Below are 72089 nucleotides of genomic sequence, written 5' to 3'. Positions count from 1 at the left end.
AGCGTCGTTGCATGACGTTTCTGGACATGAATTCCAATTCATATTAACATATACTTACTCCCCTCTACAAGTCCTAGAAGTTCGTAACAGGGATTTCCGAACACCTGTATAAATGGTTCAAATGGCTCTGAGTACTATGAGACTTAACAGCTGAGGTCATCAGTCCCCTAGAAGTTAGAACTACTTAAACCTAACTAACCTAAGGACATCACAAACATCCATGCTCGAGGCAGGATTCGAAATTGCGACCGTAGCAGCAGCAATTTTCCGGACTGAAGGGCCTAGAACCACCTAAAATAAAAATCCCCTGGAAATACTAATTTATCAAAATAAAACTTTATACTTTAAATTTCATAACTTTCAACATGTAACTGTCGATAATTCCTGCTCAGAAGAAGTCCACAATAAATACTGAGATAGGATATTAAGTTACAGCATTTTAATTACGTATAAATTAAATTTATTATCTTCTTCTCTTAAGAATTCAGCTGCGTGGTTTCTGTTCGTTTATTTAAATAAGTTTGATTTGTCCTTAAAAGTTGTTTAGTGGATGGAATCAAGGACTGCGTGTTTTTTAGAGTATTCAATACATGTAATTAATGTTGAAATACAAGAGTTACTATGTTGAAATACTCCAGTAAATTTTCATCTGTATACAACGTAAGTTAATAATAATCAGTTCTAAAGGTTTCTCAGAAAACTTCAAGAGTTGCTTCTGAAGTGGAAAGTGTGAGTTGTCACATGATGTGAACTATGCTAGAGTTTTTATTTGTGAGGACCGTTTTTCCAAAAAAGATTTTATGAATAAAACTAGGCATAGCCAAAACATCTATCAAATGTTCCTTGTGTAGTTCCTAATAAGTTAAGTACTTCAGGTGAAACTGGTGTTAGTGAATTACCAAGTATGGTGTGGCAAGCGTTCGTACTTTTCTGTAGTTTCCTGTACTTCAAGTCACACTGATCCATTACCTTCGTTTTCCAGCGATAACGAGAGCTGCAGGTACATTTTACCGGTAGCTGGTGTTGCGCCGCGATATCGATGTTGACCTTTAACCCGCGGGCCGACATGGTTCAAATACTAATCATTTCTGTAGTACATACGAATGTTCATGTCCTGCGAATATGAACGTCCTATCTCTTATTCTTCAAGGTGTCCAGTTTTTCTGAATGTGAATGTATCAAGAAAATGTGTACTGTCTTTTATTTACAAGTGTGCATGAGCTTGGAGACGCACCATCTGTGATAAGAAAAGTTAATGCAGGTAAGAAGAAGTTGAGCAAACAGTTTGAAGATGTTTTACAGCTCAGAGGTAAATTTTACTTTTGTGCTTAGGATATAAAAAAAGTAGTAATTAATTTTAGTTTCCCTCTTACTGTTTTTATCCCCATTATTCTATTTGTGATACTTTACTCTTAATCTTAATGTTGTGAAGTAGGAAATAATTTTTGTTTTACTGCTTTAACCCCATCTCCTTTTTTATAAAACTTTTTTCTTAATCTTGATGTTTTGTGTCGGAGCATACACGCTTCTTTTAAGATGTCAGTGGTTAATAGTTGACGTTTCCTGAAATATAACCGCACAAATTTTGGATGACAAGTAGGCCTACATGCTTAATCCATTTCTCATTTATTGTTGTTTTGGGGATAAAATTAAGAATAAATAATTGTCCCAGTTTCACGCAGTAATTAAAAAAAAATTTCATGCTCTGCACATTGGTTGAAAATAAAATTACACGCTGTCGTACATGTTCACTCTGTCAAATAAACTACTAAGCATTCAACCAAAAATTTGATTATATTCTGAAAACAATAATACAGGTAATGCGCCTGCTAATAATAATTACCTGACAGTTGTTTAAATGTACACTCCTGGAAATTGAAATAAGAACACCGTGAATTCATTGTCCCAGGAAGGGGAAACTTTATTGACACATTCCTGGGGTCAGATACATCACATGATCACACTGACAGAACCACAGGCACAAAGACACAGGCAACAGAGCATGCACAATGTCGGCACTAGTACAGTGTATATCCACCTTTCGCAGCAATGCAGGCTGCTATTCTCCCATGGAGACGATCGTAGAGATGCTGGATGTAGTCCTGTGGAACGTCTTGCCATGCCATTTCCACCTGGCGCCTCAGTTGGACCAGCGTTCGTGCTGGACGTGCAGACCGCGTGAGACGACGCTTCATCCAGTCCCAAACATGCTCAATGGGGGACAGATCCGGAGATCTTGCTGGCCAGGGTAGTTGACTTACACCTTCTAGAGCACGTTGGGTGGCACGGGATACATGCGGACGTGCATTGTCCTGTTGGAACAGCAAGTTCCCTTGCCGGTCTAGGAATGGTAGAACGATGGGTTCGATGACGGTTTGGATGTACCGTGCACTATTCAGTGTCCCCTCGACGATCACCAGTGGTGTACGGCCAGTGTAGGAGATCGCTCCCCACACCATGATGCCGGGTGTTGACCCTGTGTGCCTCGGTCGTATGCAGTCCTGATTGTGGCGCTCACCTGCACGGCGCCAAACACGCATACGACCATCATTGGCACCAAGGCAGAAGCGACTCTCATCGCTGAAGACGACACGTCTCCATTCGTCCCTCCATTCACGCCTGTCGCGACGCCACTGGAGGCGGGCTGCACGATGTTGGGGCGTGAGCGGAAGACGGCCTAACGGTGTGCGGGACCGTAGCCCAGCTTCATGGAGACGGTTGCGAATGGTCCTCGCCGATACCCCAGGAGCAACAGTGTCCCTAATTTGCTGGGAAGTGGCGGTGCGGTCCCCTACGGCACTGCGTAGGATCCTACGGTCTTGGCGTGCATCCGTGCATCGCTGCGGTCCGGTCCCAGGTCGACGGGCACGTGCACCTTCCGCCGACCACTGGCGACAACATCGATGTACTGTGGAGACCTCACGCCCCACGTGTTGAGCAATTCGGCGGTACGTCCACCCGGCCTCCCGCATGCCCACTATACGCCCTCGCTCAAAGTCCGTCAACTGCACATACGGTTCACGTGCACGCTGTCGCGGCATGCTACCAGTGTTAATGACTGCGATGGAGCTCCGTATGCCACGGCAAACTGGCTGACACTGACGGCGGCGGTGCACAAATGCTGCGCAGCTAGCGCCATTCGACGGCCAATACCGCGGTTCCTGGTGTGTCCGCTGTGCCGTGCGTGTGATCATTGCTTGTACAGCCCTCTCGCAGTGTCCGGAGCAAGTATGGTGGGTCTGACACACCGGTGTCAGTGTGTTCTTTTTTCCATTTCCAGGAGTGTAGATTATCTAATTAAAATATGCAACTGACACAGAACAGTAAATGAGAATTGTCTTAAAATTTTCCACATTTCATTAATGAATAGCATATTCCGCGGCTTCCGCCCTTCTCTCATCACTTAGGGACAATTTGGAATTAACATTTTTGCGCATTTATATTCGAAATTAATATTTTACTGGGAAATAAAAAGAAGTATGATACGCCAGCTATACCCGCTGGGCAGAACAGGTAATTAGGATTCTGGAAAGGGCCAAGTAGGTTGGGGTCAGTTTCATCTTCTAATTGTAATTTAATAACACTTTTACAACCAAAGCGGCACATAGCCGGACTTTTACCGAATGCAACTCTTTCACGGCTGAAGAGGGCTCTGAGCACTATGGGACTTAACAGCTATGGTCATCAGTCCCCTAGAACTTAGAACTACTTAAACCTAACTAACCTAAGGACAGCACACAACACCCAGCCATCACGAGGCAGAGAAAATCCCTGACCCCGCCGGGAATCGAACCCGGGAACCCGGGCGTGGGAAGCGAGAACGCTACCGCACGACCACGAGCTGCGGGCACGGCTGAAGACCTCCAAACAAGAAATCTTAACAAATCAACAAGAAAAAATCCCATTAAGATAGCAATAAAATAATTTTAGAAAAATATCACAGCAAAGTAGATAGAACAAACATATGCAAGATACAATACCAAAGGCTGAAGGTCACAATTATGTTTAAGCTTGAAAGATAAATTTCAGAATTAATTCTGCAATTTTTTTAAGAAAAGAGAAATATAACCATAAGACTTAAATTTTAAGTAGCTGAAAGCATATAATTAAACACCGGTGGCACTAAAAAGCCTCCAGGGAGGTCGGTCTGCCCTCGTTCACTTAGGCGAGACAGGTGGTGAGCCCAACTACACTTGATCCGTCGGAACCCAACCACGGGGCAGCCACGGACCGACCGATACGACTTGCTTGCTACCAATCGGTACATGAGACATCAAACACAAAATGTTACGAACGTAATTATCCACAATCAAATATGTACTGTGTTCCTCACAGGCAAACCTCCCGAACAGCGCACCACCGAAACGAACCACAACATTAATGGACGAGGCTTGGGTACTTAAAACACCACTCAACTTTGAGGTCCTGGGTCGATGAACTACGAAGCGCGTAGCGATCGGACAGCTCCACACACGCTCCGACACTGCGCAGCGATCGGCAGCGGACCCAGCGACTGCACCGAGCGGAGATAACTTCCCTCGTCCGCAACAACCGAGCGACTGCCTGCGACTGCTGCTCCGTCGCGACTGCACTGCTGGTGTGTCTCCCACTCACTTCGAGACACACGACGGTGGAAATATTGGCTCAGACCCAACCATCCAGAGGGAACACATCCATTGCCTATACGACATCCCTGCACAAGGAAAGGACCGACCCAAGTTCCAGAAGATGGTAACTGAAGGGATCTAGAAGCGCTCGGAGAAAGTTACACGTCGCCCGATGAGACGACCGACCTCTCAGAGGCAGTACGCCAACAACATTTAAAATAACTTTTCAAAGGAAATAGCACCAGCTACACACACAACCGGGTCGACAGAAGCGTCCGATCCCACGCGTCGGCTTTGACCCGTGACGTAAGGGTGTTGTCGTGTGTGACGTCATGACGGCGCGGAGTTTGGTTTGAGTGTGGCGTGTTTGTAGATATCGTCGTGTTGTGGTTTGTTGTGCTCTCTGGTGGTATGTTCAGGGTTTTCGTTCGTTTGCTTTTGCTCATTATCCAGAATTGTTAGTGTCAGCTGTGTTTGTAGTGGAATTCGTTTCAGTGAGTTAACGATTTTGTGTGAAGTTTAATAAGTTTAATTTAGTGTTCGCTGTATGTCGTGTGGTAATTTCAGTAAAATTAATCGGTTGTTGTTTTTGTTCAGGAATGGATATGACGGATAAAATTAAGTGCGCAGGTCAAGGGAAGTGTTCGATCCCGATGTGTGGCTGTGTATGTTGGTATCAGGAGATGTTTTTGAGCTGTATAGGCCAAGGGAAGTGTTTGATCCTAATTTCTGGGATCGGGAGCTGCTGTTGAGCTATATAGGTCAAGGGAAGTGTCCGATTCCAGATGATATTGTTTAGTGGTATTTGGGGAGTTTTGTGATGTCGTTTTTTTCTTTTTGTGCGGTTTTGTATGGGGGTGGGCGTCTAAATTTGTTTATATTTAGTTTGTCCCCCACCCAAAAACACCCCATTTCCCGCGCTTGTCCCGTTAGTGTCATTACACTTCTTGTGGAAAGTGTGTGTGTTTGTTTTTCGATGTATTTTCGTCCTCACAATGTGTACATAACGACTTTATATGCGCCATATTGGAATCGTTGTTTATGGTCGTTTCCGCCATATTTGTGACGTCATGGGTCAAAGCAGACGGGCGGGATCGGACGCTTCCGTATTTCCACACAACCTGACAAACACTTGCACGAAGACCTGAACTATACCCAACAGTAACTATGCACACCCGAAGACAAATCGGGAGTCTGCGCGCACGCACGCACACACACACACACACACACACACACACACACACACACACACACACAACACAGCCGGGTCATGAACGATCGGTGAGTCAAAACGCGTCGTCCGGTAGGACGACCGACCGACGATCCACCAAGACCGTGGCCCGGCTCAAGTGATGGTCGGGCGAGCCATGTCGACGCAGAGCTCACTGCTGCTCCAACCCGACTTCACTAGTGCGGCATTACAACTCGCCGACTGGCAGGTCCGCACTGCGCTCCAGACGCGTTCCAACCGACTGGCAGCCCAGAACTCGCAACCCGATCTCTCGAACAACTAGCTCACGACAGACAACGACGGGGAAGTAATAGCAGTCAAGCAAAGATAGTACGAGAGGGGATATATCGATATGCGGCGCCAGCGCCGGTCAGGCAAAGCAGCAACTTAGTGACAGTAGTAATTTAAATTAAGGTAGTGAGGTGGAAGTACGTTAAAAACAGGGTGTAAAATACATGATGGCGGGAACACGAGCCACGCACGGCTCAAAGTATGTAGCTGGAGCGTTACATTGTATCGTATGCAGACTCTGAGGCAGAGGATGCAATCTCATAGGCAGTCTTTTCCTGCTAATACATTCGTACTTTTCCTTTGTTTAAATTATGAATATGATGGCGGGGTATTAGCGTCTGCCAGTTATTGCAAAACATCTTTGTTCTCAGTCACAGTTTCAAACAACTTTTAGGCCTATAACCCGTTTTCTACGTTTGTGTCGCCTGCAGACAGCGAGTTTTACAAAGACAATGGTTTTCCCTATTATATATTAAAATATTAATGAATCAAAACCCTACCAAACAATTGTGTTAAAATGGAACTAGGTCAGTAGTGAAGAACTGTGTCAACTGAGCCGGCCGCGGTGGTCTAGCGGTTCTGGCGCTGCAGTCCGGAACCGCGGGACTGCTACGGTCGCAGGTTCGAATCCTGCCTCGGGCATGGGTGTGTGTGATGTCCTTAGGTTAGTCAGGTTTAAGTAGTTCTAAGTTCTAGGGGACATATGACCTAAGATGTTGAGTCCCATAGTGCTCGGAGCCATTTGAACCATTTTTTTGTGTCAACTGATATGCATCAGTTTATTGCCAGACTGACATGCCTCATGAGTTGTTCATAACTGATTTAAAATCATTACTACCTGAATTCCATTCTGCCAGTTAATAAAACAGGTAATGCTTGTGATTGGTAACGTCAGTTATTGCCAGGAGTAATGCATCTACTTCTCTGTTAATTCCTTCATATTTCTGGCACCGAGCGAGATGTCGCAGAGGTTAGCACTCTGGACTCGCATTGGCAGGACGACGATTCAAATCCATGTCCAGCCATCCAGATCAAGGTTTCCCATGAATTCCCTAAATCGCTCCAGGCAAATGCCAGGATGGTTCCTTTGGAAGAGCACGGTCGATTTCCTCCCCCAACCTTGACCCCATTCGAGCTCTAGGAACCTCGATGTCGGCGGGACGTCAAGTCCAATAATCCTGGTGGAGGTTTTGCATGAGATTTCCTCTGTAGTTTGGTTAGGTAAGTGATGAGACAGGCTGGGCATAGTGGCCCAGGCCAGTGACTTGGTGTGCGGACCGAACATAAACCCCCCTTCTCTCCCCCCCCCCCCCCCCCAAGTAGCTGACGGCTACCTTTCAGAGGAAAGCGCGAGAGGATGAGAAGCGCTGACCGCTTAGGGCAGGTAACGGCCAGTGACCTGGACACTGTCAGCGCTGATGCTATACAACGTAGCATAACAAAGCGAACGCCTGTACTTTTAGAGAGTTTTTAGAAGCTGTGCCATCCGGCCAGAACGAACACATTTCAAAGGAATCTACGAGGGTAAGTCAATTGTTATCCGCAATTTAGTTATATTTTTGTTTATTTTGGTAGTACCGTCGTTTTACGATGATGACGCATGCTTTGTTTATTTGTTGTTCTATCTTTGCAATTTTCCAGCTGATAGGTTAGTTTCGTTATCGCTGCCGTGCTGTTAATCACGACTGCTCCACTGTCTGCACAAAAGAAGAGCAACGTTCAGTGATCCGTTTTTTGTGGCTGGAAGGCGTATCAGGGGCCGAAATTCATCGAATTTCGGGAATAAGCTTCACGAAATATTTATAAGTGACAAAAGAGAGTAATGTGAAACTACACTAAAGGAAAAAGTCACAAAACCAAAAAATAATTAACATAGAGCAATCAAATTTCGGACGTATTTAAGTAATTGATCCACCTACCACTTTGACATTGCACGGTTTAATGAGAGCAGGAGATAAACCACTGCATGTGTGAAATGCTGGTACATTAATAACTAGTGCAACAGCTAGAATGTTGAGTGCAAGCATACAAAGGTGCTTGCATTGTGTTGTACAGGTGTCGGATGTCAGTTTGGGGGAAGGAGTTCCATGCCTGTTGCATCTGGTCGGTCAATAGAGAGATGGTTAATGCCGGTTGTGGTTGTTCGCCCACTGCTTGAATATTGCTCACCGGTGTGGGATCCGCACCAGATAGGTTTGTGGTATAACCGCCAGACACCACACTTGCTAGGTGGTAGCCTTTAAATCGGACCCGCGTGTCGCCACTATCAGTGATTGCAGACGGAGCGCCGCCACACGGCAGGTCTAGAGACACTTCTTAGCACTCGCCCCAGTTGTACAGCCGACTTTGCTAGCGATGGTTCACTGACAAATTACGCTCTCATTTGCCGAGACGATAGTTAGCATAGCCTTCAGCTACGTCATTTGCTACGACCTAGCAGGGCGCCATTACCTGTTACTATTGATGCTGTAAAACATGTACCGTCAAGAGCGATGTTCACCAATTATGGATTAAAGTTAAGTATTCCAGAAGGTACGTACGTTTTTTGCTAGTCTCAATTCCTTGTCCTGTTCCAGACCTCAAGCCAGCCTGCGTGAGTTTAAACGCGCGCCATTCGGCTTCCTTATAGTGGGTTGACTGTCTTGCCAATCCGCAACAGGGTTGATGGAAGAGATAGAGAAGATCCAACGGAGAGCAGCGCCCTTCGTTCCAGTGGAAGGCCCTGCAGGAGAGACGCTCAGTAGCTCGGTACGGGCTTTTGTTGAAGTTTCGAGAACATACCTTCACCGAGGATCAAGCAGTATATTGCTCCCTCCTACGTATATCTCGCGAAGAGACCATGAGGATAAAATCAGAGAGATTAGAGCCCACACAGAGGCATACCGACAATACGAGACTGGAATAGAAGGGAGAACCGATAGAGGTACTCAATGTACCCTCCGCCACACACCGTCAGGTGGCTTGCGGAGTATGGATGTAGAAGTATATAACGGGACTCAGGTACAAAATTGTAGCCACTGTGTCTGGAATAACTACGAGAGAGCTCCTGATGTCATACGAAGACGCAAACCAGACCGTAAATCCAAGTGTGTTAGCATTTAGATTGATTACGGGCGTTCAGTTGGCTTCCTTCTAACCAACACACGGCCATCACGGGTACCGAGGCACAACCAGCTTTCATCAGAAAACACAATAGACGTCCATCCTGCCCTCCAAGGAACTCTCACTTGACTCCACTCAAGTCGCAAGTGGCGGTGCTCTGCGGTCAGTGGAATACACGCTACAGGGGTCTGGCTCGGAGCTGCTCTTGAAGTAACCGACTTGTAAAAGTGCGTTGTGTCGCTGTGGTGCCAAATCCTATTCATATTGCTGCTGCAGATGCAGCACGATACGCCAGAATCATTGTCCGAACACTATGGTCGTCCCTTTCGGCACTGCCACTTGGACGTCCGGAACCGGGTCTTCTTGTGACGGTAGGCCTATATTCTAGTGGCTACCGCTGCTATCTGTCTACATCTACATCTACATTTGTACTCCGTTAGCCACCCAACGGTGTGTGGCGGAGGGCACTTAACGTGCCACTGTCATTACCTCCCTTTCCTGTTCCAGTCGCGTATGGTTCGCGGGAAGAACGACTGCCGGAAAGCCTCCGTGCGCGCTCGAATCTCTCTAATTTTACATTCGTGATCTCCTCGGGAGGTATAAGTAGGGGGAAGCAATATATTCGATACTTAATCCAGAAACGCACCCTCTCGAAACCTGGCGAGCAAGCTACACCGCGATGCAGAGCGCCTCTCTTGCAGAGTCTGCCACTTGAGTTTGCTAAACATCTCCGTAACGCTATGACGCTTACCAAATAACCCTGTGACGAAACGCGCCGCTCTTCTTTGGATCTTCTCCACCTCCTCCGTCAACCCGACCTGGTACGGATCCCACACTGATGAGCAATACTGAAGTATAGGTCGAACGAGTGTTTTGTAAGCCGCCTTGGCACCCGCCTTACCAACAATTAATTTTATATGTACAGTAACTACATTCCTGCCAAGTCTTCCTTCAGTATCTCAAAAGGAACATCCAGTTTCTCGTAGCCCTACTACACGAACTCGTTTTTGTGGCCACAAAGGCATTCTTGACTGACATCAACTCACTATGGCCAATCTCAGAGGTAACCTGATTTGCATCCTCGTAGTGGCGCTACTAGCGCCAATCTTACGCACTGACGCGAAATTAGAATAATATATATTATCTTTCAGATGTACAAGGGTAATCCCAAAAGTAAGGTCTCCTATTTTTTGTAAATATATAGACCTGCTTATTTCTACAATGGTTTACATCAGTTTAGAGCTTGAACATTTTGCTAATTTTCGACATAATCGCCATTTCTGTCGATGCATTTTTGTAGACGCTGTGGCAGCTTTCGTATGCCCATGTCATACCAGCCTGCCCGCCATGCTGTTCAGAAAGTTATGAACCTTTTCTTCCACCTCGTCGTCGGAGCTGAATCGCTTTCCGGCCAAATATTCTTTTAACCTAGGGAACAGGTGATAGTCACTGGGCGCCACGTCCGGATTATAGGGTGGGTGGGTGATTATGTTCCACTGAAACTGTTGCAGGAGAGCAACAGTTTGCCGAGCGATGTGTGGGCGAGCGTTGTCATGGAGACTGTGTACGCCCTTGCTCAACATTCCTCTTCCCCGGTTCTGAATTGCCCGTTTGTGTTTTTTCAGAGTCTCGCAGTACCTGTCAGCGTTAATTGTGGTCCCAGCGATTCAGCTCCGATGACGAGGTGAAGGAAGAGGTTCATAACTTTCTGAACAGCATGGCGGCGAGCTGGTATGACATGGGCACACAAGAACTGCCACGGCGTCTACAAAAATGCATCGACAGAAATGGTGATTGTGTAGAAAAATAGCTGATGTAAACCATTGTAGAAATAAACAGGTCCATGTACTCATAAAAAAATAGGAGACCTTCTGGGATTACCTTCGAGGAAACACGCCCATCAACTTTCGTTCATGTCGCACAGATTATTCTTGGTGTTGCGATTTTTTCCGTCAATGCAATTCAGTAGAGGAGAGACACAGGATTCTCTCACTCAGTGGCGCCGGGCTGACCAGAGCCGCTGCTTCTCCTTTAAGAAGTTGTCCACATTCCTTGACGCTGCCAAGCGGCCTCGTTGCCACTTCTTTTTCCGAGGTAAATTCATTTGTCGTGTCAGGGGCCGAACTCGAAGCCCCGTGTGGCAGTCAGATTCGCTGACCACTATGATGAGAAAGCGGTCGTTTATGAGTCATACGTTTGACGGTATGCTATCGTCATTTGGACTGTCTTCCGTTTCCTTAGTCTGGTAAATGTAGCAGTAGATTTATAATCATAATGATCGTTTAGTTCAGTTCTGTGCCTCATACTCGTGGCCGTTCGTTATGCTGAGTAGGTTTACAAATAAGATGTATTTTCTCTGTGAAAACACGGCCACGAAATGGTTCAAATGGCTCTGAGAACTATGGGACTTAACATCTGTGGTCATCAGTCCCCTAGAACTTAGAACTACGTAAACCTAACCAACCTAAGGACATTACACACATCCATGCCCGAGGCAGGATTCGAACCTGCGACCGTAGCAGTCGCGCGGTTCCGGACTGAATCGTCTAGAACGGCTCTGCCAACGCGGCCGAGAACATGGCCACAATCAGGCAGTTTACGTAACTGTGTTTTTAATTTCAATCTCCAACAAAATTTTATAAATGTAACCCAACCATGTACACTCTTTGACATAAAACTTGACCGGCGGCCGGCCGCTTCAGAGGCTAAGTCCGCGCCGATCGCGACATGGGACAAAGAAACTGGCCAACTCGCTAATTCTCTAAGTCCGGTTATCTGCACAATCTGGCAACACTGTAGACTGCGGCACTTCCTGGAGGAAAACTTGTCCCAAGATAGAGAGACTCTAGGCTGATTACGCCTGTGGTCTAGCGGTAGCGTGCGTTGTTTCTGTTCATAATGTCAGTGGATCGAGAGCAGCTGGCATAAAATATTTTTATAGCCTCTTCTGTCTGAATGCTGAAGACGTGAATGTAATGGTAGCGCAGATTCAATCTATTTCGCTTTGTGACACACCGATATCAAAATTTTATCTAGTAACGATTTTGCGGCAGATTTCCTGCAGACTGTCCTCCTCTGGACGCCGTATGCGGCAAAGCTCCGGGATCCATTTGCTGGCTACTGGCAGCGGCCGTGGCGACAGCAGCGGCGCTGCACTCCCCCGTTCTTTATCGAAAGCGCCTGCTACCGCTCATCGCTTTTGATGATTTGAAACGCTTTATTATTAAATGTTGCTCCACAGAAAATTTCTACAATTTCCATTCACGCTCAAAAGCATAGGAGACAGACGCCCTGATTAGTAGGCGGGTAATCGGCAAGAGCTGAGTATGGCCCGAAATTAATTTTATAGACTGGGACGAAATTAAACCACCTCACTACATTCGATGAATTTATAAATGCTTCATACCTCGTTTCTTTTCCTTTCAAACTTAATTATTTGTGCAACTTTTGGTCAATGATTGGATGTTTTCGTCAAGCCAGAGTGAGCGTCTGTGGTGTAAAATGTATTACAGTTCTTGTTTCATTCCTTATGGTAAGTCTATGCGATAAACTGTGTGAATACCTTGCAATGCATGCTCTGTAGCAGTGCAGGCACACTGCACATTTGGAGTTCCATGTATGGGTTCATGAAGTATTTATTGTTGATCGGAAGTGATAGTTAAGGTCATCAGATTTAATCCAGATAAATTTGTCGTTTTGAAGGTTTCAGAGAACGGAAAGGAATTGCTAACGCCGGTGTTAGAAAACGTCTACAGTTAAATGCTATTGCAAAAATTTAGAAGATGTGAACTATATTAATGAACATGTGCACTTCATAAACAACCTTCTGACATGTTAGACCTATATGACGAACAAAGCTCAAATTTATATCGTTGACAGTCGGTTTGAGTCTTTTCAGGACCAATTTTACAGTGAAGCACCTTGGAATTTGCAAAGCAGAAATCCATGATATTAACTTAATTTACTAAGTCGAAATCGGACGAAGATTGATGTTTAAAGGCATTCTTCAGATTTCGCATAAGAAATGTTTACTAGCAGTTTGCAACTCCATTAATTAAAATGGAAAATAAAATGTTTTAGTCAGCGGCTTCTACCGTGATTCGAACTTATAGTACAAGCACTGCAACGCACAAGGGAACCTCTGAGCTAACGACACGCTGGCGGCCAGAGGCGGACTATAGTCACTGCGATGTTGCCTGAGCCTCAAAACGCAACCTTAAACACAGAAACAGAGGAGGTGGAGATTACTGTTTTAACGTCCCGTCGACAACGATGTCATTAGAGACGGATCACAAGCTCGGATTAGGGAAGGATGGGGAAGGAAATCGGCCGTGCCCTTCCTAAGGAACCATCCCGGCATTTGCCTGAAGCGATTTAGGGAAATCATTGAAAACCTAAATCAGGATGGCCGGGCGCGGGATTGCACCATCGTCCTCCCGAATGCACACACAAACAGGTGTTACCTATGTGAAGAACGCCGTTCTTGGAGTCCAGAAATTAAATATACTTTCTAATTGTGTCATCTTGCAGTGGATTATATCGTACGAGTCTTCGATGTGGAAAACGAATGTTAAGTGAATTTAGCGAGGTAACGCCGACCTACACCCGGAAGTAAATGCACTATCAGAGTGTTGACAAATACTTGCTACGACGCTGCCATTTCTCGGCTCTCTGACGAGGCAGCTCTTCAGCGAAATGCTTGCCGTGATTCTCCGATACGGTTCTTCAGAGTGGAGACGCGCGCGCACGTTTGGTTTTTATGCGGCGTTCTCCCCTGGTGGTTTCTGACGTCGCCTTGTGGGCTATGTATACATATGAGACATTCAATTATCATTAATCCAGAATGATACAAGTTTCAGCTTCCGGCGTGGAAGAAGGCTGTTGACGCCGACATTATATCATTTCAACGTAGGGAAAGCAAAACGGATCATTCAATGTTTCTCATTCAACATAAAGCATGTGAGATAAATTTCCGTAACGTTCATAATCATCTAAAAATACAAACGAAGTAAAAATACACCGGAATCTTATTCGAATTGAATATAATGTAAGATACCAAACGCTTTGCACCTCGATGTCGAATTTGTCCACTTGCAATCGTTTGCAGCATGCACATAGATTGTCATGATTACCACGAGAATGAAGAAATATGTTGGTAAGGATGGAAGCAAGAAGAGACGCAGTCAACAAATATTCTATTCCTCATGGCATTCATTTCATTTGACACGTAAGAAGAGGTAAAGCGGGAATTTACTTTCGTTAACACGAAAGATATGCCGCACATATTGATAACGAGGAAGTCTGCGTCTTCATACGTTTCCTCCTTGAAATCTGTATGCTCTATTATATACTAAGTAGCCCGATCATTGTTTCAGTAATGTTACCCTCTTGTTTGACCCCGTAACGATGAACAGATTCCAAATGCATGTCTCTGCGTGAAAGTAGCTGTTCGAACCCTTCCTGGGTTGTTTTTTGTGTTTTATTGCTTGGAATTCCTGAAGCAGACCACTGTGCCTTCCCCCCTCGTGGGTTAGGTCTCAAAACTAAACCGCTTTGTGTCCAATGGCATAATTTATTCATACAGCATCAGCATAAGACTCTTGCGAGTGAGAGAATGACAATAACAATCGTAACAAGAACAAGCAAATAATGAATGATGTTTATTCCAACGCAGAACGAGAATGGCTTTAAATATAAAAATCTATATCTATATCCATATCTATTGATCTTTGAGTTGGCACAATGAAAATATATTCTTAGCATTTAGTTACTGAATTTAGTTCTGGATGTTTGCAGAGAAAAGGAAAAGTCGGTACTTCTCGCTAGTGTAATATAATGTGAACCAGCAACTACCCTTTCCTTAGAACACGACTCAAGCAGGTCCTCAAGTAGGCACTGCTGCACTCTGTTCCCTGACATTGCTCTGATGACGGTTAATGCAGATAGTTCCGATTATGAAATACAAAACGTATTGCAGGTTAGTTCCTAGGATAGTAACATTAAATTTGCGTTGTAGACGGCACATGAACGTGACGACTATCCATATTACTCATCAATATAAAAAGACAGTATTTTGGGAATTTAGCAGGATTACTCAAAATGAATTCTGAAATTGGGTGACTGACCGCACAGGTGCTAAACGTCGTCAAGAGTATACGATGTCCTAATCGCATTAGGAATATGAAGATCGTCTTCGACAGCTCGCAACTTTCACATAGCTAACCCCACCCTACTCCAGACAGCTCTCGGTGGAGTTGCACTACGTTGCCGATGTTATGGAAGGCCTTCAAACCGACAACAGACCACATATTGAAAAATACAAGCGAGTTCTCTTGCAGCGTAAGCTCATTGTAACTAATCTAAAAATTATTGGAGAGGAACATTGTCCTATTCAAAAAAGTAAAATGTTACACACTGTTGACGTCAAACGGACATTATCTATGTCCTGTCTTGTGTCCTACTCATCTATAATATCAAGTGTACTATGAAAATGATTATATATAATGGATTATAAGGTAATGCATTGATACCAGATGGTGGGGGCCGGCCGATGTGGCCGTGCGGTTCTAGGCGCTTCAGTCTGGAACCGCGTGACCGCTACGGTCGCAGGTTCGAATCCTGTCTCGGGCATGGATGTGTGTGATGTCCTTAGGTTAGTTAGGTTTAAGTAGTTCTAAGTTCTAGGGGACTGATGACCTTAGAAGTTAAGTCCCATGGTGCTCAGAGCCATTTGAACTATTTAACACAAAATGACATTAAAAATTTAAGTTATTCACGAGCAGCTAGTTGAGAATATGTATGAACATTAAATGACACGACGAACCGTCATGTTCTGCATATGGATTCAAACCCAGCTCATGCAGACTAAGCAAAGATTTCGTGACTGACGGAAACTAACAGTCATTCCTGATTAGGCATACAGAGAGTGATATACCTCGATTTTAGACAGTATCAGTTAGCAAATATCAACTTTAAATTGCATAACGCAAACATTTTTAACAGACGCGAATTCCTACCCAGCATCTATTGTCCCTGTTAACGAACTACGAGAGATGTTAAATATTGCTTCTTCACAAGTAACTTACTTGAAATGCCGTGAGGTAAAGCTGTGTGTTGGACACGGATTCGAACCCGGAACCTAATCGGATTGCTATCGAAGCACAGTCAAATGTGACATATCGGAATTTCGCGGCAGTAACTAGATGTTATAACTGAAATGACGAGACGAAAAATTAATTTTTTCCTTCCCAGGACTCCAACCCGGCACCTATCGCTGTTATATTCTAGAGAAAACTAACGTTAAATATGGGTTTGTTGCACCAGCAGTGACATGTGAGCATGTTTGAACTGAAATAATATGACGAAGAGTTCAGCGCTCACTGGGAATAGAGCCCCACACATATCGTTGTTGACTACACACAAAGAGACGTCAGCTACCGAATTTTTCTCCACCAGCTGCTCAGAATAGCATCTTGAACTTACAGTCATCTCGCAAATAGTTCTGTGTCTCACTGGGAGTTAAAAACGTCAGATATCGTTAGTGTGACAGCGAATGAAAATACATTAAAAATCAAAATTATTATCCACCAGCAGACAGGTGTTCTCATGCTAGAGCTTGATAATACATAATTAAATCTTTAGTGCCGGGCCAGGATTCGATCCCATTCACGCATAATATGTGAAGGTGTTGAGGAATCTGCAGTTTTGAACAAACAACAAATTGTAGCCGAGCTGTATTGCCACGAAGGGATCAAATTCCGCGTTAAGGGCGGTCTGAGTTGCATTCCCAGTTCAGAACCAATTTTATCGACATACAGAAGCTCAAATAAAAGATGGAATAAGTGTCCTGTGACCATACATAGCGTTTGTGTCGTCACTTGAAATAAATAACTAGTATAAGAAAGGTTACTGGTGGTAGAGTTTCTACATGTCGCCACTCCAGACTTTATTGTGGTTCAACCTACCGTCTACTTGGTAAAGAAGGAATATCATCTTTAATGTGAATTTTCTGACCACGCAGCCATTATATCTCCTTCACTTGGTGTAGCCAGGAGAGAATGGAATCTGTCTCTCCCTATCTAAAATCATTGACAGAAGTGGGAATCGAACCCAGATCATAGGTATAACAACCTACCATCCGTCCAACAGACCACGAAATCCTCTTCTCTGCGAGTCATTTTTCTATCGTAACGCAGTTGTGCCACACTGGATGAGAATTCTGACACACAGGCTCCCTGTAGTAATTTGCAGCATGTTCAGTAAATTCATTTACTTGGTTGACCGAATCACCATGAACTAGCTGCCTCGGCTACCCAGTGCATACATTCGACTATTTTGTAATCACAGAAATAAAATCACGTTACTGCCACCTACACACAACTGCCAACATTGTAGGATGCAGAAGTTTAAATAAGAAGTGTTCCTTTTCACTTGAGCTATTCTATTGCGCTATCTGTTACTAGAAAACGTCGTTCAGTCCAAAAGAAAAGCTGTAACTGTTTGTCTCTCAGAAGTCAAGACATGGCCATATGCATAATCTCACAGTGCTGTGGAATCCAAAAGTTCTGAAGGAATAGTTGCCGAGCTCTGGAGCTGTTGTAGTTCCGTGTCAGCTTGTAGCATAGATAAGATGTCGCGAGTTCGAATACATTCAGTGCTACATTTTTTAAAACGCAATTCTGCTCTCTGCTGAAGTTATCAATCTAATGGAACTTTGAACAAATTCCCTTCACTTCTCAACCCAAAGTAGTCGCATGTGGAAAAAGGACTAACTACTGTGACTTTTGTCCTATTCAGGTTTAATAGACAGCAGGCAGCAGATGCATCTCGAAGATGTGCAGGGAGAGCGCATCGTGCCATAATATGTCAGAAAAGTATTTTCTACATTAGCCGTCGTGTGGTAGTGATATTTTATTCTTCTTCAAACTTTGATTGACAGCTTTAACTCAGAACAAATTTTCTACATGCATGTAATCAATAAACTGCATGTGCATTGTCAGACTGTCATAGGTAACATCAGAGAATTCGCATATATCGTTGATGATTAATTTCTCTCTCATGTTTACTATTGTTTTAACAACACTAAATGAAACCTTACGAAAATTGTGCACTGTATTATAAGAAATGAAATAAAACTAACGATGATAACCTTACGACGAAAGTATCTGTACACAAGCATGCCTCTATCGACACGAATTAGTAAAATACTACTCACTTAGATTTTGATAGGGTCTGTGTTTAATTGGTATGCTGTGTCATACTCAAGAGGTATGCAAATGTGGCATTTCATAAATATAGTTACGTATTCCTAGAAACCCAAAATTCGCTTGTCAGCAGCGGAAAGAGGCGATACCTGTTGTGCAGCATTGTAAGTTTTTCAACATTGCACTATGAGCTGAAAGCATTTTCTTGCGATTTCCGTATTGATGTTTGATCTGACTGCTTGTAGCTCTTTCACAGAAGGGATAAAAACGTTTCAGTCAGTGAGACTGGAACTGCGAACCGTAACAGACGCTGTTTCACAGGTCAGCACGTTACCACAGAGCTGGCGAGGGGGTATGGGTCTCAGTTTCCTTTTACGACGGCAATAGTAACTAGAACTCGTAAACCGCTATTTAAAGGTCGAGATTAGTTGCGATTTCCACCTGCAACGACTTTCTTGGGCTGAAAACCGTAAATTTTCAATCTTTTGTTACCCTTCAAGCTATAATAACTCAGATTATTCAATGGAAATGACAGGTAAAATCAAGTGAACTTTGAGGCTTAATTCCGTGCACACCAGGAAGTAACTCGTCGATCACAGAGTTGCCAAACATACGTTGCCTTGTTGCCAAATCTCAGTTACAGTACCAGCAGGAAGAAGACGAACCGATGTGATCCTACAGCGGTCTGGGAAGTGACCATAGCTGGTGTCTCCAAGTCGCGGCTGCTACGGCCTGGAATACGTAATGCGTCTGATTCGCTTTCTGTAACTAGGTTTAGGGACTGGAGCGTAGTTACTAATAATACTCAGAACTGACTGCAAACTGAGCATCATAAATCAGTAACTCTCATTGTTGTTTTTATATTTCTTTCGTAAGTGCACTCAAAACTAAGAAAGTCATTCACAGGCGTTTTCCTGCCTCGCCGATAGTCGAGCAGAACATACAAATAAAAATAAAAAAGAATGTGTGTGTGTGTGTGTGTGTGTGTGTGTGAGAGAGAGAGAGAGAGAGAGAGAGAGAGAGAGAGAGAGAAATAAAAAGCAATGAGAGAGTGTGTAAAAAATTGTTGTAAAGAAATTGAATCATGGTATTTAAAGAAATCTTTCATTAAAATGACACGTTCCACATCATTACGAAATGTCGTATTCATGATCTATGGAACAAGAGTTAATCTAATGTAATGTAATCTAATCTAATCACATCATATTGATTATTAGCCATGAAGAGTCATGAACTACCGAAAGTTTTGCCAATACCAGTAACCAAATCTAAACTTGAAAATAAAAGACGACAATTTTTGTAATAAACCGTGACTCCTATCAAGACCCTTTCATCCCTGTTATCTAACCACGAAAGATGTCTGATATACCTCCATTCTGAAGTAACAAAGTGTGCATGCATTTAAAGATGAAGTGCATGATGTGAAGTTCTGTGACGGAGATACGAACCCAACACGTAATCCGATTGTTAACTAAGAAAAATCAAATGTTACGTATCGGTTTTTCTTACGAGCCGCTAGGTGTCTGAATCTGAAATAAGGATACGAACTTTTGTGCCTAAGCGACAATCGAACTGCACACCTACCGCGCGTCCACGAATATAGCTTAAGTATCAGTTGCTTACTCATGAACAGTAAGATGTGTGCGTGTTTGACCAGAAATAACGACACCTGTTGCGATTGTTGGCAACACATGAACAGACATTGAAATTGCGCGTTAATTTTCACTAGCAGGTGGGTGTGCACTTGATAAAGCTAGAAATGAAATTATGAATATTTTTGTACTGGATCAGGTTTCAGACCCACATACTTACCTTTGGAAGAGAGCTAGAGAAGATTGCAGTCTTGGGAACAGGAACGAAATGACTGAACTATACTGTTCCGAGAGATTCAGATCCTCGAAAGAGGAGATACGAATTCGAATCACAGTCCAGCACCAAATTTTTAAACGTCTCTAGTTCAATCAAGTACAAGTAAAATAAGAGCCCTGTCCCTTTAAATGGCTATCGGTTCATCAAATAAAATAAAATTTTCTAATGTAAGTAAGTTTACTGGCGACTTTATTTCTGTTTACCATGACTTCCGCTTTGTCATTTCCCAACGAAAACTGGCTCTGCTCAGTTGGTTATGAAGGAACGTGATGTTTAATGCGGATTCTGGATTATAACGTCTTTCTCTTGAGGTTACCAGAGGTAAAATAAATCTGTTTGTGCCTCTTAAAAGTAAATGCCTGAACCCACGCATTGCATCTGTGATAGCTCGTTCCACCAGACCATTGTGGCCACATTACCCAGCCCCAGGAGTGTGCTGTAACGGATGATGTGCTTAGCTTACAAAATTAGTCACGGTGGAAAAAATGCGAGTCTATTAAATGGTCAAGTAGAAGCAAGCTTCTGACGCAGAGATTATGCTATTCTCATGTCAGCAGGATGTAAAGACTCTTCTAGGCATCATAGGCTGGATGTGAAGCCATTTTGATTTTTCACAAATCCAGCAAATTTCTTAGTTCGAGAAAATCCACTGTGAAGTGTGAAGTTGCCGGATAATTCGATTATTACTGTTATTATTACTATCATTTTATTCGTACCGCTGATGGAACACGACCGTAGTCTTGAGGTAAAACGCGAGACCAGCTAATATGACGTCTGGCGACCGAAAGCACATATCGACAGAATTTTTATCGCCCCTTTCCTCTCGGTGCTGAAGCTATGAGTGTAATTCAAGCGAATCTACAATATCATATTAGCTGGTCTCGCGTTTAACCTCAAGACTACGGTCGTAGTCTAGAGTAATGTACTAAGACTGGAGTCAAGACTTCCTCTGGGAAGTGCCGCAGTCTACATGTTGCTAGATCGAGCATATTGCCAGACATAGAATTCTGAGAGGAGCATGACTGTATTGTCCACCTTACGTGAACGACTCGGCGGTCAATTTTTTGGTCTGAGACTGTATCTACAACACATATTGCTCGCTTAAGACCCAGAAGAATTAAAAAAAAAAGTAGTTTATGAGAGCAACGTTAACCATAGCGTTCGAAGTATTCATAGTATTGTATACGTGTGTGTAAACGCCTTCCAGTGACCACTCAAGAAAGACAAGGATACACAGTCTAGCTTCAATATTATAAATACGCCTCAGTTTGTGGATGAACTCAGACTTAAGTTGATAATAATTTTGAAAATATAGCAGCACTGTACCCATTGGTGTTAAACTCGTTTTCAACCAATGATTCCCACAGCTACAGGGATACTACTTGTGATACCTCTTAGACAAAATACTTAAGCAGTGTTATCAGACGAAAAGATCAACCTGACACAAACTGTGGGAAGTTTGTTTTACAACCTTCGTACCTGGATATTCAGCTTTTTCCTATTTGAGATATCTGTGAACGTTGCTGCTTAAGACGATTTAAGCAGAAAATAAATTCCCTCAGCTTCGACAATGTTTAAAGAAATCGTCTTATCGGCACTAAATCGTGATTTGTGATTTGTTTACCGGCTGTACTCTTCCGTATTTTGCCGGTTGGAAGGCGAAAGCTTATTGACAAATTTCACACAGAAATTACTGTTACAGTGTACTTATGGAGCCAAATGAGTCAATTGCGTATTTTCCGGTGAGAAAGAGCACTGGCAAACAGTCTTCGCTACATTAGGTTATTTAAACTGGTGTCACTCTGAGCTAGAATTTATGGTCAGCGACTAAGTGTAAGGTCAACGTTTCGGATGCGAGTTTTGCGACTGTGAAATACTTTTATACATTATAGAAGCGAATATTAAATGTGCACTAATATTGCGAAAATTTTGTACTTGGACAGCTTAGAATGAAAATACTTCTGTTTATTGCAAAGGGAAACAATAGATTTTCTAAAACACTGTCTGTCATACACTACTTGAAACAGGTCATGTCGACCAAATCATGTGGAAGAACTAACAGCAACGTATATCGGAAGGCAGTAAGATCTCTTGCCTTTTGGTTTGTCAGTACTCGATAGCCACTTCTAGGCGAAAGTAAATGAAGAAAGGCAGTGCGTTTTTGTTACCAAGTAACGTCTTCGTCAATTACTTTAGTTTTAATGTAATCTACGAGTAATTGCTGGTGTTTGATATTAACATGAAAAGGATTCCGTAGACAGGGAAAGAACCTGTTCTTGGGAAACTACTTCTATAGTGACCAAAAGATACTAAATGATGTTCAAGCACTTGTGTTACAGCAGCAGTATGAATAAAATGATATTAATAATAACAGTAATAATCGAATTATCCGGCAACTTCACACTTCACAGTGGATTTTCTCGAACTAAGAAATTTGCTGGATTTGTGAAAAATCAAAATGGCTTCACATCCAGCCTATGATGCCTAGAAGAGTCTTTACATCCTGCTGACATGAGAATAGCATAATCTCTGCGTCAGAAGCTTGCTTCTACTTGACCATTTAATAGACTCGCATTTTTTCCACCGTGACTAATTTTGTAAGCTAAGCACATCATCCGTTACAGCACACTCCTGGGGCTGGGTAATGTGGCCACAATGGTCTGGTGGAACGAGCTATCACAGATGCAATGCGTGGGTTCAGGCATTTACTTTTAAGAGGCACAAACAGATTTATTTTACCTCTGGTAACCTCAAGAGAAAGACGTTATAATCCAGAATCCGCATTAAACATCACGTTCCTTCATAACCAACTGAGCAGAGCCAGTTTTCGTTGGGAAATGACAAAGCGGAAGTCATGGTAAACAGAAATAAAGTCGCCAGTAAACTTACTTACATTAGAAAATTTTATTTTATTTGATGAACCGATAGCCATTTAAAGGGACAGGGCTCTTATTTTACTTGTACTTGATTGAACTAGAGACGTTTAAAAATTTGGTGCTGGACTGTGATTCGAATTCGTATCTCCTCTTTCGAGGATCTGAATCTCTCGGAACAGTATAGTTCAGTCATTTCGTTCCTGTTCCCAAGACTGCAATCTTCTCTAGCTCTCTTCCAAAGGTAAGTATGTGGGTCTGAAACCTGATCCAGTACAAAAATATTCATAATTTCATTTCTAGCTTTATCAAGTGCACACCCACCTGCTAGTGAAAATTAACGCGCAATTTCAATGTCTGTTCATGTGTTGCCAACAATCGCAACAGGTGTCGTTATTTCTGGTCAAACACGCACACATCTTACTGTTCATGAGTAAGCAACTGATACTTAAGCTATATTCGTGGATGCGCGGTAGGTGTGCAGTTCGATTGTCGCTTAGGCACAAAAGTTTGTATCCTTATTTTAGATTCAGACACCTAGCGGCTCGTAAGAAAAACCGATACGTAACATTTGATTTTTCTTAGTTAACAATCGGATTACGTGTTGGGTTCGTATCTCCGTCACAGAACTTCACATCATGCACTTCATCTTTAAATGCATGCACACTTTGTTACTTCAGAATGGAGGTATATCAGACATCTTTCGTGGTTAGATAACAGGGATGAAAGGGTCTTGATAGGAGTCACGGTTTATTACAAAAATTGTCGTCTTTTATTTTCAAGTTTAGATTTGGTTACTGGTATTGGCAAAACTTTCGGTAGTTCATGACTCTTCATGGCTAATAATCAATATGATGTGATTAGATTAGATTACATTACATTAGATTAACTCTTGTTCCATAGATCATGAATACGACATTTCGTAATGATGTGGAACGTGTCATTTTAATGAAAGATTTCTTTAAATACCATGATTCAATTTCTTTACAACAATTTTTTACACACTCTCTCATTGCTTTTTATTTCTCTCTCTCTCTCTCTCTCTCTCTCTCTCTCTCTCTCTCACACACACACACACACACACACACACACACATTCTTTTTTATTTTTATTTGTATGTTCTGCTCGACTATCGGCGAGGCAGGAAAACGCCTGTGAATGACTTTCTTAGTTTTGAGTGCACTTACGAAAGAAATATAAAAACAACAATGAGAGTTACTGATTTATGATGCTCAGTTTGCAGTCAGTTCTGAGTATTATTAGTAACTACGCTCCAGTCCCTAAACCTAGTTACAGAAAGCGAATCAGACGCATTACGTATTCCAGGCCGTAGCAGCCGCGACTTGGAGACACCAGCTATGGTCACTTCCCAGACCGCTGTAGGATCACATCGGTTCGTCTTCTTCCTGCTGGTACTGTAACTGAGATTTGGCAACAAGGCAACGTATGTTTGGCAACTCTGTGATCGACGAGTTACTTCCTGGTGTGCACGGAATTAAGCCTCAAAGTTCACTTGATTTTACCTGTCATTTCCATTGAATAATCTGAGTTATTATAGCTTGAAGGGTAACAAAAGATTGAAAATTTACGGTTTTCAGCCCAAGAAAGTCGTTGCAGGTGGAAATCGCAACTAATCTCGACCTTTAAATAGCGGTTTACGAGTTCTAGTTACTATTGCCGTCGTAAAAGGAAACTGAGACCCATACCCCCTCGCCAGCTCTGTGGTAACGTGCTGACCTGTGAAACAGCGTCTGTTACGGTTCGCAGTTCCAGTCTCACTGACTGAAACGTTTTTATCCCTTCTGTGAAAGAGCTACAAGCAGTCAGATCAAACATCAATACGGAAATCGCAAGAAAATGCTTTCAGCTCATAGTGCAATGTTGAAAAACTTACAATGCTGCACAACAGGTATCGCCTCTTTCCGCTGCTGACAAGCGAATTTTGGGTTTCTAGGAATACGTAACTATATTTATGAAATGCCACATTTGCATACCTCTTGAGTATGACACAGCATACCAATTAAACACAGACCCTATCAAAATCTAAGTGAGTAGTATTTTACTAATTCGTGTCGATAGAGGCATGCTTGTGTACAGATACTTTCGTCGTAAGGTTATCATCGTTAGTTTTATTTCATTTCTTATAATACAGTGAACAATTTTCGTAAGGTTTCCTTTAGTGTTGTTAAAACAATAGTAAACATGAGAGAGAAATTAATCATCAACGATATATGCGAATTCTCTGATGTTACCTATGACAGTCTGACAATGCACATGCAGTTTATTGATTACATGCATGTAGAAAATTTGTTCTGAGTTAAAGCTGTCAATCAAAGTTTGAAGAAGAATAAAATATCACTACCACACGACGGCTAATGTAGAAAATACTTTTCTGACATATTATGGCACGATGCGCTCTCCCTGCACATCTTCGAGATGCATCTGCTGCCTGCTGTCTATTAAACCTGAATAGGACAAAAGTCACAGTAGTTAGTCCTTTTTCCACATGCGACTACTTTGGGTTGAGAAGTGAAGGGAATTTGTTCAAAGTTCCATTAGATTGATAACTTCAGCAGAGAGCAGAATTGCGTTTTAAAAAATGTAGCACTGAATGTATTCGAACTCGCGACATCTTATCTATGCTACAAGCTGACACGGAACTACAACAGCTCCAGAGCTCGGCAACTATTCCTCCAGAACTTTTGGATTCCACAGCACTGTGAGATTATGCATATGGCCATGCCTTGATTTCTGAGAGACAAACAGTTACAGCTTTTCTTTTGGACTGAACGACGTTTTCTAGTAACAGATAGCGCAATAGAATAGCTCAAGTGAAAAGGAACACTTCTTATTTAAACTTCTGCTTCCTACAATGTTGGCAGTTGTGTGTAGGTGGCAGTAACGTGATTTTATTTCTGTGATTACAAAATAGTCGAATGTATGCACTGGGTAGCCGAGGCAGCTAGTTCATGGTGATTCGGTCAACCAAGTAAATGAATTTACTGAACATGCTGCAAATTACTACAGGGAGCCTGTGTGTCAGAATTCTCATCCAGTGTGGCACAACTGCGTTACGATAGAAAAATGACTCGCAGAGAAGAGGATTTCGTGGTCTGTTGGACGGATGGTAGGTTGTTATACCTATGGTCTGGGTTCGATTCCCACTTCTGTCAATGATTTTAGATAGGGAGAGACAGATTCCATTCTCTCCTGGCTACACCAAGTGAAGGAGATATAATGGCTGCGTGGTCAGAAAATTCACATTAAAGATGATATTCCTTCTTTACCAAGTAGACGGTAGGTTGAACCACAATAAAGTCTGGAGTGGCGACATGTAGAAACTCTACCACCAGTAACCTTTCTTATACTAGTTATTTATTTCAAGTGACGACACAAACGCTATGTATGGTCACAGGACACTTATTCCATCTTTTATTTGAGCTTCTGTATGTCGATAAAATTGGTTCTGAACTGGGAATGCAACTCAGACCGCCCTTAACGCGGAATTTGATCCCTTCGTGGCAATACAGCTCGGCTACAATTTGTTGTTTGTTCAAAACTGCAGATTCCTCAACACCTTCACATATTATGCGTGAATGGGATCGAATCCTGGCCCGGCACTAAAGATTTAATTATGTATTATCAAGCTCTAGCATGAGAACACCTGTCTGCTGGTGGATAATAATTTTGATTTTTAATGTATTTTCATTCGCTGTCACACTAACGATATCTGACGTTTTTAACTCCCAGTGAGACACAGAACTATTTGCGAGATGACTGTAAGTTCAAGATGCTATTCTGAGCAGCTGGTGGAGAAAAATTCGGTAGCTGACGTCTCTTTGTGTGTAGTCAACAACGATATGTGTGGGGCTCTATTCCCAGTGAGCGCTGAACTCTTCGTCATATTATTTCAGTTCAAACATGCTCACATGTCACTGCTGGTGCAACAAACCCATATTTAACGTTAGTTTTCTCTAGAATATAACAGCGATAGGTGCCGGGTTGGAGTCCTGGGAAGGAAAAAATTAATTTTTCGTCTCGTCATTTCAGTTATAACATCTAGTTACTGCCGCGAAATTCCGATATGTCACATTTGACTGTGCTTCGATAGCAATCCGATTAGGTTCCGGGTTCGAATCCGTGTCCAACACACAGCTTTACCTCACGGCATTTCAAGTAAGTTACTTGTGAAGAAGCAATATTTAACATCTCTCGTAGTTCGTTAACAGGGACAATAGATGCTGGGTAGGAATTCGCGTCTGTTAAAAATGTTTGCGTTATGCAATTTAAAGTTGATATTTGCTAACTGATACTGTCTAAAATCGAGGTATATCACTCTCTGTATGCCTAATCAGGAATGACTGTTAGTTTCCGTCAGTCACGAAATCTTTGCTTAGTCTGCATGAGCTGGGTTTGAATCCATATGCAGAACATGACGGTTCGTCGTGTCATTTAATGTTCATACATATTCTCAACTAGCTGCTCGTGAATAACTTAAATTTTTAATGTCATTTTGTGTTAAATAGTTCAAATGGCTCTGAGCACCATGGGACTTAACTTCTAAGGTCATCAGTCCCCTAGAACTTAGAACTACTTAAACCTAACTAACCTAAGGACATCACACACATCCATGCCCGAGACAGGATTCGAACCTGCGACCGTAGCGGTCACGCGGTTCCAGACTGAAGCGCCTAGAACCGCACGGCCACATCGGCCGGCCCCCACCATCTGGTATCAATGCATTACCTTATAATCCATTATATATAATCATTTTCATAGTACACTTGATATTATAGATGAGTAGGACACAAGACAGGACATAGATAATGTCCGTTTGACGTCAACAGTGTGTAACATTTTACTTTTTTGAATAGGACAATGTTCCTCTCCAATAATTTTTAGATTAGTTACAATGAGCTTACGCTGCAAGAGAACTCGCTTGTATTTTTCAATATGTGGTCTGTTGTCGGTTTGAAGGCCTTCCATAACATCGGCAACGTAGTGCAACTCCACCGAGAGCTGTCTGGAGTAGGGTGGGGTTAGCTATGTGAAAGTTGCGAGCTGTCGAAGACGATCTTCATATTCCTAATGCGATTAGGACATCGTATACTCTTGACGACGTTTAGCACCTGTGCGGTCAGTCACCCAATTTCAGAATTCATTTTGAGTAATCCTGCTAAATTCCCAAAATACTGTCTTTTTATATTGATGAGTAATATGGATAGTCGTCACGTTCATGTGCCGTCTACAACGCAAATTTAATGTTACTATCCTAGGAACTAACCTGCAATACGTTTTGTATTTCATAATCGGAACTATCTGCATTAACCGTCATCAGAGCAATGTCAGGGAACAGAGTGCAGCAGTGCCTACTTGAGGACCTGCTTGAGTCGTGTTCTAAGGAAAGGGTAGTTGCTGGTTCACATTATATTACACTAGCGAGAAGTACCGACTTTTCCTTTTCTCTGCAAACATCCAGAACTAAATTCAGTAACTAAATGCTAAGAATATATTTTCATTGTGCCAACTCAAAGATCAATAGATATGGATATAGATATAGATTTTTATATTTAAAGCCATTCTCGTTCTGCGTTGGAATAAACATCATTCATTATTTGCTTGTTCTTGTTACGATTGTTATTGTCATTCTCTCACTCGCAAGAGTCTTATGCTGATGCTGTATGAATAAATTATGCCATTGGACACAAAGCGGTTTAGTTTTGAGACCTAACCCACGAGGGGGGAAGGCACAGTGGTCTGCTTCAGGAATTCCAAGCAATAAAACACAAAAAACAACCCAGGAAGGGTTCGAACAGCTACTTTCACGCAGAGACATGCATTTGGAATCTGTTCATCGTTACGGGGTCAAACAAGAGGGTAACATTACTGAAACAATGATCGGGCTACTTAGTATATAATAGAGCATACAGATTTCAAGGAGGAAACGTATGAAGACGCAGACTTCCTCGTTATCAATATGTGCGGCATATCTTTCGTGTTAACGAAAGTAAATTCCCGCTTTACCTCTTCTTACGTGTCAAATGAAATGAATGCCATGAGGAATAGAATATTTGTTGACTGCGTCTCTTCTTGCTTCCATCCTTACCAACATATTTCTTCATTCTCGTGGTAATCATGACAATCTATGTGCATGCTGCAAACGATTGCAAGTGGACAAATTCGACATCGAGGTGCAAAGCGTTTGGTATCTTACATTATATTCAATTCGAATAAGATTCCGGTGTATTTTTACTTCGTTTGTATTTTTAGATGATTATGAACGTTACGGAAATTTATCTCACATGCTTTATGTTGAATGAGAAACATTGAATGATCCGTTTTGCTTTCCCTACGTTGAAATGATATAATGTCGGCGTCAACAGCCTTCTTCCACGCCGGAAGCTGAAACTTGTATCATTCTGGATTAATGATAATTGAATGTCTCATATGTATACATAGCCCACAAGGCGACGTCAGAAACCACCAGGGGAGAACGCCGCATAAAAACCAAACGTGCGCGCGCGTCTCCACTCTGAAGAACCGTATCGGAGAATCACGGCAAGCATTTCGCTGAAGAGCTGCCTCGTCAGAGAGCCGAGAAATGGCAGCGTCGTAGCAAGTATTTGTCAACACTCTGATAGTGCATTTACTTCCGGGTGTAGGTCGGCGTTACCTCGCTAAATTCACTTAACATTCGTTTTCCACATCGAAGACTCGTACGATATAATCCACTGCAAGATGACACAATTAGAAAGTATATTTAATTTCTGGACTCCAAGAACGGCGTTCTTCACATAGGTAACACCTGTTTGTGTGTGCATTCGGGAGGACGATGGTGCAATCCCGCGCCCGGCCATCCTGATTTAGGTTTTCAATGATTTCCCTAAATCGCTTCAGGCAAATGCCGGGATGGTTCCTTAGGAAGGGCACGGCCGATTTCCTTCCCCATCCTTCCCTAATCCGAGCTTGTGATCCGTCTCTAATGACATCGTTGTCGACGGGACGTTAAAACAGTAATCTCCACCTCCTCTGTTTCTGTGTTTAAGGTTGCGTTTTGAGGCTCAGGCAACATCGCAGTGACTATAGTCCGCCTCTGGCCGCCAGTGTGTCGTTAGCTCAGAGGTTCCCTTGTGCGTTGCAGTGCTTGTACTATAAGTTCGAATCACGGTAGAAGCCGCTGACTAAAACATTTTATTTTCCATTTTAATTAATGGAGTTGCAAACTGCTAGTAAACATTTCTTATGCGAAATCTGAAGAATGCCTTTAAACATCAATCTTCGTCCGATTTCGACTTAGTAAATTAAGTTAATATCATGGATTTCTGCTTTGCAAATTCCAAGGTGCTTCACTGTAAAATTGGTCCTGAAAAGACTCAAACCGACTGTCAACGATATAAATTTGAGCTTTGTTCGTCATATAGGTCTAACATGTCAGAAGGTTGTTTATGAAGTGCACATGTTCATTAATATAGTTCACATCTTCTAAATTTCTGCAATAGCGTTTAACTGTAGACGTTTTCTAACACCGGCGTTAGCAATTCCTTTCCGTTCTCTGAAACCTTCAAAACGACAAATTTTTCTGGTTTAAATCTGATGACATTAACTATCACTTCCGATCAACAATAAATACTTCATGAACCCATACATGGAACTCCAAATGTGCAGTCTGCCTGCACTGCTACAGAGCATGCATTGCAAGGTATTCACACAGTTTATCGCATAGACTTACCATAAGGAATGAAACAAGAACTGTAATACATTTTACACCACAGACGCTCACTCTGGCTTGACGAAAACATCCAATCATTGACCAAAAGTTGCACAAATAATTAAGTTTGAAAGGAAAAGAAACGAGGTATGAAGCATTTATAAATTCATCGAATGTAGTGAGGTGGTTTAATTTCGTCCCAGTATATAAAATTAATTTCGGGCCATACTCAGCTCTTGCCGATTACCCGCCTACTAATCAGGGCGTCTGTCTCCTATGCTTTTGAGCGTGAATGGAAATTGTAGAAATTTTCTGTGGAGCAACATTTAATAATAAAGCGTTTCAAATCATCAAAAGCGATGAGCGGTAGCAGGCGCTTTCGATAAAGAACGGGGGAGTGCAGCGCCGCTGCTGTCGCCACGGCCGCTGCCAGTAGCCAGCAAATGGATCCCGGAGCTTTGCCGCATACGGCGTCCAGAGGAGGACAGTCTGCAGGAAATCTGCCGCAAAATCGTTACTAGATAAAATTTTGATATCGGTGTGTCACAAAGCGAAATAGATTGAATCTGCGCTACCATTACATTCACGTCTTCAGCATTCAGACAGAAGAGGCTATAAAAATATTTTATGCCAGCTGCTCTCGATCCACTGACATTATGAACAGAAACAACGCACGCTACCGCTAGACCACAGGCGTAATCAGCCTAGAGTCTCTCTATCTTGGGACAAGTTTTCCTCCAGGAAGTGCCGCAGTCTACAGTGTTGCCAGATTGTGCAGATAACCGGACTTAGAGAATTAGCGAGTTGGCCAGTTTCTTTGTCCCATGTCGCGATCGGCGCGGACTTAGCCTCTGAAGCGGCCGGCCGCCGGTCAAGTTTTATGTCAAAGAGTGTACATAATACCTATTCAGAAAGTGAACCGGCCGGAGTGGCCGAGCGGTTCTAGGCGCTACAGTCTGCAACCGCACGACCGCTACTGTCGCAGGTTCGAATCCTGCCTCGGGAATGGATGTGTGTGATGTCCTTAGGTTAGTTAGGTTTAAGTAGTTCTAAGTTCTAGGGGACTGGTGACCTCAGAAATTAAGCCACATAGTGCTCAGAGCCATTTGAACCATTTCAATCAGAAATTGATCTGTGGAATATAAGAAGCTATCAAGCAGAAATGACGTCAGATGGTTTTTAAAAGTATCGCTAACTGCACATTTAATTCACAAGAGAGAGTGTTGAATATATTTATGGCCCAATATTTTGGATATCTGCTTACGTGAAGTTGAATAGTACACTCCAGATATTATTTTTGGAGCACGTTTAAATTCAAAGATTATTTTGTGCCTATGCGTGAAATTGCTCCACAGAATTATTCCGCATGACATCAATCAACGTAATCATACATAGTAAGGTAATTGTCTATTGTTTTCATCACCAAAAGCATAAGCTACACATTGAGCAAATGTTTCTGAACTCGAGCTTTTGAGAAGACTGCTGCTGTGAACGGAAAGCATTCAAAAAGAAGCGAGGCGAAGGCTATGAAATGAAAGTCTTTGAAGGCATTGTAATGCCGTCGACTATGGAAGAAGATGTGGTCCCTACACGAGCGGTGAGGCCCCAAACCAGACTCTAGAGGGGACATGAGCCCACATCCACGTGGCGACACAGTGGGAACTTGCATGTGTCGACCGTCCACTATTCTGACGAGGAGAACACGGCCAGTCCCATCACCCGATTTCCCAGGACTTCACTCAATGGGGTGTCAAGATAAGCCATCACGTGCCTCGGCTTATCTAGATACCCGACCGTTAAAAAAAAAGTTTTCGAGGTATTTCCGAGATGCTTTATGTGACTTGTACTGTAAAGTATCCTCAGACGAAATGGTGGATCCGTGGTTAGCATCACGGCTTACTAATTTTGCGCCCAGTGTTCGAAACCCGATTATTGGTTTTATTTATTTTTCTTGTTTTCATTTACCTATCCATGCTCGTAGAAAGTTACTACCTGAACGTTTCTTTTCGAAACAGGGGATACAATCGCATTTATTAACTGTAAAATTACCGTTGGATTTCACAATAAGTGTCACACATTTATTACACAGCATGTGTAGGCTGACAAGTTACAGTCTTTTTATATTAGAAATATTCTTATATTTAATTCTCATATCAATACTTCTATTAACTCTTATATTTTGTTCATTGTTTATTCTTCATGAAGATTTGGTGCATTCGCTTTGATGATACTGATAGGAGAAACAATTTAAACATAGATTTCCTGTCAGAGAGGTCACATTTCGTAATGATTGACGGAGAGTCATCGAGTAAAACAGAAGTGATTTCAGGCGTTCCCCGCGGTAGTGTCATAGGCCCTTTGCTTTTCCTTATCTATATAAACGATTTGGGAGACAATCTCTGCAGCCGTTTTAGGTTGTTTACGGATGACGCTGTCGTTTATCGACTAATAAAGTCATCAGAAGATCAAAACAAACTGCAAAACGATTTAGAAAAAAAAGTCTGAATGGTGCGAAAAGTGGCAGTTGAACCTAAATAACGGAAAGTGTGAGGTCATCCACATGAGTACTAATAGGAACTCGTTAAACTTCGGTTACACGATAAATCAGTCTAATCTAAAAGCCGTAAATTCAACTAAATACCTAGGTACTACAATTACGAACAACTTAAATTGGAAAGAACACATAGAAAATGTTGTGGGGAAGGCTAACCAAAGACTGCGTATTGTTGGCAGGACACTTAGAAAATGTAACAGACCTACTAAGGAGACTGCCTACACTACGCTTGTCCGTCCTCTTTTAGAATACTGCTCAGCGGTGTGGGATCCTTACCAGATAGGACTGACGAAGTACATCGAAAAAGTTCAAAGAAAGGCAGCACGTTTTGTATTATCGCGAAATGTGGGAGAGAGTGTCACAGAAATGATACAGGATTTGGTCTGGAAATCATTAAAAGTAAGGCGTTTTTCGTTGCGAGGGAATCTTCTCACGAAATTCCAATCACCAACTTTCTCCTCCGACTGCGAAAATATTTTGTTGACACCGACATACATAGGGAGGAACCATCACCACGATAAAATAAGGGAAATCAGAGCTCGTACGGAAAGATATAGGTGTTCATTGTTTCCGCGCGCTATACGAGATTGGAATAACAGAGAATTGTGAAGGGGGTTCGATGAAACCTCTGCCAAGCACTTAAATGTGATTTGCAGAGTATCCATGTAGATATAGATGTAGATGTAGATATTTGAACACCAAGAGCAATGCGTGAAGGCAGGTTTGCCACAGCGACACATCTTCGTACGAATTTCACTCGGGAAAGAATTGTCGTTAACATCGGTAAACATTTCGCTCTTTAGCAATAATTTCGCCATAAACCATGCATAAAGTATCACTTTTCCGAAAACTTGCGCTTGCTATTGATTATGAATCGAGACACTTTACAGGAATTTCACCAAAAACAATTTTAAATATTTTTCTCAGTTTTTTATTCATTCACCCACGTACAATTAGTAGTCGAATAAGAACAAGGTTATATCAATATATACTGAACAACATTCGTGTAGTCATCCTCAAAAAACACGGGCATATAAATGAAAAACGAAAATAAATGTAATAATCAGGTTCCGAATACGGGGCGCAAAATTAATAATCCGCGACGCTAACAACTGAGCGGTAAAAGGCACATAAAGTACGCGAAAAATACCTTGAAAACGCTGACCGTCGTATTTTTCAGAAACGGTCGAGTATTTACGGATAATCCGAGACACGTGTGCGCTTATTTTGACGCATCTTCCACTGCGTGAAGTTTCTGGGAAATCGGGTAATGGCACTTGTCATGTTCTCCTCGTGAGTCGTGCTGAAATCAGAGAAATAAAGGCTTCAAAAGAAAAACAAAAGGGGTGTAGTGCGTTCCCTGACAGCTGAAGGAGTGCAGGTAACCGACTTTTATCAAAGAACGGCACAAGTGTACGAAGAGTACTGCAGGTCCGTTGCAGTTCCGACGCTTATTCCGACCTCTTCAAAATGGTTTAAATGGCTCTGAGCACTATGGGACTTAACATTTGAGGTCATCAGTCTCCTAGAAGTTAGACCTACTTAAACCTAACTAACCTAAGGACATCACACACATCCAAGCCCGAGGCAGAATTCGAACCTGCGATCGTAGCAGTCGCACGGTTCCGGACTGAAGCGCCTAGAACCGCTCGGTCACAGCGGCCGGCTAACCCGACCTCAAGGGCAACAGTAACTCACTGGTCTTCAGTAACGAGGACATCTATCGGCTGGACAATGGCATCGGTAATGCGATGTGGCGTTCCATATCCTGTGTCATCAGCCAATAAGATCTGACTTTCTTTGAATCTCTTGTGCCGCGTCTTGAATCTCGGAACGGGCATACAGTAATGTCCGTACTCTTGTGCCACTCTTCGATGAACAACCGTTCCTCGCTCTCCTTCCGGGTAACGAAGCGGAGTGCACTCCTTTCCTCTTCTTTTGAAGCCTCCATTTTTCTGTGGCCAGCGCTAATGAGTGCTGTGGACGGTAGACATGTGCTCGTGCTCACACTGTCGTCACGTTGTAGTGCTTAATAAAAAAGAAAAAGAGAGAAGAAAAGAAAAGGTTGAAAATGTGGGAAGAAAGCCCGCATCTCGTGGTCGTGCGGTAGCGTTCTCGCTTCCCACGCCCGGGTTCCCGGGTTCGATTCCCGGCGGGGTCAGGGATTTTCTCTGCCTCGTGATGGCTGGGTGTTGTGTGCTGTCCTTAGGTTAGTTAGGTTTAAGTAGTTCTAAGTTCTAGGGGACTGATGACCATAGATGTTAAGTCCCATAGTGCTCAGAGCCATTTGAACCATTTTTTTTTTTTTGTGGGAAGAAATGGTGAATAAAAAGTGGGTTTTAAAAATCGTTTATGACCGTGAGAAAGGGAAAGAATGAAATGCAAATCGGACTTCGTATTACAGAAAAGTTATCGTACTTCGTGATTCGGAAAGGCTATTGCTGGGGTGGTCCTTGTGGCGTTTCTGAGCAAAAGTTAAACCAATTTCCACTACAAAAATTATTTGAAAAAAGACAGAGAATAACAAATGTAAGCAACAGGGGGAAATGGCGTAGATAAGAGTTCATCCTTTACCAGGTTAACATGTCTTCTTTCGTGCGGCGTCCAGGTCTTCCAAATCTCCTACTTCATTTCTGCGTGAAACGTCTGCTCCGAAATCTTGCAATCGTCCAGGAATCACTAATTTATAGTAATTAAAATCATCTTGATACTGAATGCAATTTAATTTACTTTGCTACTTCCATCCTCCGAATTTCATAACTTCCACAATATCTCTACACATTAAAATCAGATCAAGACTAGCTAATAAGTTTTTTACGTCTGCATTAAGGTTCGGCTCTCAAGAGACAAAAGAAACGGATAGAAAAAAAAAGAGTTACAATTTTAGTATTTTCTCTGCCGTCGAGCGCTCATACCGCTGCGACGGCATAATTTATGTCTGAGGGAACGAGTGTAGCGCGGCGAAATTCAAAGTCCCGCTGCAACGTGGATGTGCACCCGTGTCCCTCTTTGGGCGAGTTTAGGGCTTCAGCGCTTTTATAGGGACCGCAACTTTTTCCGTAGGCAATGACATTACGATCCTTTCAGCAGTTTTCATTTCACAGACATCAGCTCATTTCTTTTTGAATGACCCTAATATCTTGCAATTGCATATTCAACATCTTCTTCGACGCCCTGTTTTATAAGATACGACGGACTGGAGAGAGTATGGGTGCCATTGTATGAGTCGACCAATTCCTGACTCGAACGGGAAATGCGAAAGTGAGAATTAGCTATCCTAATGAATATAATTCAGATGGAGTCGATGTCATTAGAGGCTGAGTAACAGATTCCAATTAGAAGGAACAAGGGACCAGGTCACCATTACGTAAACGTAAATGCCTCTTGACGATAATGCCTAGTGATAAAGAAGCAAATGAGAAAGAGAGAGAGAGAGAGAGAGAGAGAGAGGACAGAAATGTGTCAACTGTGAGGCGAGAATCAATCGGTGGCGTATCTTTTTATCGCTGCACTTTATTTTTACGCATAATTATGAAGAACTGTTATTGTTGTTCAAGCATTTAAAATACCTTGCAGTGGACGCGATAATGAGACCGTAACATCGCTTTCATTTATCCAAATGCAAGAGAAATTGAACATTGGAGGCGCTCTTGCAATTTTACGTTTCTTATTATCAAAAAGAAAACTGGTCTAGATGTATTTCTGCTTTGGTTGGCACGACAGTCGCTTTGTATTAATGGAATTAGAATAGTTTCATTAGAGATTTCGAAGTACAAGCCATTTTCAAGTTGTTTGGAAGTTATGGTTATCACGAATCAACGACGAAGCTTATTTTTTCGCATAAAAAGTTGTTCTTGTTGCCTACTGGATTATAATAATATATAGGTACGTGTTTTCTCGTAAACAAAGAATATTAATGGTGGCCGTTGTGTGTGATCATCGATGTTCAGTTATTTAATATATAGGTACACTATATTTCGGTGACTGTTTTAGTATAATTCGTGCTCTTTGTAACAGGGCCAATAACTGATTACTGCGGCTATTGCTACTGCGCAGCAGAAAACCCGTTCATGGCATAATCATCTGTCGTAATTCGTTACTTTGAACGAGAGTATTGACTGTACGACAGTAATCAGTGAGTAGAATATGTGGTGTTCAGCCGGCCGGAGTGGCCGTGCGGTTCTAGGCGCTTCAGTTTGGAACCGCGTTACCGCTACGGTCGTAGGTTCGAATCCTGCCTCGGGCATGGATGTGTGTGATGTCCGTATGTTAGTTAGGTTTAAGTTGTTTTAAGTTCTAGGGCACTGATGACCTCTGAAGTTAAGTCCCATAGTGGCTCAAATGGCTCTGAGCACTATGGGACTCAACATCTTAGGTCATAAGTCCCCTAGAACTTAGAACTACTTAAACCTAACTAACCTAAGGACGTCACACACACCCATGCCCGAGGCAGGATTCGAACCTGCGACCGTAGCAATCCCGCGGTTCCGGATTGCAACGCCAGAACCGCTAGACCACCGCGGCCGGCCTGTCCCATAGTGCTCAGAGCCATTTGAACCATTTTTTTTTTGTGGTGTTCACCCATATTTTGACCGCTCCTTCGCAATATGTATTAGCGCTAATGAAATTGATCACAAACAGTCCATCATAATCTGAGAAGAATAAAGATATTCAAAAAATGGTTCAAATGGCTCTAAGCACTATGGGACTTAACATCGGAGGTCATCAGTCCCCTAGCCTTAGAACTACTTAAACCTAACTAACTTAAGGATATCACACACATTCATGCCCGAGGCAGGACTCGAACCTGCGACTGTAGCAGCAGCGCGGCTCCAAACATAAGCGCCTAGAACCGCTCTGCCACAGCGGCTGGCAAAGTTATTCACAGCTACTAAAAGAAACAAGGCCGTTATTAATCATTACTAAATATGTATGTTGTTCAGAAAAGAACTCAATTTGCCGTCGCCGACACCTTTGATCATTTGCCCAATAATAAAAGATAGAACAGGTAGAAAGCAAATTTTGAACCTAACCTAAAATCGACGTCTCGGTCACCTCTTGTTCGCATTGACGGCACTTTGAACAGTGGACGTTACATTTCAGATGTGTTACGACCCATAGCTCTACCCTCCATTCGATCCCTGCGAAACCCTACATTTCAGCAGGATAATGCACGACCGCATGTTGCAGATCCTGTACAGGCCTTTCTGGATACAGAAAATGTTCGACTGCTGTCCTGGCCAACACATTCTCCAGATCTCTCACCAATTGAAAACGTCTGGTCAATGGCAGGGCACAAGGACGGCGGAGGTACTCGGTACACAATACGCCAGTCACTACTCTTGTGAACTGTGGTATCGTGTTGAAGCTGCATGGGCAGCTCTACCTGCACACACCATCCAAGCTCTGTTTGACTCAATGCCCAGGCGTATCAAGGTCGTTATGACGGCCAGAGGTGGTTGTTCTGGGTACTGATTTCTCAGGATCTATGCACCCAAACTGCGTGAAAATGTAATCACATGTCAGTTCTAGTATAATATATTTGTCCAATGAATACCCGTTTATCATCTTCACTTCTTCTTCGTGTAGCAATTTTAATGGCCAGTAGTGTACGTATGCATGCATGTCCAAAGGAGCTTTAGAATGACACAGGAACTGCAATATATTATTAATAAACTTCGGTGATAGTTGTCCTACATAGAAATTTGTCGTGATGATTTTTTGACTATTATAAGCAAAGACTAGTTTATTTGGCCTTTCACAGAGGTTGAAACATTTTTTGTCGCGAGAAAGCTGAAGTTTTCGTATCCTTGGTCTGTGATTTTGACTCTCATTCAGAGTCTCTAAATCATCTTTCAGAAGTTATCGATCGATAAATGTATGTGTCTACTTGTACTCCTTTCACAATGTTTGGCCGACTGGATATCGTTCATTCTGCGTTTATCGTAACTACTATCAGTCAGATTGTAATGCTATTTGGGGAGAATTTTGGCGAGAGTAATCTTTCATTCTACTGTAAGCCACATAGGTTTCAGAAATGAATCATTCAACAAGAAATAATAACACCTATACATAGTGGCTACGTTTTCACAACATAGATGGACAATTACAGAGTCCCAGCATTCATGAAATTGTCCGTGTTACAGGCAAACCAAATTGGTGGGTTGTCATAATAAAACTGAATACATCCAAAAGACGTTTTTGAAAAGCGTAAAAAGCATGATTGCTGAATGAGCCAGGGCTAGAAAAAAGTGGGAGAAAACAAAGACAGGAAAACTAATATAAACGGGGACAAAATGCCTAAAAATTAACTAATGTCTAGGGAAAGTACTGTATGTATATGGGTAGATATCATCCAAAAATTAATATTGTAGTATAGAACCGTGTTGTTGTTGTTGTGATCTTCAGTCCTGAGATTGGTTTGATGCAGCTCTCCATGCTACTCTGTCCTGTGCAAGCTTCTTCATCTACCAGTACCTACTGCAGCATACATCCTTCTGAATCTGCTTAGTGTATTCATCTCTTGGTCTCGCTCTACGATTTTTACCCTCCACGCTGCCCTCCAATACTAAATTGGTGATCCCTCGATGTCTCAGAACATGTCCTACCAAACGATCCCTTCTTCTAGTCAAGTTGTGCCACAAGCTCCTCTTCTCCCAAATTCTATTTAATACCTCCTCATTAGTTATGTGATCTACCCATCTAGTCTTCAGCATTCTTCTATAGCAACACATTTCGAAAGCTTCTATTCTCTTCTTGTCTAAACTATTTATCATCCACGTTTCACTTCCATACATGGCTACACTCCATACAAATACTTTCTGAAATGAGTTCCCGACACTTAAATCTATACACGATGTTAACAATTTTTTCTTCTTCAGAAACGCTTTCCTTGCCATTGCCAGTCTACATTTTATATCCTCTCTACTTCGACCATCATCAGTTATTTTGCTCGCCAAATAGCAAAACTCCTTTACTACTTTAAGTGTCTCATTTCCTAATCTAACTCCCTCAGCATCACCCGACTTAATTTGATTACATTCCACTATCCTCGTTTTGCTTTTGTTGATGTTCATCTTATACCCTCCTTTCACGACACTGTCCATCCCGTTCAACTGCTCTTCCAAGTCCTTTGCTGTCTCTGACAGAATTACAAGGTCATCGGCGAACCTCAAAGTTGTTATTTCTTCTCCATGGATTTTAATACCTACTCCGAAATTTTCTTTGGTTTCCTTTATTGCTTGCTCAATATACAGATTGAATAACATCGGGGATAGGCCACAACCCTGTCTTACTCCCTTCCCAACCACTGCTTCCCTTTCATACCCCTCGACTCTTATAACTGCCATCTGGTTTCCGTACAAATTGTAAATAGCCTTTCGCTCTCTGTATTTTACCCCTGCCACCTTCAGAATTTGAAAGAGAGTATTCCAATCAACATTGTCAAAAGCTTTCTCTAAGTCTACAAATGCTAGAAACGTAGGTTTGCCTTTCCTTAATCTTTCTTCTAAGATAAGTCGTAGGGTCAGTATTGCCTCACGTGTTCCAACATTTCTACGGAATCCAAACTGATCTTCCACGAGGTCGGCTTCTATAAGTTTTCCATTCGTCTGTAAAGAATTCCCGTTAGTATTTTGCAGCTGTGACTTATTAAACTGATAGTTCGGTAATTTTCACATCTGTCAACACCTGCTTTCTTTGGGATTGGAATTATTATATTCTTCTTGAAGTCTGAGGGTATTTCGCCTGTCTCATACATCTTGCTCACCAGATGGTAGAGTTTAGTCATGACTGGCTCTCCCAAGGCCGTCAGTAGTTCTAATGGAATGTTGTCTACTCCCGGAGCCTTGTTTCGACTCAGGTCTTTCAGTGCTCTGTCAAACTCTTCACGCAGTGTCATATCTCCCTTTTCATCTTCATCTACATCCTCTTCTATTTCCATAATATTGTCCTCAAGTACATCGCCCTTGTATAGACCCTCTATATACTCCTTCCACCTTTCTGCGTGCGGTAGCGTTCTCGCTTCCCACGCCCGGTTTCCCGGGTTCGATTCCCGGCGGGGTCAGGGATTTTCTCTACCTCATGATGGCTGGGTGTTGTGTGATGTCCTTAGGTTAGTTAGGTTTAAGTAGTTCTAAGTTCTAGGGGACTGATGACCATAGATGTTAAGTCCCATAGTGCTCAGAGCCATTTGAACCATTTTTGAGCCTTTCTGCTTTCCCTTCTTTGCTTAGAACTGGGTTTCCATCAAAGCTCTTGATATTCATGCAAGTGGTTCTCCTTTCTTCAGAGGTCTCTTTAATTTTCCTGTGCGCAGTATCTATCTTACCCCTAGTGAGATAAGCCTCTACATCCTTACATTTATCCTGTAGCCATCCCTACTTAGCCGTTTTGCACTTCCTGTCGATCTCATTTTTGAGACGTCTGTATTCCTTTTTGCCTGCTTCGTTTACTGCATTTTTATATTTTCTCCTTTCATCAATTAAATTCAATATTTCTTCTGTTACCCCAGGGTTTCTAGTAGCCCTCGTCTTTTTACCTATTTGATCCTCTGCTACCTTCACTATTTCATCCCTCAAAGTTACCCATTCTTCTTCTACTGTATTTCTTTCCCCCCATTCCTGTCAATTGTTCCCTTATGCTCTCCCTGAATCTCTGTACACCCTCTGGTTCTTTCAGTTTATCCAGGTCTCATCTCCTTAAATTCCCACCTTTTTTCAGTTTCTTCAGTTTTAATCTGCAGTTCATAACCAATAGATTGTGGCCAGAGTCCACATCTGCACCTGGAAATGTCTTACAATTTAAAACCTGGTTCCTAATTCTCTGTCTTACCATTATATAATCTATCTGATACCTTCTAGTATCTCCAGGATTCTTCCATGTGTACAACCTTCTTTCATGATTCTTAAACCGTTAGCTATGATTAAGTTATGCTCTGTGCAGAATTCTACCAGGCGGCTTCCTCTTTCATTTCTTAGTCCCAATCCATATTCACCTACTATGTTTCCTTCTCTCCCTTTTCCTATGCTTGAATTCCAGTCACCCATGACTATTAAATTTTCGTCTCCCTTCACTACCTGAATAATTTCTTTTATCTCATCATACATTTCATCAATTTCTTCGTCATCTGCAGAGCTAGTTGGCATATAAACTTGTACTACTGTAGTAGGCGTGGGCTTCGTGTCTATCTTGGCCACAATAATGCTTTCACTATGCTGTTTGTAGTAGCTTACCCGTACTCCTATTTTTTTATTCATTATCAAACCTACACCTGCATTACCCCTACTTGATTTTGTATTTATAACCCTGTATTCACCTGACCAAAAGTCTTGTTCCTCCTGTCACCGAACTTCACTAATTCCCACTATATCTAACTTTAGAACCGTAACGTCGAGAATTAAGAAATGTAAAAATAGTTTGTCGGATAACACCCCGTAGAACATATTAAAATGTTCGGTAGACACCAACTGTATAAAACCGAATCCTGTAATATATCCTAGGAGTGTCATCGGATAATCTATTTTTCATATTTCTTTCATTCTCGACGTTTGGGTTCCATACTGTAGTACTAATTTTTGCATGATATTTTCCTGTGTGCTTACAGCACTTTTCCTAGGCATCAGTTAATTTTTAGGCCCGGCTCATTCAGCAGTCATTGTTTTAACACTTTTAACAAACTTATTTTGGGTGTACTCAATTTTATTATGACAACCCCCCAGCGTGGTGTAATTATAGTGTGAGTAACTTCCCGAATGCTGAGACTGCGATTGTGCATCTACGCTATAAAAACGTAACCATTCTCAGTACTTGTCATTGTTTTTTGTTGAATACCAATACTGCATGAGTTCTATATTTCTACCATTTCATAAAATTTCACGCTGTGATTTGTATTCTTGGCAGATAAACCTGAAGGTGCGTGTGTACTGAAGTGAAATCGGTAGCTTCGAATGAACACCTTCGTTCAGTTATGTGGCTTTTGGAAATACCTGATCATTCTTGACTTTTCACTTATTACAGTACTGCTAATTTAAGCCGTTATTGACTGATGAGTGTTTTTCATTGTTATTCACAATGTCTCTGAACCGTGGTTGCCCTCCCCAGAACGTTGTTTGCAGCTTTCAGACGACCCACTGATTATCAAGCAGCCCATCATCGTTTGTTTCCGTAATTCCCCATCAATAATTCAGTGCAATTTTGTTGACTAAAATTCTCAGTTTTGAAAGTAATCCATCGTTCTGTTTACCTGGAGAGACAGAAATGATATCGTTTTATTCGATACAGCCCGAAAAATCCGCGCTGGTTAGATATGTGCTACAAGAAAGTGTTCTGCGAGGCACACAAGTTATTCGATTTTCCTGAAGCAATTTCGAGTTAAGTCTATCTGGAACAGAAAAAATACATTTCTTATGCAAATTTTACATTTTTTCCTTTAATGGTAAAGAGTTCTTTATGTATAGCAAAGCGTAAACTCTTTACTATGTGTTGCGGTGAACCATGAGACAGGTACGTCCCAAAGTTACAATGCGTCAGCTGATGACGCAACGGAACTGCAGATGCAGAATAATCGTTCAGGTATGTACATTTCCCTGTTTGTAAATTAGATTCCTTGTGCTGAGAATTCCGCAGACGCAGTAGGGATGCTGGCTCTTAGGAGTCAGGGTAACATAGTGCCACAAGAGCGCTGTTGCAAAGCGCGCATTCAGCCACTGAAATTGATGTTGCTGTCCCGTATCCCCCACTGCCGTGTATGGGGTCGTGCGGTGTTCTAAGAGGACAGCCCGACAGATGCGCCGTGTATTGGGAGCTTACCGCGTCTGGCAAATTTATGAAGCTGGCTTCCCCAGAGGACAGGGTTAGCGGTGTCGCACGATTTATTAGCCGTGGGTGCGGCACCCTGTCAGTTAGGGATCCCCACACAATTGTGCAATGGCAGGGCACAAGGTCGGTGGAGGCGCAGGGTACTCGGTACACAGGGGGTGGAGGTAAATCAGAGTAGCTTCCATTCCACTAACCGGAGCAGCGTGCATCACCGGCAAACAGGTGTGTATGAGAGACTTGAAATGTACCAGAAACTTTTCTACATTTGCATCTACATCTGTACGATTACTCTACAGTTCGCCTGGGAGAGGCCTGTTCGCATAACAATCAGTTTGCCTACCGCGACACACTCTAACAGCGCTTGTGAAAAATGAACACATGGAGTTCTCTTACTTTATTACGTTGATCATTTCTCCCCATGTAGATTGCACTCACTCCGTCTTCAGGCCACGTGTGGCCTACCGGGACCATCCGACCGTCGTGTCATCCTCAGTGGAGGATGCGGATAGGAGTGGCGTGGGGTCAGCACACCGCTCTCCCGGTCGTAAGATGGTATTCTTGACCGGAGCCGCTACTATTCGGTCGAGTAGCCTCTCAATTGGCATCACGAGGCTGAGTGCTCCCCGAAAAATGGCAACAGCGCATGGCGGCCTGGATGGTCACCCACGCCCGACAGCGCTTAACTTCGGTGATCTCACGGAAACCGGTGTATCCACTGCGGCAAGGCCGTTGCCTCCTATGCAGATTGACGACGGTAAAATATTTTCACATTCAGAGGAGAAAATTGGTGGCTGAAATTTCGTGAAGGGTATCGGTGCAACGAAAAATGTTTTTGCTTTAATGTTGTCACCCCAACTCGCCTATAATATCCGTAACACTCTGTCCCTGTTCTGGTAAGGATTCCGCACCGCTCGCCAATATTCCAGAAGAAGGTGGACAAGCGTAATGTAGGCAGTCTGCTTAGTAGACTTGTTGCATCTTCAAACTGTCCGCCCCGATAGCTGAATGGTTGTCAGCACGGTAACTCAGCGTGTTCGGTCAGAGAGCTGATTGGCCACTGTAATAAAAAACTGAGTGGAAGGATCAACAAAGGAACTTGACCGACACAACGATCAACAATGAACAAAAAAAAAAAAAAAAGAAAAACGGTCAGCGTGACGGACTGCCGTCCTAAGGGACATGGGTTCGATTCCTGGCTGGGTCGTGGATTTTCTTCGCTCTGTGACTTGATGTTGTGTTGTTTTCATCATTTCATCCCCATCCGGCGTGCAGGTCGCCCAATGTGGCGTCGAATGTAATAAGAGCTGCACCAAGGTAGCCAGACCTGCCCTGTAAGGGGCCTCCCAGCCAATGGCGCCAAACGCTCATTTCCATTTCATCTTCAAAGTATTCTGCCAATAGAATGCAGTCGTTGGTTCACCTGTCCCACATTATCTAGGTGGCAGTTCCAATTTATGTTCTTCGTAATAGTAATTCTGGTGATTTCGGTGAAACGACAGTCTTTAAATTTAGGTGATTTATCGTAAACAGAAATTTAACGAATTTCTTTTCGAACTCATGTGGATGACCTCACACTTTTCGCTCCATAAAGATATCATGTCTAAGTCACTTGCAATTGGATTTGATCTTCTGATGACTTTAATAGACGGTTCGTTTATATAGATTAGGAAGAACAAAGGGCCTGTAACACTTCCTTGGAGATCGCTGGGTATCACTCGAGTTTTACTCGATGATTTTGCGTCGATTACTACGTACTGTGACCTTTCTGAGATGAAATCACGGATCATGCCGTACAATACATTCTATAGGCACGCAGTTTGATTAGAACTCTTGCGAGGAACGGTGTCAAAAGCCTTCTGCAAACGCAGATATACAGAATCAATTTGAGATCTCCTGTCGATAGCACTCATTACTTGGTGCGAATAAAGAGCTAGCTGTGTTTCACAAGAACAAAATTTTCTAAATCCATGCTTTATTTATATAATCGTATGGCTAGGGCCCCCCGTAGGGCAGACCGTTCGCCGGGTGCCGGTCTTTCAACTTGACGCCACTTTGGCGACCTGCAATTGATTAGGGTGAAAGGATGATGATAAGGACAGCACAGCCGGCGGGGGAGGCCGAGCGGTTGTAGGCGCTTCAGTCTGGAACCGCACGACCGCTACGGTCGCAGGTTCGAATCCTGGCCCAGAGGATTGACAATCTGTCACGCTGACAATTTAGCTACCGGGGGCGGACCAAATTCATGCTGACTACGTGTCAATAGACTGTTACCTCTAAGTGGGTCCGCCTGCGTAGTTGGGTGGCAACGTACCCGCTTCCCTTGCAAGCAGGCCAGGGTTCGATTCCCGGCCGGTTGGAGATTTTCTCCGATCGGGGACTGGGTGTTGTGTTGCCCTCATCATAAATGGCTCAAATGGCTCTAAACACTATGAGAGTCAACACCTGAGGTCATCAGTCACCTGCCGGCCGCGGTGGTCTAGCGGTTCTAGGCGCGCAGTCCGGAACCGCGCGACTGCTACGGTCGCAGGTTCGAATCCTGCCTCGGGCATGGATGTGTGTGATGTCCTTAGGTTAGTTAGGTTTAAGTAGTTCTAAGTTCTAGGGGACTGATGACCACGGTAGTTAAGTCCCATAGTGCTCAGAGCCATTTGAACCATCATCAGTCACCTAAACTTAGAACTACTTAAACATCACACACATCTACGCCGGAACCAGAATTCGAACCTGAAACCGTAGCAGCAGCGCGTTTCCGGACTGAAGTGCCTAGAACCGCTCGGCCACAGTGGCCGGCAAATCCTCATCATTGTTTCATCCTCATCAGTAGAGCGCAAGTCGCCCAATGTAACGTCGCATGAAATAAGACTTGCATTTGGCGGCTGAACTTCCCCGAATGGGAGTTTCCTGGCGAAAGATGACACATACTAATTGCCATTTTTAGCCTCTAAGTGGGAATCGTAATTTTGATTAAGGCTTCCCCGAGTATGTTTGTTGAGATATTCGGTTTTGTAGCGGATAACTAGATACGTTACAGAAAGTATTGCTTCCCTTGTAGCAGTAGTCTATCAGAGGTCACTGGAGAAACGGAGGGTACCTACCGACTGGAAAAAGGGCAAGTCATTCCGGTTTTCAAGAACGGTCGTAGGACAGATGCACGTAATTGTAGGTCTATGTCGCTGATGAATATGTTATAGAATTATGAAACATGTTCACGTTTTCCGTGAAAGCGTTGTGACGGTTTCGGAGAAAGGAAATCTCATGCATACCGATCAACGCGGACTCAGCAAACAAAAATCTCGCGAAACTCAGCTCGCTCTGTTTGTCCTTGAGGTCCAGTGCTACGCAAGTTGACGCCGTGTTTCTTGATTTCGGGAAGGCATATGACACGGTTCTGCACTGCAGTTCAGTGAAAAAAATACGAGCTTACCTAGTGTAGGACCAGATTTACGACTGGGTTGAGGATCTCCTTGCAGACAGAACTCAACACATCGCTCTTAATGGATCAGAATCGACAGATATAAAGGTATTTCCCAGAGGAAACAAGTAAATGAGCTAGGACCGTCACAGTTTACAGTTAAATGATGTAGCGGATACCGGCGGAAGCTCCATAATGATGATCCCTGGTGATGCGGTTGTCCATAGTAATGGAAAAACGTCAGAAAACGACAAAATGGTTCAAATGTCTCTAAGCACTATGGGCCTTAACATCTGAGGTCATCAGTCCCCTAGACTTAGAACTAATTAAGCCTAAGTAACCTAAGGACAGCACACACCTCCATGCCCGAGGCAGGATTCGAACCTGCGGCCGTGGCAGCAGCGCGGTTCCGAACTGAAGCGCCCAGTAATCTACAGCAAATAGCACAAAGGTCTCTACATTTACATATACTGAGAGGCACCCACATGCCTTGCTCATACTGTGGCATCAAGCAGTCAGGCCTGCAAGATGAGTGGTCTGCCAAGCGAGTGGATTCATTCTTATCTGTCGAGTAACATGAACTCTAGTACTCACAATGAAGATACAAATTATCCTCCTGTATGAATAATGCGCAACGGAAACGCTCATCTGGCTATCAGCAATTTACAGAACTCTGGCTGTTCACTACGCACTGGCAGTACCACATTTTCTTTCCTTTTTTTTTTATTTAACGGCTCTTATCAACATGTGGCCATCGCACTGAATATGAGTGGCTCACACATTATAAATTCTGGATATCATGACAACATGCAATTCGAAGGAAAAGGCCACCAATCTTTTTCTTTTCATTATCTTATTTATTCCGACAAATTCTATAACCTAAACACACAAATTGTATAACCTACAACAATAACACATGAGAAATTCCGCCCAGTGGGCATGGCTTTACATTGGTGAATCTCTATCTTATGGTCTCGTAATTATTTAACGCTACAGTGCACTTTCTGGATAGGATGGTGGATCTTTTTATTATACCTCACAGTACGACTCTCACAATCATCATCACGAACCTTTCCTCCAGACTGAGTGGTACCGAAGGAACAAGCATAACCCAGTAATCTTTTGAAACTACCTTGCTACTCTCCCATGCAAACCACACATACCCAAATTACATGACATACACCACACTACAATATGAAATACTACACAGGGAATAGTCACAACATTATCACTTTCAGCTTTCCCACTTCAATTAATATTTATCCCAGTTTCACACGACACTGCCCCACTTCTTAATTCTACTATCCTACTATGAACTCTGGAGATATATGCACATCTTCCTGTGTAATGCAAGCCAAGTGGCGTTGCTGGATAGAAGGCCGACTCACCTTGCTTCTCTCTCAGAGTTTGAATCTAGCGTCACACGGAATCATATCACGCAAAGTAATATTAAGAACGTATTCATCACACACGGGAGTCCTCAACTGATACCGTGAACGAGTACTTCTCTTTATCTTTTGTCTCATACACAGTTTGAGACTCACACAGTACTCACCACGTGGAAGTACTCGTCTCTAATTTCAAGTCCTGCACACGCCATTTCTTAAATATTTCAACTTATGGTACACACGCTATTTCTTAAGTATTTCAACTTATTGTACACACGCTAGTAATTCAGCTTAACTTAATCACACGGAAGTACAGGGTTATTACAAATGATTGAAGCGATTTCACAGCTCTACAATAACTTTATTATTTGAGTATTTTCACAATGCTTTGCACACACATACAAAAAATCAAAAAGTTTTTTTAGGCATTCACAAATGTTCGATATGTGCCCCTTTAGTGATTCGGCAGACATCAAGCCGATAATCAAGTTCCTCCCACACTCGGCGCAGCATGTCCCCATCAAAGGGTTCGAAAGCATCGTTGATGCGAGCTCGCAGTTCTGGCACGTTTCTTGGTAGAGGAGGTTTAAACACTAAATCTTTCACATAACCCCACAGAATGAAATCGCATGGGGTTAAGTCGGGAGAGCGTCGAGGCCATGACATGAATTGCTGATCATGATCTCCACCACGAACGATCCATCGGTTTTCCAAGAAATGCCGAACATCATGATGGAAGTGCGGTAGAGCACCATCCTGTTGAAAGATGAAGTCGGCGCTGTCGGTCTCCAATTGTGGCATGAGCCAATTTTCCGCGGGCTACGCGTGAAACTTGCCCGCACGCGTTCAACCGTTTCTTCGCTCACTGCAGGCCGACCCGTTGATTTCCCCTTACAGAGGCATCCAGAAGCTTTAAACTGCGCATACCATCGCCGAATGGAGTTAGCAGTTGGTGGATCTTTGTTGAACTTCGTCCTGAAGTGTCGTTGCACTGTTATGACTGACTGATGTGAGTGCATTTCAAGCACGACATACGTTTTCTCGGTTCCTGTCGCCATTTTGTCTCATTGCGCTCTCGAGCTCTCTGACGGCAGAAACCTGAAGTGCGACTTCAGCCGAACAAAACTTTATGAGTTTTTCTACGTATCTGTAGCGTGTCGTGACGATATGTCAATGAATGGAGCTACAGTGAATTTATGAAATCGCTTCAATCATTTGTAATAGCCCTGTATTTCAACTCATTGCTACACGTGTTTTCATTGTGACCGTTGGTCACTTCCGAAGATTACTACAATCCCATTAATATTACCTGCCTGACATTTAATTCTCCCCACAAAAGTTCCTGAAATAGAGAAATTATTAATTCGAACTACTCTTAAATATTCCACATGCATACCATGTCTCCACTCTTCTGTTTTTACGGAGCACAACTAAGACAGGTCTTAACAGCACAAGATCCAGCGGCAGAGTGCTGAAACCTGGCCGTTCTTCAGGTCATCTCGCACCTCTGTCGAGGTGGGGGAAGACCATGCTACCGTATTGGTCAGTCACATTTCAGGCGCTCAAAGCTCAGGTAAATTTCATCTCTTTGGTCCCACCAAAGGTGGCCAAAGGATCGTCTCAAAGATGATCATATATTCACATTCACTATCTGCGGTTAGCAGACGACCATACATTCATTCATTTCACAGATCACCAAACTGGATGTAGGGATTTATTTTGTGGGAGTGCACATATGATAAATTAAATAAATAAATTGTCATTCTTTCCTACACTGGTATCCGGCTTCGCTGTATTAATTGAAATTGAGTTATTTTACAAAAATATGTGTTGTTCTGACAAAAATAATGAAGTATGTTGTACCTATTTTCAATGTCGGGCGGTACTGTACCCTTTCAATACATCCATAATGTGCAAACCACTGTTAAGTGCAGGGCAGGTAATATGTTCCATTGTACCAGTTACTAGGGTTTTTTCCCGTTCCATTCACTGATGGGGCGCGGGAAGAATAATTGTTTGAATACCTGCGTGAGTGCTGTAATTAATCTAATCTCGTCATCACGATCACTATGTTAGCTGCATGAAGGGAGTTGTAGTACGTATTCCTAATCACATAAAGAGGGTTCTTGAAACTTTATAAGTAGGCTTTGTCTGCATAGTTTCCATCTATCTTCAAGAGTCTTCCAGTTCAGTTCCTTTAGTATCTCCGTGACACACTCTCACGGATCAAACAAATCTATTACCATTCGTGCTGCGCTTCCTGTATACTTTCAATATTCATTGTTAGTCCTGTTTGGTATCGGCCCCACACACTTGGGCAAAATTCTAGGATGAGTCACACGAATGATTTTTAAGCAATCTCCTTTGTAGACAGATCACAAGTCCCCAGTATTCTATCAACAAATCGAGGTCTACAACCTGCTTTGCTCGCGACTGATCCTATGGGCCCATTACACTTCACACCTCTACAAAGTGTTACACACAAGGTATTTGTATGAGATAACCGATTCCAGCTGTGACTGTAACACTAAAGTCATAGGATACAACGTTTTTTCGTTTTGTGAAATTCACAATATTACATTTCTGAACATTTAAATCTCACTGCCAATCTTTGCACCACTCTTAGATCTTTTCGACGTCTGACTGAATATTTCTGCGGCTTCTTTCAGATAGTACTTCATTATAAATAACTGCATGATCTGCAAAAAGTCTTAGGTTACTATTAATATTGTCCACAAGGTGATTAATATACAACGTGAACATCAAGGCTCCCAACACCCTTTCCTGGGGGCACAACGGAAGTCAGTCACTTTTACAATTCTCGATGACTTTCTATCCGAGGTTCCATGCCGCGTTCTCCTTGCCTAAAAATCCTCATACCAGACACAAATTTCGCTTTATATCCGGTACGATCGTACTTTTGAAAATAAGCGTAGGTGTGGTACAGTGTAACATGCTTTCTGTTAATCGATAAATGCAGCAAAGGGTCGGTGATTGGTAGGACTGGAAGGTGAGCGTGAACCTAACTTAATTTAACGTATTTCACGTAAAGAAAGAGAAGTGTTCCACAGCTGTATGATTAAACTATTGGTCATAATTCCCTGGAAACAGTAACTATCGTTGGGAATGATCTAAAGTGAAATGACGACATGGAAACAATTGCAGGAAAAACATTTGCCAGGAAGAGATTCGTTGGAAAAATGTTAAGGAAATACACGAAAAACTTGCTCACAAAATACTCTCCTTTGTTATAAATCCAATCACGCTCCACAAAAGTTCATTAAGCAGGTAACAAATATCAGTCAATAACGACTATCTTCAGACCTGAGCAAATCTACCATATAACACATAATTCGTTCACTGCCCCTAGCCATACGCATAAATAAATAAAACTGCGTATATAAGTGGATCAGTCACATCACTCAGTCGCACAAGCTTCATCACGGCATCATTACGTCCTAGATGTTGACTCTTTAAAGACACGAAGTACACAACAAATATTTTTTGTTCTGTGATGAAGTTTGTATGGCCGATTAACTTTAAACTTGCTTGCATCTACGTTAAAGGCTAACAGAGAGTGGACGGGCTGATCGATTGAGATAGGGCTGCAACAAGGTACGATTTAATGCTTGACTGATGCATTCTAGAGAAAGAGAAGTTGCTGCAGTTCAATTTTTTTCCAGTGCTCTACCCGGATGCATCAGTCGTGTGACACAGCTTGCGTTCTACTCGTATACTGCAACGTGTTCTGTATGTGGTTTAAAGCACTGTCTACTTGCGATTGTCAGTGGTAAACCTGTCGGTCATCAGAGAACTTCCCTTCCATCTCATGTGTGATGAAACTTGACACATTCCTCTAAACGAACTTTGATTTATGCGATCCCCCATGTCGCATCTTGGATGTAAAATCGAGACTTCAGTGTCATAACTAAGTTAGCTATAGGAGCTTGTGAGGCACTGCAATCCCCGTGTACACATTTGCCCGACAGATGTGCTGTTTACATTATTAGTGACGGAATGACTTGTAATTTTCACATGTCGGAGGCTGCTGCTATGCGGTTATCTGTTTCCTTGTAGGAGGTATCACCTGCTACTGTATTCACAATGATACAAATTATGTAGTAAACTAGATTTACTCAGTTCGAAGACGGTCATTGTTAATCGACATTAATTACCTCATTAATAAACTTCTGTGGTCTGTGACTGGATTTATAATAAAATAAACGTGTCCTGGATCGCTGTGGAACCTTTATTGCGCTACAGTCTGGAGCCGAGCGTCCGCTACGGTCGCAGGTTCGAATCCTGCCTCGGGCATGGATGTGTGTGATGTCCTTAGGTTAGTTAGGTTTAATTAGTTCTTAGTTCCAGGCGACTGATGACCTCAGAAGTTAAGTCGCATAGTGCTCAGAGCCATTTGAACCATTTCTTTATTGCGAATATGTTGCAACTTGTGTACAAGATAGAAGGTGTCCATAATTTAAGTTCCAGTTTCAAAACGCTGCAGACAGAGAACCACCGCCCAGAATGCCATGAAATTTGAGCAACATATATATTATTGAAGCAGGGTGAAACGTAATGAAACAAAAAGAATTTAACAAAATTTGAACAATAAGTGGTGCTGTAAGCGTCAGAAAACGCACACCAACAGGCTAGCCGGATTCGGCTCTTCCTCACTTTGCGTCCGACATGCCCAATGAAGGATTCTGCGCAGCTGGTAAAGCTCTTTTGTATCTAAGTTCTGGGATTGCTCCCTCTTGACCTGCCAGCAAGAACGGTGACTGTGCGCCAACAGCCCTGCGGAAGTTCCTGGTCACTCAAGGGTATGAAAAAAAGCTCTGCTCCGATATCTGCTAAGGAACTGTAGAAATTGATTACAAAATTCGAAAAGACAGGTTCTTTTGGAGTGCAATATGACAGAGGAGGAAAACAGATGATCCGACGTCTATCGACGATGTCACTACAACACTGCAGGAGGGGTTGAGCTGTGGTGTGCAAACATGTAGTGCACGGGAAATTGCCTGAACATCGGACATACCTGCGAGCGCTGTGTATAAAGTCGTACGAAACATCCTGCGTTGATATCCATACAAAATCACCTATGTACTGGAGTTGCTTCCCGCTGATCTTCCAGAAAGACAAACGTCTGCCCTGTAATTCCTTGCTCGCATGAAAGGGGAGCACGAATGGCCATCGAACATTCTGTGGATAGACGAAGCCCATTCTCCTCTCCAAGGACATGTCAATATGTAGAATTGCAGGATTTGGGGAACGGAAGATTCGCAACCGGTCACACTTCATTTTGCAAAGGTGACGATGTGGCGCAAGGTTGAAGGTATCGTTTATCGTAGGGCCGTATTTTTTCGAGGAAATGAGCCCTGTGTCTCCTGTTACCTGTGACCTGAGCAATTTGTCTAACGGATTTCTTTGGATTTTTCATCATGACTTTCTCCTTCGCCACCTTCTCTTCTAACGTGGATTTGGTTGGCCTGCCTCATTTTGGAGCATTATGAACCGCTTCCGATCTTTCGAAACTTCGTGACGAGGTTCCGTACAGTTTTGCGGTTAGGCATCTTCACCCTTGGGAACTTTGCTGCAAATGCATCTTCTACTGCTGAGGTAAACTTGCCTCCTTTGCGGAACACATGCTCCGCAAGAAACACTATTTGCTCAATCGTCAGCGTGGTGACCTGGAACACAAAGATGTCACACACGACGTTGGTCTTCAATCAAACTGGTCCTGTGAACAAATTTGGACCTGGTTCAAATATGGTTCAAATATGTTAAACAATGGAAAATATTGTACTAATAATTGACAGTCATTGCTTAACACACCACAACATGTCACCGCATAGTTGCTTTCTGAACACCCGACATAATGCTACAAAACAAATCGTTTCAACAGGCGTCCTTTGTCGTTTTCAGTAAATAATCTTTCACGTGTCAATTGTGGTACACGGCGAGAACAAAAAGATAGTTGGTGCTCTGAAAAACTGCTACCAGGCAGCAATGGAACGGTCGCAGTGGCGTCACAAAGTTTTAGCTAATACAACGTTTACTGACATGGCAAAAAGTAACCTCACTCTAGCGACACGAGCGGAATTTGGATGTTTCCAGTAGCAACTTAGGTGCAGTCCCTCGCGTCGCGTCTAATACCAGGCTTAAAGGTCTAAAGCTGTTTTTACATGAGCGACTTAGCTGTCTGAGTCGATTACTTGTGGCAAGTGATTTTTCTGCACAATCCCTGGCGATTTATTCTTGTACTGGGACTCCCTCGCAATGCAGGTGCGGGGGCAAGGTTCGGTTCTAGGGAAATGTCAAAATGTTTTAATGTAACCATAATAACTTGTTTACACGCGTGGTTAGTATAGTGTTTTTGTTTCTTTTGTAATTGGGGGAGGGATCATGACCCCCCGTAACCGCCCTCAACCCTCCCATTTTCCTCCGCGCCTATGTCACGAGTCAACGTTTTTGTTTGATCGTCGGGGCCAAAATTGCGTGAGTTCTGAGTGCTGTCTGCTGCGAAAGAGAGGTTATGAGCTACCGTCCCACTCGGAAAAAGTTGGGTTACAGTAACATCGTCAAGTAGTAAGAACTATAGAGTACATTAATCATCCTAGCCAAATTCATACTGAACGTTCTTGATGAGGGTGTACGCTAAACCCTGCACACTACTGAAAACTGAAAAAATAGTAGACTTTACAAAAGTCGTCATTTATTCTTTGTAGAAAGTCTGTACATAAGAAAGCTGCAAATAGCTCCATTATCCACTGTGTATGGCTTTCTTTCCAAGCGGCGACTAACGTCGTTCAGTAGATCTGACTAAATGGCGGTTGAAATAGTTTTCATAAAAAACTTTGTCACATTATTTTCTTATTCTTGCACAGCTTTTTATTTGCCCGTGTACTGGAAAAATTAAATTCCTTTTTGCTTTCAAATACTTTGTCTATTGAGCGAGAAAAGTAGTAGGAACGATATCAAGTCTTCACGTAGCCTTTCCAGTGTGTCACGAAGACAAATGAAATAATAAAATAAGTATTGAGATGGCTGAAAATTGGTAACTGTAATATGAGCGAGCGACGAGAATAGGTTATCTTCCGATATTAGCAGACGACTCCACAGGTCTGTGCCTGCTCATGTGCAGTCTGCAATATAATCAGAATTCTAGAACTCGACATTCGCAATAAAATGGCCCTGAGCACTATGGGACTTAACTTCTCAGGTCATCAGTCCCCTAGAACTGAGAACTACTTAAACCTAACGAACCTAAGGACATCACACACATCCGTGCCCGAGGCAGGATTCGAACCTGCGACCGTAGCGGTCGCGCAGTTCCAGACTGTAGCGCCTAGAACCGCTCGGCCAAACATTCGGATTAGTCAGCTGATCAATGACGCCAGCTACCAACTTGCAATGTGGTTGGCGGCTGTTTTACATGCAGGCACGTAACGCGCACGCACCAAGACTAGTCGGTTTTGACCAGAGAGTCGGTCGTGTGAAACGGACTTAGGACTTTGTCTTCCGGAGTATTTCGCGCGGGGCTAGGGAAGCGGGAAGCGTGCAGCGAGTGAGAGCAGCTACAGGAGACAGGAGGCAGCGGGCAGGGCGGCCGACTGGCAACGTCCGGGGCGTAGCGCGCCACGCCCCCCGGCCGCACAATGCGTGCCGACTGCCGCGTCCCTCTCCGGCACACAATGGCGCACAATGCACAATGCGAACGCCGCCCGGCTTCTGCCTCACTCGCAGGGGGCACCGCTAACTCGCCGCGCCTTACGTGACGGGCCGTGCGCTCGGGCCGCAGCACCTGCCTGCTAGGAGGGTTGCCGCCCCTTAGGCGCGCAGCTGTGCGGCAGCAGTCGCGTCGTAGAGGCGAGATTCAAACTTACGGCGATATATTACGCCACTGGACGTTAAAACTGCAACAGCGGCATGCAGAAAGCGTCAAATTGGTGTGATGCGTACTACTTGCTCGGATAAATAAATTTTGACATTTCAGCACAAAGTAAAAGCAAACTTATCTTGTTCAGGTTGAAAGCTCCGCTGACGTTTCTTCGGTGTTTGCCTTATGCATTATGAAAGACACTGTTCCTTTCTTTTTCTCCACCTAGACACGTTTCGACACATGTGTCATCTTCTGTGGGTCAAATTTATTTCTGTAAAACGTAGCACAAAGTTTGTGGCCGTTTGTTTACTGTAGGCTCAAAGGTTATTTAACGAGCATTTTATTTGGTTTGTTTCGATTGATCACTTGAATATTTCATTATTAGTGAGAATTGACTTTCAAAAAGCGGTTTTTGTGTACATTTTTGTAGTTTTGATAGCACGTTATTTGCAACGTATTCACGAAGAAAATTTGCACGTTTTTGAAAATATAATTTAAGAATACTTGTTACGTATGTTACTGTACTTATATTTTCCGTCCTATTGGTGGATATCTCTTTCTATGCTGTTGTCTACACTTTTTCGCGCCGATTTTTTATATAGTTTCACTTTCACCTTTACTTCACACGTATTTTTCACGAAACCTCTCAAACATTACGGAAACGTAAGTGTCTGCTGAAATAACGCATTGTGGAGGTAAATATGAGAGTGAAAATGCTCGTGTACAAAACACGGTGTGAACAAGTGCATGTACCAGACAGAAGGAAGTCGGCAAGTGCGAGATAGGGGCTGTAGGGTGGATGAGGAAATTCAGTCCAATGAAGTTTTGTCAGCTCCTCTCGGGCGCACAGAGTTGTGTGAGGCCTTGCATTGTCATAGAGAAGGAGTTCGTTTGCATTTTTGTTTATTCAGTTTCCTGAAATTATCGCAGTACACTTCAGAGTTGATCGTTGCACCATGAGGAAGGAGATCAAACGGAAGAGCCTCTTCAAACTCCCAGATAACCATCGCCATGGCCTTACCGAGTGAGATTGCGGCTTTGAAGTTTTTCTACGGAGGAGAAGTGTTGTAGTGCCAGTCCATGGATTGCCGTTTTGTTTGCAGTTCCAAGTGATGAACCCATGTTTCATAGCCTGTGACGATGTTCGAATAAAAATTTGTCACCATCAGCCTCGTACCGCTCAAGCAATTCCACATAGACGATCCTCCGTTCTTCTTAGTGGGCTTCTGTCAGACTGTGAGGAAGACAGCGGGCACACACGTCTGAGTACCCCAACTGGTTGAAGAGTCTGTCAGTACTATCAACTGAGACGTACAATGGCGCAGCGAGGTCTTTGATTGTGATTAGTCGGATACCTGGAATGATAGAGTCCTCACGTTCCAACATTGGAAGTTACAGCTGTGTGCGCTCAGCTGGCACGCGGAATATCAGACAGGTTTGCGTTGCCTTGCGATTATGATAGACTCCTCGCCCAACGACTCGCCGTGCTTTTGTTCACTATCACGTCTCCGGAGGCATTCTGCAAGCGCCTACGAATATCTGCGATGCTCTGGTTTTCCGCCAAAAGAAACTCAGCGTCAGCTCTCTGCTTGGTACGCACCTCTGTTATACGAGGATTATTCGGAAAGTAAGGAACGACCGGTCGCGAAATGGAAACAACAGTGAAAATCCGATGAAGTTTTGCACGGGTGTGTTGGGCAGTGTCTCTAGTATGCCCGTCGATCAAGTTACGTCGTTCTTGTTGGTTCTGAGCAACCAGGGAGCACATAAAGATACCTAGAACAATAGTGTCTCCCGCCAAGTACGAGGGCCTGGTGAGAAACTTCACCTGAAGCTATGCAGCCAACATTACATAACTGTCGTGTGGTTTCTTCTTCAAGACAATTCTCAGCCGCATTCTGTAGGGGCAATGAAGATGCTCCTGCATCGTTTTCAATTGGAAATGTTTGATTACCCACAATACGGCCCGTAATTGTCTCCCTCTGAGTTTCATCTCTGCTCACGTGAACCGCTGGCTATGAAGACATTCTAGCACAGAAACCGAGCTGTAGACCAGCGTAGAAAATTGGCGGAAAGTACTGGCGCCTACCTTCTAAAACTAGGGTATTGGAAAGTTGGTACAACGCTACGACAAACGTCTAAGTCGGATCGGCGATTATGGAGATAAGCAGCTGGAAGTTGTAGCTAACTGTTGCAATTAAAACAGTTTTGATTTTCACTGTGGTTTCCATTTCGCCACCTATCGTTCCTTACTTTCCGAATAGCCTTCGTAGATCCCATTTTCAAGGCGACGTATATCGCCGCCACCTTTCGGAACGTCATGAAACCACAGTGAAACAGGAATATTCCACGATATCCCACAATAGATTCCGCATTTTTTCAACCTAAACTGCCTGAGAAATAAATGCAGTATTTATTGAACGCTGATCTTAGTTTCTGTTGGTAATATTTCACGGATAATTGACAACTGTTTCAGAAATTTAAAGTCTGAATCGGTTTTCAAACTAACACTACTTTAAAAATGTGATTACCTCAAAGATAAACAGGAAGCATGATAAGTTCAGATGTCTACAGTATAATGGTAGCGATTGCGACGACTACTATATACAGGGTTATTACAAATGATTGAAGCGATTTCACAGCTCTACAATAACTTTATTATTTGAGATATTTTCACAATGCTTTGCACACACATACAAAAACTCAAAAAGTTTTTTTAGGCATTCACAAATGTTCGATATGTGCCCCTTTACTGATTCGGCAGACATCAAGCCGATAATCAAGTTCCTCCCACACTCGGCGCAGCATGTCCCCATCAATGAGTTCGAAAGCATCGTTGATGCGAGCTCGCAGTTCTGGCACGTTTCTTGGTAGAGGAGGTTTAAACACTGAATCTTTCACATAACCCCACAGAAGGAAATCGCATGGGGTTAAGTTGGGAGAGTGTGGAGGCCATGACATGAATTGCTGATCATGATCTCCACCACGACCGATCCATCGGTTTTCCAATCTCCTGTTTAAGAAATGCTGAACATCATGATGGAAGTGTGGTGGAGCACCATCCTGTTGAAAGATGAAGTCGGCGCTGTCGGTCTCCAGTTGTGGCATGTGCCAATTTTCCGCGGGCTACGCGTGAGACTTGCCCGCACGCGTTCAACCGTTTCTTCGCTCACTGCAGGCCGACCCGTTGATTTCCCCTTACAGAGGCATCCAGAAACTTTAAACTGCGCATACCATCGCCGAATGGAGTTAGCAGTTGGTGGATCTTTGTTCAACTTCGTCCTGGAGTGTCGTTGCACTGTTATGACTGACTGATGTGAGTGCATTTCAAGCACGACATACGCTTTCTCGGCTCCTGTCGCCATTTTGTCTCACTGCGCTCTCGAGCGCTCTGACGGCAGAAACCTGAAGTGCGGCTTCAACCGAATAGAAGTTTATGAGTTTTTCTACGTATCTGTAGTGCGTCATGACCATATGTCAATGAATGGAGCTACAGTGAATTTATGAAATCGCTTCAATCATTTGTAATATCCCTGTAGATGGATTTTCCTAAATGGGGACAAACTTCAGAAAATATTTCCAAACTGTTAATAAAAGAATTTTTCCCCACTTATCACCGTCGTCCCAACAGCGAACAGTAGTTTACAATTAATATTTTCCTAGCTTATATTTTACATTTTTATACGAGGGTTGCCCAGAAACTAATGCACCGCAATTTTTTTTCACTCGAAAACAATGCTACGAATGCGAAACGATACGTATGTGTTATTTGAAGCTCCTGAGTGAGCGCGCCAAATTTCCGTCACTTCTGGCAGGTAGCGTAGCTCCAGGACAATTTCAAAAAGTCATCTGTAGGTGATGTGCGTTACAAGAATCGTATCGTCATTGAATTTCTCACAACAGAGAACGCAGCTGTGGGGAATATTAACCAACTCTTGTGCAAAGTCTATGGAGCATCTGCTGTCGACAGAAGTACAGTTAGTCACTGGGCACGGAGGGTGAGGTCATCAGAAGGCGATTCGACGGAGCTCCACGATTTGCAGCGGTCGAGTAGAACATCCGCGCCTGTCACACGTGACATGTAGCAGCGAGCTGATGTTGTTATTCGCCATTAGAGGATGCCATTCGTGGAAGACAATTTGAGGGTGGTGAGGAAGTGATTCACACAGTGAAGCACTGGTTCCGCCACCAGAACAAGGATTTTGCCGACAAGACATGCACATTCTTGTTTCGCGCTGGAGGAAGGTCATAGAACGGGATGGAGATTACGTGGAAAAATAGGGTGTGCAGATAAAACACGACTCTTTCGTGTGTGTAATTCCCATTATGTTCAACAAAGAATAGTCGAAGAAAAAAATGCGGTGCATTACTTTCTTGTGCAAACCTCGTATTTTAGTGGAAAATAGGAAAAATGTATGTAACTAGTACGTCACACAGTTCTATGAAGGATGGGGCGAAAGAAATCAAGGGACAGTCCAGTCTGATATGTGGCACAGTGTGCGCCACGGAACTGCAGGCATAGCTTGGATAATATCGCCAGCCCCCACTCCTGAGAGAAGCAGATGTTTTCCCACCGCAAACCCGATTCGGTTCAGTCTGTGCTATGTGACGCGAAGAAGGTTGAAACCTAATACATTCAAAGCTGCGTTTTCGGCTCGCAACATGACTTGCTATGGGAAAGAAGACCACTCCAATTTCCAGGCAGATACAGGTTTGGAAGTTTACGGCAGTTTTCCAGCTTGCTGACGAGATTTTAGTCGTATTATACAGGGTGGGGTAACTTAATTTCCTGCTTTTAAAACACAATAAAGCCTGTTTTATGTGAAATTTTTTTAATAATGTAGGTACATATCTGATTTTGTTTTTCACAGGTTTGAAAATCATACCAGATAGGTGACACCTCCATTGGCTATACACTGCATAATCCGATTTCTGGCGCTTTTCTTACCAGCATAGCAGAGGATATGTTGGCAATTTGTGCCCTGATGTTTCAAGCCTTGTAGGGACCTCGGGGAATTGACATGAAAGCAGGATTTTAAAACACCCCAAAAAGAAAAAAAAAGACCATAGCACTAAACCGGGGGAGCGGACTGGCGGCGATTCGGAACTTGAGTTCTTGGAGGAACGCATGTGAGGCATTTCTTGACAACGTTCCTGAGCACGCAAACGTTTTTCCAAGTGATGAAACCCGTTTTAATACTTTTTTTGTGGGATCAAAAATTTAAAGAAAATCTCTCACACCGGCCTGATTTAGCTTCACTGATCAGGATAGTAAAAACATGCGTATGTTAAGGGAATTTTCATTCAAAAAGCATGCTTATCACATTCACACAATTCAGTATTGTTCTATCCTGATTAAATTGAGCTTAACTTAAATTCCATAAGGCAGTGAAGCAATTTCGAAGTCTCAGTGCGACGAAAATTGTCAATCGATCTCCTGGAAACATTTGTAATAATTATTCACTTTCAGTGATCACATGGGGAAGACTGGAGATCTGCTGGTAAGACCGTGTTAGCCTATTTATTTGAAATAACTGGATATCTTGAGCATACAAAACGGCAGGTTCGTCCAGTGTAAATCAGACGTTCCCCACTGATCCCGTGCAACACAGCGTAGTAAGCAGACACTGTCAATAATAATCAGTTAAATAATACGCGAACACACTTACTTTAGTTTAGTTCATGTATTAAATTCCTTCTCATACAGAATCTCATCAAGATGGCGACTAGCTCAACAATACATACATGTACATCCTCTTTCTTTCACGACTAATCGGCAAGCATTCCTTCATTCTTTTCATAAGAGAAAACATAGATAGCAGAAGCAGCTATTCCATGGAGTAAATGGACGCTCCAAGGAATAATTGGGCTTGAAACTACTTTGCATTGATAATCGGTAAGATAAGAAGAGATATTTCGAGATATGTACTGAGTTATATAATTTATAAAATTTCTGAAAATATCGCGGAGTGACCGCTGCAAGACACATTAAACCGCCTTCATTTAACTGGATGCGTCAGCAAACAGAACATGTGCTACTGAGCCGACACCGATCGCCGAGAATTGAATCAAAGAACTCTGCAGTCATTTAAAGTCACAATGTGGTGTTCAGTTTCCTCAGCTGGGATTGTTGGTCTTTTTTATTTTTTATTTTTTTTTGAAGAAAGTAGGGTCACGGTGACAGTGAATTCAGAACGGTATATAGGCATGTTGGACGAATTTTTTTGTACGACTTGATGAAGTAGACATAGGGATCATTTTGTTCCAACAGAACGGAGCAACGTATCACTCAAGGACATCAGTGACTGTTTCGGGGGAACTTCACCGGAGCACCTCATCTCAGTAGGGGGCGATTTGGAGTGGCCAGCCCGAAATCGGCTTATTCAGTGTATGTGCAATGAGGGCGTCACCGACTTAATATGACTTTCAAAACTGTGTAAAATGCAACTTTAGATACATACCTACATCACTAAAAAAAATTTTAAATCAGTGACTCACAAAATGGGTTTTATTGCGTCTTGATGCCAGGAAGTTATGTCGCCGCACCGTTGTGGAACTTTGTTGGATAATATCGACCATGAGGAGAGAATGACTTTTGCGCATTCTAGTCCACAACCGACAGGAAACTTAAGACCTTCTTACATGCGGTGGATTTAAATGGCTAGGCACTGGGAGTCCCTGATCAGGAGTAGGCAGAAGCGCTCCAGATACAAAGCACGTGGTATGTTCAAGCTCATCATCAGCTTGATGCGAATGTGAACTGTTTGTGTCGCATGGTTGAAAACTATTCAGCTTTTCAATAAACGAAGGCCATTGCTGTCCGCATGAGACTTTTATTTTCGTAAGGTCTACTTTCTTTGGGACGAGGCGATTGTGTCGGATCTGTCGTTCTCCCATGTTCGCATGCTGCAGCGTTTCCGCAAGACACAGGTCGACAACGAAGAGGCGCTGAAAGTTTGGGAAATCCGGATCTCACATCCATACAGTACCTTGACTTGGAACAATTTCTTGTAAGATCCATTCTCTACGTGAATGTTCGTTCTGACCTCTGTTTTACTTTTGGTATCCTCTGCTAACATCTCCGTAACGTACTTACACTTTCTGACCTCTTTGGTGGACCGGATTTCATCTGCCACTATCTTTTTTTTCTGTCTTTGATCCATTAGCAAAAAAAGATCCTTCTAGCAGCGGTTTCCTCGACCTTTCTCATTTAAGCCAGTTGTTATTTGTATTTGGATCATATGGCTTCGTAAGCACTGCAGTGAGAGATTTTATCACAGGTGTTGAACAACGCTTACAGTATACTCTCTCCTTGTCCCAGTCATCTAGTTGTTTCAAAGCTCTCTCATTTTATGTTCTTTACTTTTTCGTTTGGGTCAAATGGCTCTGAGCACTATGGGACTTAACATTTGAGGTCATCAGTCCCCTAGAACTTAGAACCACTTAAACCTAACTAACCTAAGGACATCACACACATCCATGCCAGAGGCAGGATTCGAACCTGCGAGCGTAGCGGTCGCGCGGTTCCAGACTAAAGCGACTAGAACCGCTTGGCCACACCGGCCGGCACCTTTTAGTTTGTATTACTCACTCACACTTTAGATTAATTTCTTTTTTTTCAGTATTCCGATGTCAGTGTCATCGAAGACCGTAATAAACACATGCCTTTTTCGTCATGCTTTCAGATCTGAGCAAATACATCTTATCCACTGTTGATGACCTTACGGAAAACCGTCTCAGTATTCACGAGCCATTTCTGTTGATATTGGATTATGTAAAGCGTAGAGGTATACATGAGCTTATAGTACACATTGATTTCAGCATTTGCACTTTGTGCGATACAATCGTTTTGTCTCCGTTCTTCTTATGGAGTAAATGCTCGCTGTCGTTTCCTCCACAGGCCATATCTTCACGATTAGCTGGCGTAAGTTTGTCCTGAAAACAAATAGTACGTTGCAGACCGATAAAATAAAAATGTTAACAAACAGTGGAATTAATCCAGTAGGGATCATTTACAGAAACAGTACTGTGTCTGAAATAGTTTGCGTTTATGACATGCTTGGTGGCGGTCACACAAATTAATGTGTAGAGCGATGATCACACAAGTTTTATTACTGGGAAGTGAAGGACTACCATCGCTTCAGCGTAACAACAGTACTGAAGAGCTGCTTGACCGGCAAAACACGACTCATGTGTAATGGCTGGATGATACACCCTACACTACTCTTCACGTACAAGAGCGCCCAGTTGAGCACTACTCATCTATAGCGAGATTCAGGCAGATGTTCGCTGAATGTAAATGCAGTACATAGGAATATGAAGTTTCTAGCAATAGTAGGATTAATCAGTTCAAGCTTTAATAACCATGGCTGTATCTCTGACAAATTTCTTGTTCGACAAGAACATGTTTTCCTATCTTACCTGTCAACTGTCTGACCGCATAGCTGATGTCCACTGTTGCTCTACCTTAGCGAAAAACTCTTAATAGTCCGAAGTTATTTTCTTTGTGGGGGCAATTTTTTATCAAATAAGATACAGTAAACTAGGAATTTGTTGAACAATTTTGTCGGCCGCTGAGGCCGAGCGGTTATAGGCGCTTCAGTCTGGAACCGCGGTGCTGTTACGGTCGCAGGTTCGAATCGTGCCTCGGGCATGGCTGTGAGTGATGTCCTTGGGATAGTTAGGTTTAAGTAGTTCTAAGTCTAGGGGACCGATGACCTCAAAAGTTAAGTCCCATAGTGCTTAGCGCCATTTGAACCATTTTTTTGTTGAACAATTTTGTAAATAATGTGACAGGGAATGAAAGATTTTAAATGTTTCCAGCTGCGTAGTTAAGATTATGCATTGAGGAAGCTGCTAGGCAATCCAGGGAGAAATTTGGAAAAGGAATTAAAGTTCAGAGAGAAGAAACTGACACTTCGTCGTTCGTTGATGACATTGAAATTGTGACGAAGATGACCTGAATGGCAAGATGAAATGAATGGGTAGTGTCTTGACAAGAGGCTATAAATGAACATCAACAAAAATAAAACAAGGGTAATGGAATGTAGTGGAAGTAAATCAGGCGATGCTGAGGGAATTAGATTAGAAAATGAGACACTAAAAGTAGGTTCTGTCTAGAGTTTATCCTTTACGGAAGTAAAACGTAATGGTGAATAGTCCAGACAAGGCGTGATGCTACAGAAGAATAAGATTAGATGGGTGGATCAGAAAGCTAATAAGGAGGAACTGATCAAACTGGAAAGAAGGGAAATTTATCGCATAAATTAACTAAAGGAAGGGATCGGTTCATAGCACGAATCCTGAGGCGCCAAGAAGTAACTAATTTGAGAATGGGAAGAAGTATTGGTGGGGACGGGAGGGGGGGGGGGGTGAAAATTGTAGGGAGCCAGCGAAGCATGATTGTAAATAAGCAGGTTCAGATGGATGTAAGATGTAACAGTTGTGCAGAGATGAAGACACTCGCAAAGGATAGACCAGCGTGCAGAGCTGCAACAAACTAGCCTTCCGGCAGAAGTCAGTGATTATAAACAACAACAACAATATTGGAAGAAGCCATCGGAAGTAGCATTGTCTCGTAGCGGGTGTATAACTCGTCAGCTGCCTGTCATAGACAGGGGATGATCCAGCAGCTAGCGAGGCAACTTGTGGATTCTGCTCGTAGTGTGGCTACACGTAGCGAGAATTAAAAGAATTTTGATTATCCAGTACTGTGGCCCGCCCGGTTAGCCGTGCGGTCTAACGCACTGCTTTCCGGGCGGAAAGGCGTGCCTGTCCGCGGATTAGTCTCGAGGTCAGGTGTGCCGGCCAGCCTGTGGATGGTTTTTAAGGCGGTTTTCCACCTGCCTCGGCGGATGCGGGCTGGTTCCCCTCATTCCCCCTCTGTTACATTATGTCGGCGATTGCTGCGCAAACACTGTCTCCACATATGCGTACACCGTAATTACTTTGCCGCACAAACATTGGGGTTACACTTGTCTGGGGTAAGGCGTTCCCGGGGGGTCCACTGGGGGCCGAACTGCGCAATAATGGGGCAACGGTGGGGTGAGTGGACTGCTGTAGCCTGTTGTGGGGTTGCGTACCGCTGAGGGCCTTAGCGGGGACGAAGCGTCTCCGTCAATTCTAGGTCTCCAGTTCCATACAATGCAATACAATACAGTTCTGTACTGTTCCGATGTCGATGTCTGGCTCAAAAGAAAGGATCTTGTTTGACGTTGGCGCATGTTTGAACAAACTTCTTCAGTCTGAGAATCTTCTGTATTTTCGCCATCTCGTCTGTGCCACACGTTTGTGGTTGACGTGCTTCACGTTTTGCTAGCAGAAGCAGGTGATGAGTAAGATGAACGTTGCATAATTGTGATCGAGTGTTCCCACTAATTTTCAAAAGTGCTTAAATGAAAAAGAACTAGTTAAAAAACCGACTGCTTGACTTTGAAAGCTATCTGTCTGACATCGAAGGTTAAATGCTTGATATTTCTAGAAGATGAACATATTTCTTATTGGTTTTCACAGTAATCAATGGGAAAATAGCTGTAACATTCAGAACAATTGTTTATCTCATACGTAAACTAAAATTTTCATAATTTATTGCTACGTGTCTTCTAAGATCGTTGTATCGCTCTAACCGAAATTGAATTTGAACCCCTCGTTGCATAATTGTGATCGAGTGTTCCCACTAATTTTCACAAGTGCTTAAATGAAAAAGAACTAGTTAAAAAACCGACTGCTTGACTTTGAAGGCTATCTGCCTGACATCGAAGGTTAAATGCTTGATATTTCTAGAAGATGAACATATTTCTTATTGGTTTTCACAGTAATCAATGGGAAAATAGCTGTAACATTCAGAACAACTGTTTATCTCATACGTGAACTAAAATTTTCATAATTTATTGCTACGTGTCTTCTAAGATCGTTGTATCGCTCTAACCGGAATTGAATTTGAACCCCTCGTTTTCAGTCAGTGTCGTGAATTCAGTTTGGTTCCTTGTTACCCAATGTAGAGTGTAACCAAGTCTCTGCAGAGAGTTTCAGTTAGATGTTTACGATGTAACTGACATTGCCACGACAGCTCAGTTTCAAACTATTTATAGATGTGCCACCCATAAATTTACGCTCTTCATTGTTGGCTTGCTCGCAGCTTTATTTATCTCAGTGAAAGCTAAAGCCATTTTCGTTGGACATTTAAGACACATTTGCTCTTGTTACATTAACTTCACAATTGTGGAGCTGAATTATTATTCTTATTCTTATTATTAATATTTTTTTGACTAGCGACCCACCCGGCTCCGCATGGATAGCACTAAGGATAATGCTAAGGCTTTAACACCACCATAGGCGATTTTCTCCCCTCAATAATAATCGCAGCTGAAATACTCGCCAAGGGCACCACACTTCAAACTATTATAACAGCGGCGGATGGATGACGTCACGCCAACAAAACTGACGGTCGCACTAGCGACGAAAATCGGTCACTTCTGCACTTGTGATACAACCAACACGAGAGACACCCTGCATTTTGGGTTGTCATTCAAAACTTAAATATTTGGGTGCAGTAGCATTATATGTACACTGAAGAGCCAAAGAAACTGGTACACCTGCCTAATATCATGTAGGGCCCCCACGGGCACCTAGCCGTAACACGACGTGGCATGAACTCGACAAATATCTGAAGTAGTGTGGAGGGAACTGACACCATGAATCCCGCTCGGTTGTCCATAAATCCGTAAGAGTGCGAGGGGGTGGAGATCTCTTCTGAACAGCACGTTGCAAGGCATCCCAGATATGCTCAATAATGTTCATGTCTGGAGAGTCTGGCGGTCAGCGGAAGTGTTCCTGGAGTTACTCTGTTGGAATTCTGGACGTATGGGGTGTCGCATTGTCCTGCCGGAAGTGCCCAAGTCCGTCGGAATGCACAGTGGACATGGATGGATGCACGTGATCAGACAGAATACTTACGTACGTGTCATCTGTCAGAGTCGTATCTAGACGTATCAGGGGTCGCAGATCACGCCAACTGCACACTCCCCACATCGTTACAGAGCCTCCACCAGCTTGAACAGTCTCCTGCTGACATGCAGGGTCCATGGATTCATGAGGTTTTCTCCATACCCCTGCACGTCCATCCGCTCAATACAATTGCAAACGAGACTCGTCCGACCAGGCAACATGTTTCCAGTCAACAGTCCAATGTCGGTATTGACGGGCCCAGGCGAGGCGTAAAGCTTTCTGTCGTGCAGTCATTTGGGGTGCACGAGTGGGCCTTTGGCTCCGAAAGCCCATATCGATGATGTTTCGTTGAATAATTCGCACGCTGACACTTGTGGATAGCCCAGCACTGAAATCTGCAGCAATTTGCCGAAGGGTTGCACTTCTGTAACGTCGAACGATTCTTTTCAGACGTCGTTGGTCCCGTTCTTGCAAGATCTTTTTCCGGCCATAACGTTGTCGGAGAATTGATGTTTTGCGGATTCCTGATATTCACTGTACACTCGTGAAATGGTCGTACGAGAAAATCCCCCCTTCATCGCTATCTCGGAGATGCTGTGTCCCATCGCTCGTGCGGCGACTATAGCACCATGTTCAAGCTCACTTAAATCTTGATAACCTGCCATTGTAGCAGCAGCAACCGATCTAACAACTGCGCCAGACACTTTTTGTCTTATGTAGATGTTGCCGATCACAGCACTGTATTCTGCCTGTTTACCTATCTCTGTATTTGAATGCTCATGCCTATACCAGATTCTTTGGCGTTTCAGTGTATTTTCATAGTAAGCTAACGACCATATTTTTATTATTGTTTTGGCAGTTTTTACTATTCCTACACGTTGTACATACACTTCTGATCCATGGTCTGGAGTTCGAGCGCTCATCAGTGCTAGGATTTGTATCTGTCACTTCTCACTTCTTTCATCTCTGGGAATGTTCGTTAATGTAAAAAATTCCTAGTCACACTGTAGTCCGTCATCCACGTAGTACCTATCTCCGACTGTACTGGTAGACTGAGTCAGTTCAGACGTAGGGATATAGCAACGGCGTACCGCCACAAACAAGACCACTTTTTTGTCATCAGCCTTCCAATTGGATTGATGAGATACTTCACGAATTCTTCCCCTGTGCCAACCTCTTCATCTCAGAGTGGCACTTGCACCCAACGTCTTCCATTATTTGTTGGTCGAATTCCGTTGGCTTCTCCTATACACTTTATCCTTCATATCTCCGTCCACCCCTATTGTCGTAACACTGTTGGACACTGTCATTTGCCCCTTCTTCTTGTCAGCATTTTCCACATGTTTCTTTGCTCGGCTATTCTGCGAACAACCTCATGATTTTTCATCAGCCCAATTAATTTTGAGCCTTCATCTGTAGCACCACTTGTCAAATGCTTCGATTCACCTCCAAACAGTGCTGTGCTCCAAATACTAATTCCTTCTTCAAATCAAGGCCCTTGTTTGGCACCTGCACAGTTGTTAAGGCGAGGAAAATCCTCATTGCCCGTGCTGTTTTGTTTTTATGTCCTCTGTACTTTTCCGGCATACATAATTTTGCTTTCAAGGTAGCAGAACTCCTTCACTTCGTCGACTTGGGGTTCCCCAGTTTTGATGTTAATCACTGCGGTGTTCGAACGAACCTTCGGCTTGATGACATCTTTACTTTTTCTAACTCCATCTGGTGATTTTAACGTGTAAAATCGTTTTTCTTATGCTTCCTTTTCCTTCAACGACTGGGACGGAGATGTAATAGCGTTTCGGAAGCTGTGTTTCATTTAGGCGAGCCTACTGCTTGCACATTACTCTATGGTCACTTATAAAGTCAGTTCCAGCCATTGTCTCGCTGCATAAGGAATGGTTTTCTTGTTTCTTATGTCATATTCAGTGAGGACCACTGCGAAGAATATGTTATGAGTTCTACAAGCGGAGGAAGTCTCTATCTGTAAAAGACCATCTCGTAACTGACTGACTGAGTACCGCTAAGGCTAGAAAATTGCAGACTAGAGATCTTATACTGTACTCACCGTTTAAGAAGGGATTTTTCGAAATTTTAGCCCTAAGGCTGTAAAGTAAGGGATGAAATGTTTTTTGAAAAAATGTCGCTATTAATGCAATTTTGACGCTAGAACTACGAAAACTGTTCTTTGGTCATCGGCTGCTAAATACTGACGTGTTTCGGCATATTTGGAAATTTAACTTCTGTGGGGGTGAAACAGTGGGTGAAAGTGTTTTTAAAAACAAATCATTATTAAAGAAATGCTAAAGTATTTTCAAAGCTGCGTCTACGAAAATTTTTATTTGGCTTTTCAGTTGGAAATAAAAAATACGTTTTTCATATTTTTTGGAAATTCAACCCCTAAGGAAGTGAAATAGAGTGTAATGACACTTTATGACACATACGGATACGACACTTCAAATGCTGCGCCTAAGAATAAAGTAAGAGGAATGTAAAAATTAATCTCTGTGATGTCACTATCAGATTCACTTTTGTTTTCGTACTCCAAGAAGGAGTTAAGATACACTCTCGCTTGTTACCTTGTATGGGATTTACGTAATTTTTGGTGTGTGCGTAAAGGCAGCCATGTTGTTAGTATTTATGATTTGTGCAACGAACATAGCAAGTCTTATTGTCTAGTGAATAAAAATAATGAAAACTATCCAAGTTTTACGAGAATTATTTAAATCAACGTAGCATTGTATTCCTTTGTTTCCACCGTCTTCGTGAAGGAAACTGATGCCGACTTAGGAAGATACGCACACTCAATAAAGAGAAGAACATCTATGGCGAATAATGAATTAATATTGTGGCAGAAGGACTAATTCTACGTTTAAGGTGAGAACTCTGAATAAATCAACAATGACGTAGAATTCAAAAATATTATTAATCGGAATTGTAAATTATATTACAAGCAAATTTCACGCAGCACTGAATTTGTCCGCATTCATGCCGGTCAGTTTAGTCCGTAAAAAAGACTTTCAAAAAACCATTTTTTTATCTCAACAACAAGAAATCCCAAAATTAAAACATTATTATTATTAATATTTTTTTACGATTTTATTTCGCCATAAGAGGATGAAATTTTTTTGGAAAATATTGCGAAAACATTTTTAAAGCTACATCGACGAAAATTTATATTTGTCTTTATGATAAGAAATAAAAAAATTCG

The sequence above is a fragment of the Schistocerca cancellata genome, chromosome 6 (genome assembly GCF_023864275.1).
Source record: "Schistocerca cancellata isolate TAMUIC-IGC-003103 chromosome 6, iqSchCanc2.1, whole genome shotgun sequence".
NCBI lineage: Eukaryota > Metazoa > Arthropoda > Insecta > Orthoptera > Acrididae > Schistocerca > Schistocerca cancellata.
Note: the sequence above shows the minus strand (reverse complement) of the source record.